Genomic DNA, 72,089 nt, shown 5'->3' with positions numbered 1-72,089 from the left:
ACTTCTGTGCCGACCACTTGCCGGAGCTTCTCATGTGGTTGAGTGGGAAGGGGTTACAGCAGCGGGTCAGTGGCCATGATGAGCGATAAGGGGACATTAATAAGAAAGGCAGAGGTTCATTTAAAAGCAGAAAGGACAGTGGGAGCAGCTTTCTCATTATTTAACTCCCCCAGCTTTATTTAAAGGACTTTATTTAAGGATACCAAGTTAATGTGTCCTCCAGGACAGACGGTTAAAGCGCCTGACAGAGTGAGAAAGTTACGGCCATAACTTACACCCTGAGCACACACTGTGGTGCCATCTTTTTTACCTCTTTTGACATTCCCGCCGTTTTCAGGCAGAGCGGAACGAGCCTCGGAGGAACATAAAATGTTAGAACAAAGTTACACACATCATTTAATTTTATTCTTTCACAATTTCTGGCCCACAAATGTTTTATTGGTTCCAATATCGGTAATCATTATAAGCTATTGGAATATATTGAGCTATGTATAACAAGTCAGCCAAATGTCATTTGAACTACCACCAGATTGGGGAAGCTGTGCCCTGGAATATGCAACTGCTCTACAGGGCCTCATCTGGTGTTTGTTTTATTCTTATGATTTTTACTGAATTGCACGTCATGACTCGCGAATGATAAACTTTCCCAACACCTAACAGCAAACAGGTTGCCGTCTCCGTAGAAACGCTATAAGGTAGCTTTTTGGGAATAAGTCAGGATGTCGAAACAAAATGCAATACTGATAACAGCAAACAATACTGTTCCTACCTGCCAGCCAAAACAACACAAATAATCCAACAGAGCTGTCATCCAGTGATTTCCAAAGACAATTAACAAATACATAGAGATTTATGCACCTGTGACCCAGCTGTTCCCACCCTAGAAATACTTTTCCTTAATTTCTCACAGTTTTTTCCAACACTCTGCCGGATGCCTGTCCAAAAGGCTCTAAATCTCCCTGAAAGTGTTTATAATGTCACAGTGATTGCCGGGAAATGGAAGGAAACCCACTTGAGTTCTCTTTTCCTCTTCTTATACATTTCATTGACATAAAACACACATGTAAGAGGACACCATGCTCACAAAGCATGTGCCGTGGATATTCTGTGGTACCACAATGGCAAAAATGTGTAGACATTGATAAAGAAGCCACAGGGAAGGAATTTGAGCCACATTCTTTTGGGCTTGCAGGACAAAACCCTCAGAGCCAAAGAGAGTGTCAGCTTCTAGGTAATGTGACATTTAATAGGATGTGCAGCATGCTCTGAGGATCTGGGGTTGCACACTGAGAGAGTAAACAACTCCACATAAAGGTGGGGCAGGTTTCACAGGCAGAGATAGCTTTAACATTTCACTGCCGCTTGATTAAAAGCCTAAATGAGTAACAGCATAATGTCCCCACTCCTTCCATCATCCGTTCACTGCTTCTTCTTTTTTCTTTTTTTTTTTCTATCCGGCAGCAGCAGGCACCATGCGTCCGGCAAATGGGAACAAAGGAAGGGGAAGAGAGACAGAGAAAAAGAAGGATGGAGCGACAGGAAGAGGAGAGAATTAGAGCATATATCAAGGCCGTTTTCACTGACATTTGTGCTCTCGGTGTGGAGAGGCACTATGAATATCAATATGAACCCATGGAGAGGAAACACTTTTTTTTTTTTTACTTCTCACTGGGCCATTCATGCACACAAGAAATCTATTCAAGTCAGTGTAATGGCCAGTCTCTGAGCCTGTGCACAGTTTTGTGAACAGCGCTGCCTCTGCTCTACATTTCCCCTCTCATGAGTGTGGCTGGGCTCGTATTAGTGAAAAACACTTTACGTCAAGTGCAACTGTGGTGAACACTACAGTATGTAAATCAGATTGGATTAAATGCTTGCATGAGTTGAGCCTGACAACACCGATCAGCAATAACTACCTACCAACAGCTTTCTCAGTATAGTTTTCTTAGTGTTTTCACTCTCCTCTCCTCTCCTCTCCTCTCCTCTCCTCTCCTCTCCTCTCCTCTCCTCTCGGTTCTTAGAGATATAGAGTCAAAGGGATGCAAATCTATCCAGTTCCTTCCTCCCCTCCCCCATTTGCAAACATAGATAGCCCCGGGCCAGTCCCAGACCTTTCTATATGCAGAACCAGTAACAGGAGTTACACACTGTTCTCCCCCCTGTAAGTTCCCTCAGTAACAAGCTGTGAGCCCTGCTCTCTCTCTCTGGGCTGCATGTATGAAGCTGTGTGATTGGTTTGGTACGGTAACAATATGGGAATAGCGCAATGCCCACCCCCACTTTTTGCACGTGAAGCCTTTCCGTGCTCGCAGTTGTGCATGCATGCGTGAGTGTGTGTGTGTATGCTTTATGTGTGTATGTGTGATTGTGGACTGCTGGATCCAAGCTTATTACTTTAAGTTGTCTCCAGCCCCAGCGCTAATCCCTGTCTTCTTCAGGGAGGGATAACAATAATACAACAAGATCCAGAGGTACTAATGAAATCCTATCAGGTTCCTGAATGTCAGAGAAAAGGGGAGGGGGGGGGGGGGGGGGGGGGTGTGAGGAGGCTGAGAGTGTATGAGGTATTGATTGAATAGAGACCAAAGCAAGAGAAAGATAAAGAGGGAAGTGAAGAGGAAGAGAAAGGCAAGGAAGCGTAGCTGCTGAAAAGTAAGTGAATAAACAGAGGAGTTCAAAAATAAAATAAATTAGAGGTAGACTGAAAAGTAGACGAGCAGAAAGGAAACAAAAGATTTTTTAGAGTCGATGCAAAAAAGTTGGGTACCAGTGTAAACAGAATGTTTTCTCCTCGGTGACTGAGCATGCAGCAGCTAAAACGCATCAGCCCTGACTTGAATAGGTTTCAGACCCAGACCAATTTTCCCTCTGCGTCCCCGCCAGACCCACCATTCGCCCCTGGGATTGAATTAGGCCTGCCCCATTATACAGTTGCCATGGGGACCCTGACACCTCCGCTGACGAAGTGAGAGCCACGCAAGGCTGAGTTGCTGATCAGAGTCTGCTTGTGTGTGTCTGTTGTGAGCGTACAAACATCTTCATGTCTGTTGCTGATATGCGTATCTGTTCACTCTTACATGTGTTTGTCTGTATAGACGAAGCTGAAATAACCGAGGCCTTTGACATACAGTCAGGTTGATAAGTGGGACCTGAGAGGGAGAACTAATTATGTCTCCAAACATCAGCACAATGGATTTAAAAGGAAAGAATCAAGATGTGGTTGAAACATTTAACTTAAATTCAGGGGGTTTAACAAAATATTGTATTAACATTTTTGCTAAGTGCCGCCTGTTTCCTCTTTCATGGCAAAAGATCTGGAGTTGATTCATGTGTTGAAATTGTATTGGGTAGCTTGTTATAGGAACTTTCAAACTGTGATCCAAAGAAGCAGTGAGGGAAGTTTAAAGTTTAAAAAAGCGGCATATCAGAGTGCCAGCAACACCAAAAGGCCCAGAAGACCACAGAAGACAACTGAAAGGGATGAAATCTAATTATAATGCAAGCTGGATCAGAAAGGAAAGTTTTAAGCCTAATCTTAAAAATAGAGAGGGTGTGTGTCTCCCGAATCCAAGCTGGGAGCTGGTTCCACAGAAGAGGGTCCTGAAAGCTGAAGGCTCTGCCTCCCATTCTACTTTTAAGCATCCTAGGAACCACAAGTAAGCCAGCAGTCCGAGAGCGAAGTGCTCTATTGGGGTGATATGGGACTATGAGGTCTTTAAGATAAGAAAGGGCCTGATTATTCAAGACCTTGTACGTGAGGAGAAGGATTTTAAATTCTATTCTAGATTTAACAGGGAGTCAATGAAGAGAAGCCAATATGGGAGAAATCTGCTCTCTCTTTCTAGTCCCTGTCAGTACTCTAGCTGCAGCATTTTGGATCAGCTGAAGGCTGATCAGCTTAAGCTCAAGAAATACCAAGAGCTCAGAGAAGAACTAGAGAGGATGTGGCGTCTTCATATTTGAGACTCTATTTGGATGTCTGGCACTGTGATGGTTACTGGATCCATTTCAGGGAAGTTTTTGTGGTGTGCTCCTAGATCCACTAGCGACTGAGCAGTGCTGTTATGTGTTGCATCCTTCTCCTATATGCTTTTGCAGTATTGCTCGGTCTCCAACCTTGGTGGTGGTGGTGGTCTCATATTGTTCCCCTGCCACTGAGGATGCACCTTGGATAGTTCAGCGGAGACCATCTGGTTTATTCTCCTTCTATGTCTCTGGTATACCTCTTCAAGCAGTTACCCAAGGCTGTGAGTCTTTGCGTGGCACTTTCTAAGGCCTCAGGTATGGACAGCTTATTGTACATCTTAGGTACCCCTTTATTCATCACACCTTTCTGCAGCTCTGAGCTGCCTTGATCTTAGCCTCTAGTCTTATTTTCCATGGAGGGTACTGCTCCTTGTGGCCATTCTTCATCTTATAGCCAAGCATGACTGTTGCCGTGGTATAGATCAGCTGGTTGGTACCAGTGATGGTTGCAAAAGGGATTGTTCATAGTGCTGCAGCATTCACTGTATGATGATGATCTAGATGTTGGATGTTGAAGAATAGGTCCCACATCCTCTTCATGTAACTCCTTTCACTGGGGTTACATGCATAGTAGCATTTCAACAGTTTTCTCTTCTCATCGTGTGTCCACTTATGCCGTATCCACATTCCAGTCGCCCACTTATTGTCAGTATGTCCTGGTTATTCAACACCTGACCCGAACCCGGTTTCAACAATATATCTCTCACTGTGTGTGTGTGTGTGTGTGTGTGTGTGTGTGTGTGTGTGTGTGCATGCTTGTGACACACACACACACACACACACACACACACACACACACAAACACTCGGGACAGTGACCCCCAAACTGGGAGAATAGCTCGAGCAGATTCCAGGAACAACATCCGAGGAGTACAAGAGATTCTGCACAGGACCGTCAAGCTCCCAGGCCTCTGGTAGAGGGCAAGTGTGTAATTCATACAGTTACAAGAAAGTGTTTGTGAAACTTTTGCAATTACCAGGATTTCTCAACTGCACTGTTTAAAAAAAAACAATTCATTTTAAAAACATGTAAATATGAAAAGGTAAATAACAAAGTGTGGTTAAAGAATTACAGAAAAGAAAAACTTAAAATTCCTTCATTGTAAAACAGCACATTGTATTTTTTTTTTTTAGTGTTGCTCCAATCTTCATCTACACCACTTTTCCAGACAAACACATTCAAACTAAGCTAATAATACGCAGACAGCTGTACTGAATCCACTGAGTAAGCATTCACAGCGTAGGTTGCAAAAAAGTCAATGAACTTTTGAAATGAGGAAACTGTGAACAAAATAACCCATGAGGATTACTCAGATGTCATATATGGAATTATTCAAAGTTGACATGTTAATGTCAAGAAGTTGCTTTAAATGTTAACCAGGCACCATGTTGATATTTGTAAGCATCTAGAAGTAATCAATATATGATTTTAGTCTCCACCAAACTCTTCCCATCTGACTTTTTGCTGCTGTAAGCTCTACTAACATCAAACTTTGCATGCCTGTTATTTGGTGTTGAAAAGGTAGCACACCATCTCCATCTCCTAGAATTAAATATTTAAATATAAATCAAATTTGCAACTGCACGCACATATTAAATGAAATTGAAACACTTCCAAAATGTGGATCAGTAAAATATTCACTGAAAGTATACCACTTGTATTATTATGTATATCTGCCATCCATCATCTCCCTGTAAATCTTCAAGAGCAGGAAGAGAATCAGAATAAAGTTTTGCATCATATTAACAAAACAGTGAATTGAAAAACGATAAAACACACACCAGAAATGAAGGGATATGTAGATTTGAATGATTACTGCCTCAAGGTTTATCACTGCGAGCGACCTCTATCACTTGTTCATGTTCTTTTCGTACTTTTTGGATCTACTTTTTAATATAAAACCATTGATTTATGCAGCTTTCCAAATCAGCTCTTTGGCTAATACCATGCTCATCATGCATGCTGGTTGCATTTGTGAGCGAAATCCTGTGAGTCTTTATGAGAATGCAGTTATTTCTGTGACCAAAAGGGGAAAACTGTAAGATTAATTTATTTTGTTTTGTTGCTGTAGTTAAAGAGGGGAGACAGAACAAATTAATGTGGCATATATTTATATTTCCAACCTCCTCCAAATCCCTGAGGTTTGCCGCTTTTAGTTTTCTTTTAGGAACATTTTGCAGGTTGGCTGGGACACTGCACATATATTTCAGCATACTTTCACTGTATCTAAATATATTCTTGTATTTATTCATTTCTCTAATTTAACTTGTCTCCCCTGAGAACGCCAGTATTCAAGAGATCTCAGTTATCCACTTATTGCAACCTCACTGCACAAACACAAAAACAAACAGTCGGATGGGTACTGAAAGCGGATACCTTGTCTGTCTCCTCACATTGGAATTTTGTCACCAACGCTGTTCTAATGGATGGCCAGAGAAAGGATGCCACCCACAGCACCATCTGGCTAATGCCCCGTCCTCGGCTTATGAATTACGCTAAATTGTGCCCAAGAGAGAGAAGCCACATGTTCATTATGAAAGCTGCAGGGGTATTAGAGATCCCCTGAGTCGCGCCAAACGAGCTGCATGTCACAGGATGGTGTGACACACAACATGGTGCCATGAAGGGGGGAAAAAAAAGACACAACCTTCTCTGGATTTAATAGGATGCATTCATCAGGCAACCTTGACTGTGCTCTGACAGGGTTCGTTTTCTTTTGTTTCTACAATGATTCACTGTTTCTGTCACAGCTGAATACATACAGCATGGCCAGGCTGTTTGGGAAGTACACTGATGGATATGACTACCAGCACCTGGAAACACCTGCACTTGAAGTGACAGGCTAATATCACGAAATGGCGAATGAATAACAAGCCAGTTTTTCCACGTTTTTTGGTAGCATTTTTGGCTTTGACATGTCATTTGTAGTCCTGGCTGACTATCTTCATTTAGCTCTGTGCAGAGATTAACCTTCACCTTCACAATAACCTGCATTCTATCACTAGAATCGACTAACCGTTTGACCTTAATGTTTCCGGGATTACACGTGTAGTCATTCTAAAGACATTAAATGACACACACAAGCCCAGGATGCAACAACAATGCAAAATTTAAGTCTACTTAGGCTACTACAAGTACAGCCAGAGGACCAGCTTTCTGAATAAGTGTCCCAGCCCTCTGCTAGAAACATGGCACAGATATTTTTCACCTCTGTTTGGCTGTATTTGGCATAAAAATACGAGGTTAGGTACCGGTAAGGATCTGGGTTTCAGATCTTGTCATTTTTATGACAAGAACATGCTGTTAGGGTTCTGGAAAGATCAGGGCCAAAAGTAATGTGGACTATCAGCTTGAAATGGAAAATGAACAGTGGCCTTTGATGTTAAAGTTTTATCCACCCATCTATCCATGCCACATTCTTCCCTGTAGACCATGTGGTTTTATAATAGCATTCCTTCTTTTTTCTCCTAAGTACTATGGCTACTTTAGGGCACTGTTACAATGAAGTGTAGCCCAACTTCTGCTTGTAATAAGATGCTTGATCAAAAAACCATTAGGGTAGTTTTTTTTTAATGAAAGAAAGTCTCCAATTGAAATGTGGTAGCCATTTTGAAGGAAAATGCCTGCAACAGCAGCCACCATTAGGTGTCTTTATCTGTGTCTAGACCATCATGAGACCAGGCTTACAGCATCTGTCAGTCCCTGCAAAAAACTCCCTGGGTACCGTAAAAGACTGGGCCCCCTCAGTAAAAGAACTGAGGCTAGAGAACCCAGTGGGGACCCATAGGAAGGTATGGAGAGAAATAAAATTATCTGCTGTTTTTTTTTTTTTTTCTCCTTCTTTCATTCCGCCACGGTGTACGCCATGCATTGCCATGAAGGCAGATGGGGGAGGTGGAGGTGGAAATAAAACATGCATGAGTCGCCTGCAGCCCAGGAAAATAATTACTGTCATTTAGCAGACATGTAGAGGAGAGCAGCGCAGCCCAGTCTGCCCACAGTATACCGCCACACTCCCTGCATACCGATGAACTGGAGGCAAAACAGAGAGGGGTAGGGATGCAATGGCTGGGAAAGGGTTGGGAGGCTGTAATAGATGCCATGGTTTACTTTTGGGGATGTTTTCACATGTCATTCACAGATGACAGAATCCTTAAAAACTGTTGCAATCAAAAGAAATTAAACAAAGAGACTTTTGTTTTCTGTCCCTTCCCTCATAGAAAGTCTAACATCACTCGACACATTATGGAGCACTGTTTTGGCTCCAGTAGTCTTGAATGACACAAGAAGTACAGTATATTTCTCTAAAGATCAGAGAAAAAGATTTGACCTCTGTGTCTCGGCTGAGGCTAAATCAAGTACTCCTTCTCTCTCATTTACTCTGTCACTCATCTCTTCCCCCCCCCCCCCCCCCTCTATTTTCTCCACATCTGTCCCTCTCCTTCCCGTCTTCTCCACCTTCCCTTCCATTTGCCTGGAGTCAGACCACAGCACAAATTTATAGGAGGTGGAGGGATGCCAGTGGAGGTCAAATGCGTGAGCAGCTTCCCGTCTGCCTCCCCTATCATTCTTTATGGCTGATCTATCGTGGCGGAGCCTTCATTACCCTGAATTATACGCTGCGATTATTACCTCTCCCCCCGGCCTATGCAGGATGGCCCTGGCCTTATCATCTTCTCAGCTTACCCAGGAGGAACGTAATATAGGGAACCCTGGATATATGGCGCAACATCTGCCTCCAACATGACTCCACTGCGAATCTTTGAACTTTACATCTTTACATTCACAGTATGTGATGTATGTGGTATGTGCCTGGGCTCACTGGTTTATTTGTGGAGAGCTATAATGGGCTGCAGAGACACATCGGCTGCTGCGGGAGTGGGATGCCATGCTGTATATATTCCGTAAGTTTAATTAGACTTACTGATCACCATATGACTTGAGATGAGAGAATATTCCTTCTGATGCTAAAGTGGAAACCCATCCACTGGTGTTCCAAGGTCTTTGACTGACTTAGTCTGCATGCTCTTCAGAAGCTGCACAGCACCTCAATTGTAACTATGAATGTCCAGCCTACAGTTTGTACAGTATTTTTCCTTTGGCCCCCTCAGACGCAGCAGCTTCCCCATGCTTATTTTCCTCCCATCTGGTTTTGATGTCTAGGGGGAATGCAGCAATGACCCAACTGCAAAGAAATCCAGTGACTAAACTAAATAGTCACTCTCGTTGTTTAAGAGTTTACAAACTGCAAAATCCTGGAAATTCATACTATATAAAATCACTTAGTTTGGACTCCTGTTGATATTGTTCCTCTCCTCACCAACAGTGTCACTACAGATGTTTAGTACCACAACTTATTTGCCAGTGTGAAGCTTGATAATCTGGGAAATCAGCAGGGTGTTCAGATAGCAGCACTCTTGAAATACTCTACTTTTTTTCACAAGTCATTTTCAAGTGGGCGCACTGAGAAAACCTGTGCTGAATCTTGGTGTAAATATCAGTGCAGGCACAGAGGGGGGTAACAGACAAGAGCTGGATGACACATACACTGCAGTAGGCTTCATCATCTAGGCTGAAAATCAGAAATATTTCTCAGGGGTTTTGCAAAAGTTTTGCCTTACAGATATCTTCCTGTAATATCAGACACAGAGAAACAAATTCTTTTGTTCTAGCGAAAACTCTGTAGATGCAAACGTATACCGGGTGGAGCCAGAAGTATAGTTACAAATCCAATTCTGAAAAATGTTGAGATGCTGTGTAAAATGCAGATAAAAAAAAAAAAAAGAATGAAATGATCTGAACATTGAAAACATGTCAGGTGTTTAAACTGGGACATTTTACCATTTCGTGAAAAATATTAGCTCACATTGAATTTGATGGCAGCAACACATCTTGGCAAATTTAGGACCAGTGCAACTGGTAAAAGTAAGTGGTATTAAAATGAACAGCTGGAACAACATTTTGTAACTGGTTGGGTTAAGTGGCAACAGAAACCAGAAACACTACCCTCTTTAAAACTTATTTAAAACTTATTCAAAATAGACTGAGTCAAAGTAGAAACCTGTTCTGTGTTCAGACAAATGAAAACTCTTTTTGAAAAGAGCTCCCATCCAGATGACACCTTTTTCAGGGAAGGCCTTGGATATTTCTGCAAGACAATGCTGTGATATGCATAGTGCATCAGTTACAACAGTATGGGTTCATGGTAGAAGAGTCCTGGTGCTGAGCATATCCAGCTGAAGCTGAAGCTGAAGAGATAATCAGTTATGTAACAACACTGCACATGAAAGACAAAAAAACAATCTTGTGTGTCTAATGTTCATTCAAATGTAAGTCCATTTGGATGAACTCCTCTAAAACACTCCCATATAGGCAATATTTTATTGCTGCAGCTGATCCATATTTCTGACCTCATCAAACACTGCTGCTCATGTTTATAAGGATAATTATGTTATATGAAAATCCATCATATTACACTCTGAAAGGCAGTGTGAAAAGCTAAATAGGAGGGTGAAAATGCTCAATTTTTCATAGTTTCTATACATTCAGTTAAGAAAATATTTAACTGTGTATCCAAAGTGTAATTCTCCTGTGCCCAAAAACATCCATCATCAACATCCAAGAACTTTTAAAAAGCAAACTGATACACACACCATTTGAACTGGGCAACTTGGTCTGGTGGCTCATCTGCTTTAAGGTTTCATGTGTTGTGTGTTCAGAGATGCTCTTTTGCACACCCTGGCTGTATTTGAGTTACTATTGCCTCCTTATCAGCTCAAAGCAATCTGGCCATTCTCCTCTGACTTCTGGCATTAAAAAGACATTTTCAGCCAGAGAGCAGTTGCTCACTGGATATTTTCTCTTATTCTCTGTAAACCCTTGAGATGGCTGTGTTCCCCATTCTGATTCGATCTGTAGGTCATTTTGACCATATCTACATGTCTTAATGCATTGACTTGCTGCCATGTGACTGGTTGTTTAGATATTTTTGTTAATGAGCAGTTGAACAGGTGTACTTAAAAAAGTGGCTGCTGAGTTTATGCAAAAATAAGCGTATTATTTGCTCCTCTGAATTTTTTTTTTTTAACTACAGGATCAGACTTACTGAGCCAGTGTTAAGGATTTTAATAGGAACCGCAGGGATCTGTACAACGGACAAATCAGGGAAGCCAGAAAGTGCAGAGAGTTGGACATTGCTGGCTTCGGTCTTTTCGGGAAACTTGTTGACAGCAAGAAATAATAACACCAGCCCTGATCTTTGAAGGGGTCCTCCAGCAAATACAGCTATAAAGTTTTGTAATCTCACCAGAGACAGATAATAAAACAGAATGGTCAAAATCAATACAGCAGAGATGAAGATATCCAAACTTTTAGTCAGTAGCATGAGTCATGCTCCAAAACAGCTGGCCCAGCAATTCCCATCGTGCGACTCAGTAACACGTTTCATCAGACCCTTCCTCCCGACAGTGTGTGTCTTTGAGACTCCACACCTCAAGCTTCTAAAGCATACAACGAGACATAACGTTTCAGACCTTTACTGACAGCTGTTTTCTGTGAAGCACCACCCAAACCAAGTAAACTGACTAACATGTATGAAATCCAAACCTGCTGCCAAATAAGAGCGTCAGTATTGGACGCATCTGCAAGACTCTGGATTGTGTTCAGCGGCAAATGTTTTTGCAAGTGACAGAGATCTAAATATACACATTGTGAAATTTATGGGAAAGATTTTGATTACGTTAAAGAAACATTCATTACAGGCCTGTGATGTCATGTACACAGTCAGACAACTGTCCGCCTCTTGACATTCACACCCTTGTTTAATATATACAGTACCAGTCAAAGGTTTGGACACACTCACCCATTGATACATTAATCTCTAGGAGAGTGCAACGGTATTGGAAAATGCCCCATAAACTAAAGTACAGATACCTTAAGACACTACAAATTTGCAGCATCACTGTGTCAACAGCATTTATTGTATTGCAGTACTTTCTTGTAGCTTACAAGGCAGCGTGAAACAAAGATGGAAAAGAACACAGTAGAAAGCTATGCAGCACGTACAAGGCCATCAGCTCCACCGATGGGCACAATTACAGAACTTGTTGTGTTGTATCATGTCCTAAGTGTAAGTACAGACTCAACAGGGGGTGGTAGATAAGATCTGGATGGCACACACACACACACACACACACACACACACACACACACACACACACACACACACACACACACACACACACACACACACACACACACACACACACACAGAAACATACACTTCTCACCTCCCAGCGTGCTGCTATATCGGGCAGTCAGGCAGGGAGTCAGGGAGCAGTAACAGGGCTATTAGGACTCTCAGGGACCCTATCGATCTCCTCATTGATCCCCTCCTGCCTTGGCTGGTTCAGACTACTGTGCGGGTTTATACAGTTACTCCAGGAAAGAGCAGTGAAACACTACAGGTTAAGAGCACACTATAATAGCTGAGGACAGGCATGAAAAGAGAAGCAAAAGAGTCTCTTAAAAAGCTTAAAACCTTCCTTTCTTCCCCCATACCTTTTACATCCCCTTTTTTTTTTTTGCCCCCTTCTAACTTGTTTTCTTAAGAACAAGCTTTAAGTTCACTTTTGCCTTTCGTGCATCGCTAACAGGATAAAATGACATCATGCCTGAAGAGTGAAGTGAATGGTTTTACAGTGTAAAGATGTTAACTTTGAGCTGGGATTTATAATCTGTGACAAAATAGCAAAGAAACTTAGCCACAATCCCCAGTGTGATAGAGCATCAACATGGTTATTGAAACCAGGCAGGCTGGAACCTTCATCCTGCTTCAAGCTGGGTCATATTAAAGTTACATATGTGACTAAAGGAATAAGACATATTTGTGCTCCACATAATGAACCTATCAAATTTGCTTTCATAGATGAAAGGGATTTTTTTATGTATATATTTCAAATCTTTCCTCATCCTATAATTACCAAGTAGAACTGCAGGGCTCTCACTCTGAAGCCGCTGGCAGTGGTAATAGTGAATAATACAGCAGTGCCCCCAGTGGACCTGCTGTGGTACTACTTCTGCAACAAACTGTCAAGTCTTTGCACGCACTTCACTGTTTATGCATAACCCACTCATGTGCATGCAAGAGGGTCATCTAAACAATTTTATTATTGATAATAATATTATGGATTGAGTGAGTAACTGTATAGAAAGTGCAGTTGTGTACTGCTGAGTGTACACCATGGCCCTGATTAATGACAGGGGAAGGCAGGTCCTCATCAGAGTCCATCTGATTAATAACTGGCCCTTCAGTCCTTTCTTCACAACTAATGGCTACCTGTCTCACTGTCTATTATTATCACTCAATAATGAGATCTAAAAGTAGGTGTGTGTGTGTGTGTGTGCGCGCGCACACATGCGTCTGTAAGGGCAGGTTTATCAGCTGTTTGCATGTCTAAAGCCTCTTGGTGTGAGCAAATGTAACTATATTTATTTACTCTGTACTAGAGTACAAACTTTACCACCACTCTGCTAAAATGAGAAATATGCAGTATGCATCAGAGTGTTGCTTACTGTTATTTTACATATTAAGATTAAACTTAAAAAAAGGTGCAATGACTGTATAAAATGCATCATTATGGGTTTGATAAGTGATATACAAAGTACTTCCATACCTCCATGCACACCAGTTGATTAATAACTACCACTTGATATTCACAGGGGACATTGTTCTGCATGGATACCTGTAGTTTATCTTTACAGATGAGCAGTCCAGTGGAAAAACTAAGCTCATGCTTGCTACTTCAATAGGGATTAAATCAATAAGTAGCTGCCAGCCACTGGTGATCAGCTACACATGATTAATTGATCATCAGGAAATGTGAGTGCCTATATAAAAGCAGAAGTTTTCAGCACTAAATTGATGGTAGATTGTGGACAGAAAATGAGAAAAGAGAGTACTGAAGGGCAATATCAACCTTGGGAATCCTAGTATATGAACAGAAAGGTGATAGAGTCAACACCTGCAGTGAGGAAACATCAAAAACAGGCTTTTCAGTAATGGGTTGTAAAGGATCGCTGAATGTCCTGATAAGTATGAAAATAATGTAATTTATTTGGTTTGAACTTTGAAGTCACAAGATCGCAACCTGCTTGCACACGTAACACTGATAATCAAATCAGTGTCAGTCCTCTCCATCTATACTCTTACCACACCTAAAGGATTATCTTTTGGAGGAATTGTGTTGCAGCTCCACAGACTCCACAGCACTGAAGTTCTTCTGAAGAAACTTCATTCCATTACTGACCTGAACCCATGTCATAAATGAGAAGTACTGTAGGCTTTCTTTAAATGTGGGTGGGAAAGAAGGTTTTCACAGGAAGGACAGAGGGCCTCACATCTGATGAATACTTTGGTATATAGAGAAGTTCGTGGTAGACTAAGTGACTCAGGCGCTCAGGTCCTGTGGCTGCAAAACAAGCCCAAATCATCAGCCCCCCACCACCTTGCTGACAATTGGTTTGAGGTGTTTGTGCTGATGTGCTTGGTCTTCGCCAAATGTGGAATCATGCATTAGAGCCAAACATCTCCACTTTGGGCTCATCTGTCCAAAGGACACTGTTTTAGAAGTCTTGTGGTTTGTTCGGATGCAGCTTCACAAAGCTAAGCCATGTTGCCGTGTTCTTTTTATAGAGAAGAGATTTTCTCTTAACAACCCTTCCAAACAAACCAGACTTGTTCACACTTTTTCTAATTGTACTGTCGTGGCCTTTAACATTTAACATGCTAACTGGGGTCTGTAGAGTCTGAGGTGTAACTCTTTGATTTTTTTGTGGTTTACCTGAGCATTGTATAATCGGACCTTGGGGTGAATTTGCTGGGGAAGATCGTGACATTATGTTTACACACATCTGAATGCTCCACACCAACTATATTTGGTATATTCATGGTATAGGGAACAACAATAACCGAATGTGTGAAAAGATACTGTAACTGCAGTTGTATGGCACCTTAGTTAAACCACTTATATTACTAGAGATGCAGTCAACTAGGGGCCTTGGTAATGAAACACTGTTTCCTGCTTTGCTCTCCTGACTTGATTTGCTTGCATGTGTACGCATACACAACAAGTCAGGAGCGTCTGAGATAGGATTTCTCACCTACAGTCAAGCTGTTGTAATGACACAGACACTGAAATCCCCATGGGCAATGATGCATCCCCAGATGAAAATTACACACAGCACCACTTGTTCCTGGTTATTTCCTGACTGTCTGCTATCTACAGGCAGCAAATTACCGTGTCATTTATTTCTTACAGGTCAGCCTATTCATCAGTCATGCCAAGTTGTGATAATAATGCTAGAGGTAAAGTTGTTAAAACACAGGTTTTCAGTCACCTTCAAATTCAGTCATAATATTCAGAGTGAAGTTTCTGCACTGCCGAAAATACCGCAGTTTGAAATCTCACGGGGCATTACGTCATTCGTCAGGCTCCTGAACATTTAGCTCAGGCTTGATTTGTAGTTTGTTTTAAAATTTATAGGGGCCACTGTTAATACTAACATGTGTGCTAACGTCATACTGACAAGACAGTAAGAATGGGTTATGTGCCTTCTATAATTAGGTAGAATAACAAAATGTCTCCAGTTATATCTAAAAAAAAACTTTTCTTTTTTCTTTTTTAATGCCGTTACACATCTCTGCAACTCAGATTTATACATAATAGGTAAATACTGGCTCATCACCTTCTGCTACAATCTTGAACCAGAATCGAGCCAATCTACAGAGCCTGATAGTTCTTGTTGACACCAGTCTAACAAGCTTTAGTTGTTGTTGTCTTATCAGAGCTCAGCCTAAAGATACTGGCTGTGTGTCTGCCCTGCAGTATCTCTCTTATTCTTCTGCCCCCAGATTAATACTGTGTTAATATACAACCAAGAGGAGGGCAGGCACTTCCCAGTATGTCTGAAGAGGCAGAGCTCTAGCCCGTTTGCTTCTGCCTTCTGCAGGACTTGTGTTGGTGTGCACCATGGTCTACCTGGCTATGATCACTGGAGTCTTCTGGGGCCTCTGCCATAGTATAAAGAGCAAGAGAAGAGGACGTGAGCAGCACATCCAGGTTTTTGCTATTGAAAGATAAAACCATGAAGGCCGTTTCAGTGAAAGTGCATCTCAAGTCATTTAATTTGTGAAATAGAAACATTTGAAACTTTACATTTGATGCAAAAAAGAAACAATGCTAAAAATAATAATGGGAAAGGTATAGGAAAGAAAAAGAAAATAGCATTAAAAAAAACAACATTAAGCCCTCCCTTTCATATGTATAGACTTTAACGTATATATATATTTGTGTATATTAGCATCAGGAAAACTTGTTTTGTCAACATAAAGCATTACACTAGATTAAACGAATACCCCAAATATGTATTTTCCTTTACAGACCAAACTATTTTCCTCCTTCATATAAAGAGTCCTAGGAAAGTCGAGTCTGTCCTGATGCGTCCCCTGAGTTTATGGTCATAGTCGATAGCACGAACATGGTGATGAGCCTGGCTCCTCCGGTGTACACCCAGGACAGCTCAGAGGCCCCAGACTGCAGGTTTAGCTGGGAGCTGCCTCCACCATACAGTGAAGTTGAAACTATTCAGCAGGGACAGATGAATGCAGAGGAGCCGAGGGAGATCTTGTCTGGATACTGAGGGAGGAACAGTTTTTGCCTGACTGGTTGGGAGAAAAAAGGGAGGAATGCAGATTGTAGAAGTGGCACGGCTTCCACACCGGGCTGAGTGAGGAAGTTCCAGAACAACTGAAAATGTTTTGTGTCACTGGATCGCTCAAGTGCCAAAAGACGGACAGCAGAGATGCGCTGATATCATCTTTCTGCCATGAATCTACAACCTAGTATCTGTCATCTAACAGGCCTGAGGGTCTGAGGGTATGGCTGGAATGAGATTCGGTTTTAAGCTGCAAAACTCTTTGGTGTGACAAATGAGCAGGGACGTGTTAATCCAGGTGGATCCACAGATGTTTAAATTAACAAAGAGAACTTACTTTTATCTGCACTGCATCAAACACTCCTACATCATCCACCGAAGCATATCCCAGCAGATAATAATACCCCTGTTCTAGAATGATTTGTGTTATGGAGTAAATATATCATGTTGCTTGCCATGGGTAGGTTTGTTTTGCATCATATAAATATGACAATGCCTCTGAGTAATCAAGACATTTTAGAAAATGCATCAACTAGTTTTTAAAGGTTAATCTTTGAAGCCTGATATATTGCCAGAATTGGATGAACTTCACTCAGCATTGCAAACAGTTAAGCTCACTGCCTTCACACTGTTTGTTCCTGGAAAGAAGCTTTATTAATTGCATTTCTAACAATATGTGCGCCACGGTGAGTAATAAAAAATACCCTTGAGTAACACTCAACTATACATGTCAATTATCTTTGAGTCGTAGTCCACCACAATTAATTTAAATGCTAGTGTTTGTGTTTTGATAAATTCTCCTAAATAAATGCACCGACTCTCGAACAGTGACAGGCAGGAAATGTGGAGTACATTGACAAGTGGTTTTTAATTTGGCTACAAATCTACAGAACTCATCAAATTTATTAGACCGCCACTCAATCTAAAGTTTATGCCACATCATTGCTTTTTTTTTTTATGTTTCTGTAATGGATAATCCCATCATTATGTGCAAGCTTTTTAATCAAAGTGACATTTTTAATGGTAAAATATAATTATTGTTGTTATCCATTAATTTTCAAATTTACTGTTTTACAAAAAACGCAGAAAAAATAGTAAAGAACATTAATAATTTTTGATTGAGATGCCAAATTGCAATTATTTACTTGCATTCCTGAACACAAAAATTAGTTTTAGTGGTTGAATGTTATGCTTCATTAGTTTCTGGCTTCTCAAGGAAGTCCAGAGTGCTGGCTCAAATTTGAGTATCTTTAGTTTTAAACAAGGTTTTGCCAGATTTCTGAAGTATTTGTGTGTTCTTGTCTTTATGGCAGGTGGTCTAATATTTACTATCTGCGATTTAACCATTTATTGCTGCTCACCAAATCCTGGTATCTTTTTTCTGTCTTTGCTGAATGTGCACATGCTTGCTGTGTACAACATATGATGTGAGATGTCCTAACAAAGTGTTTCAACAGATGAAGGATACACCTGACTGTGCACATCACCATAATAAAAAATGCTGGAAAAGCACAAGCTGCAGCTTATCCATTTTTATAAACTTTAAGTGAAAAGAGTGGCTGCTGCCAGTTTTTTAATTACACTCTTGGCGTTTAATTGATTTATATAATCATGCTCTTAGCTATAAGAGCATAAAGCATAAACAATTTTAACTAAATCCTCATCTTAGCAACTTGTCCAGAGGTGATGAACTGCCACTGATCCTCGTCAAGCTTAAGAAATAACACCTGATTTTATAAAATTGTTGAATAGGGTTGCAAACCATGGCTGGCAAATCATGTCTGCTGACTGAGTGAACACATCCTTGCAGTTGTCCTCTGGCATATCCTTGACTGATAAGAACAACAGTCAGGTTGTTTATGAGGTCCTGTTCTCTGCATCTCATTCAGGCCATGTAAAGATCAACCCTCTTCATTTTTTATCGCAACGCAACAGCTTCAATGCATTTGATACTCAAAAGACTCTTTGCTTGGATAACAAAAGCCGCCTTTACCTCAAGGATGTTCAGTTACCACCTGATGTATGTGTCAGGGTAACATGGTGCTTTCAATTATAAATTTGTTTAATTAAAATTGAGAAACACCTAAGGGCAGCACATCTCACTGTGTCTGTTTTTCTCCTTTTTGCCCTTAGACCCCTCTGATTAGATGAAAAAAGACAAGCATTTCACACAAAAATGTTTATTTAAAAAAAAAAAAAAAAGAAAGAATGATTCAAACATGGTTATACAATGTTTTCAAATCCCAAATTAAAGAATAAAAGCTAAACAAACAAAAAATTAGCATCTTTTTAGAGTACATTTTTCTTTTTAACTCATGTAAGTAGGAAATATGAGTGTGGCTACTTACCATGTCATCGCTGAGCAAAGTGTGTGTTCATTTATAACAAAATACTGCATTCACACACACTTTATATTATTTATATATTATATAATATATAATATATATATATATATATAATATATAATATATATATATATATATATATATATATATATATATATATATATATATATATATATATATATATATATATATAAATGGTGCAATACTAGGTTTGGTTTAGACTTTAACAAAAGAATTTTTTCTGCATTAAGAGGTTGACCACATGCTGTGACACATTTGAGGGCTGGTTCAAAGAATCTGAAATGTTAGTTAAAACTTTTCACTATTTATCCACACCAATAGTTAAATAGCCTGACAAGTTTATACGCTAAATATTCAGTTTTAAATATGTGACAGATAATAGTCATCAATAAAGAATAGAGACAACTGTATGCAACTTTAACTTTTATTTATGAGAGACAAATTTCAGCAGTAAGCATCTCAGGTAAAAGAAAAATGAAAAATGAGGCTGAGGCTGAGGCTACAGAGATATTTGAAAGATGGAACTGATAAGTACAGGGAAGGGTGCTTTGAGGGTATTTTTCATGTGTTTGCATGTGAGTGTGAGTGTGGTTTTTTTTTTTTTTTTGCTTGCTCATGTGATTATATTTGGGCCGCGGCGTCCCGTCCTCTCATGAATGTTGGAGATCTTCAGGGCAATGGCAATGAGAGGACCCAACACCACCTGAAGGCAGAGCAAGGAGAGCTAAAGGCAGTGCTTTGAAACTTAAATCCAATCATGAAGTCTTTGATTTCAGTTCATTCAAAAAATTCAGAAAATGTGTACAAGTGAACATGTGGGAATGAAAAAGAAACAAAGACAACGTACTGCAAACTCTGCGTGATGGAAAACAACAGACATGTACAGTACTATATATTATATTTCCTTAAATATTTATGTGTTGCAAAAAATTGCTGCACATATTTCATCTTTTCCTAGCAAAATATCAAGAACTGAGGGGCAGCTCAGTTCTTTTGAACAGTACTCTACAGCTTAAACACACAAAATTTGGCAGAAACCCACAATAAAAACCAGGTGAGACACTGAAAGCATAGATTTAATAAGGGCATGAAGGCCTTGTACAAACACTTTTCTGCTTGGCTGAGAATAGTGTAAACGAAAGCCACGCTTCTAATCTAGCTGAATAAGCATGATGTGCAATCATGTATGTCGTCTGTGATAATTCATATGCACTGGGTAAGGGGCAGAATGATTAGATGCTGAATTTATGATCTAATGATGGACGATCCAAGGGTTTGCTGCAGGTTTGGTGTAGCGCTACAAATAACACAATTTTATTGGCTGAATAAACACAGCAGCTAAATCACAGTTCTGGTATGCTTACTCATCAGCAGCTTGGCAAGGATGATGCTTTTTTTTTTAATGAATAACAAAGGAGATATTGTATACAATCCTTTTTTTTTTTCTTTTTTTTTTTTTTGCTCGTCTGCATACAAACCAGAGATCAAAACTTAACAATACTTAATTAACTGCTGTCTAAAGAGATGAGCACAAGAGAGCCAGTGATGAAAACTTTAACCCTTCATTTATTACTGAGTATTTACCCTGCTATTATATGATGAATTGGAAGCAGGATTACCCAGGCACATGCAAACTCCACACATAAACCTTCGTGAGGAGCCCTTCATGAAGGGATTTAGAACTCAACACACACAGAAACAACACAGAAACACCATCACAACCATCTGTGTACCTGTGTCTCTCGGTTGTGGCTCTCAGGGTCTCTCTCAAAGCTCTCAGCATAAATGCGGATGGTGGCGCCCATCCCTCCGCCACTCCCGCTCATTCGAAACACCAGGCGGGATGCATCAGTAAAGATAATCCTCAAACCCTGGAAGCAAATAAACCATTTTCTGAATTGATAAAATGTACTTTATTTTTCAGTAATTGAGTATTCTTGTTCTCTTCAAAATGTTAAAAACATACATATAAACATACTTTAAAAACACATATTACAAGTAAAAAGATTAAATCAGTACCAGACAAAAAAATGTCCACCTATATAAGATAATTTTCTGATAATCATTTAAATACACTAATTTAATTTCATTCTACAATCCACAAAACTACAAATCTTTTAACATTGGACACGTGTTAAAATCCTGTAACTAGTGATGTAATAATGGCAGATATCCACTAGATGTCACTGTTAACATGCTTTTTGTTGGGACTTTATTTAAACTGTACTCCTTTGCTGCATACAGCGTATTGACATCCATCATAATGTTGGCTGGAAAGTTGCATAAGGTTATAACTACTGCAGAACTTCAGTGTCTTTCCAAGAAACTCCAAGAAAACAGGATATCACTGCACTGGGAGCAAACAAATATATCTCCTGCTGACTGACGTAAGGAAGAAACTTTTCGACTAATGCATCTGTAATAATGCTTATCTGTCCTAAATTCCACAGTGCCTCTTTCATTATCCCATTAGATTCCAAGTTCAAGGGAGAGGACAACAATATGATATAAGAAAAAACAGGTATGGAAACTCACTTTAAATACTTTTTTCAGGACGCCAAACTGTGTTGTTGAAAAATTCCCACCTCAGGCATATAACTGTACTAGATTTCTTCATACTGACATAGGTTATTGCATGTATAGTAAACAATAGTTTGATATAGTAGTAAAAGTAAAGTGGACGCACTATCCCATTTCCTGTCTGTGTGCTGTGAGTCTCTTTGTTAACTGTGGCTAAGCATCATTGTTTACAGATCATGATGCTAAATGGAAAGATGTGGACCGCTCGCCTCTTCCTAATCTGACTCTGGCAATGAAGGACAGCATGCCAGAGTCCAGAGGAAGAGAGAGACGGCGATAATGAGAGATGTCCGTCCATCCAGCTGTCTCTCTGTGAGTCTGTCAACTCATCTCTAACAATGGAGTAGCAGCTATCAGAAGGCTGACTAATGCCTGTTAAAAACACATGCCAATGCAGAGCTCAGCGGCCCCGAGTGGAGCACATACCAGCCATAACTGCTGTGTGTCATGTATGTGTGTTTGCCTTTATTCATCTATCAATCCATTTGTTCATCTAGCTGCCTAAAGGTGCTTAGTGATTTTGGAGTGGTCTCTGTGTGTGTGTGTGTGCCTCCCTCCCACCAGCCACGTCCACGCCAACTGCTGTTGCACTCTGCAATTGTGTGGAATTCTTCAGGGACCAGTCTTGGTGTGGAAATGTGTGGAAAGAAAGTTAAGATGAGTTGAGCGCACAGAGATAAAGCACAATAAAATCCCATTCACACAGCAGGGGAAAACAGCTCATAGCTATTCATTGCCTCACATTGGAATTTTGATTTTACTCATGAAATGAGCTGCAGCAGAGAATATCTACAGCAGTCCCCACTGACCATCATGACCACCTGCTTCTTATAGACACACATCAGTTTTTATTTTGAATTACCTTAGCTTCATACGTCTCTTCTAGTGCCATGAAGTTAGGATGTCCTGTTGTCAATTCTTGTGTGACAAATCACCACACATTAACGAAATACCGTAAATAAGGCAAAAACATGGTCCATACAGTTTTAACAAGCTTGAAGGAGTTGATGTGATCACCTTTATTCTTTAATGGCCTGAACTCTCTTAAGCAAGCTTTCTTATAATTTCTCAAATTAGTCTTCAGGATTGTTCTCCAGGCTTCTTGAAGGACATTCAAGCACATTTTTGTACCTCTCTCCTGATCTCAGGATATGCCACTTTTTTTTTGTTTTTGCCCTCCACTTTTGTCCAGTTTTCTCAGAAGCAAGGATACACTGCACAGCATGCTGAGACATTTTCAGCTTATAGCTCTTTGGGAATCAGCAATATTATTATTTTATGCCTGTCAAACTGTGTTATTGTTGACATTTTTTCATCGATTTGACTTAAGAAATGGGAACAAATTATGAGTTTTTGCAACAGGCTGCACTAACACAGCCTGTACCTTTAGTAACAAGTGCCAACAGATACAATTTAATTGTATGATTGGTTGATTGTTTGTTTCCTAAGTTGTCTCTTATGTGCAAACACAAAACTGGTTGAGTTATGTGTCTTTTTTTTATGTCTGAATGATTCAGTCTTAAGTCGCTTAAAAAAACAACAACAAAAAAAAATTCCTCTGAAAATGGTCAGGTCCAACAACTGTGTTGAAAATGAGCAAAAGAGCAGCTAATGACCAAAGAAAAACTTTGAAAGAGCTTCAAAAACCTGCAGAACTATTGCTCAAGACCATTTCAAAAATGCAATAAAGTCTGGCTCCTCGGAAATAAAATATAAAGAAATGAGGGCAGGCTCAAGACTATTGCACAGTAGTGTAGGTCAGACTTTATAAGAACAAGTCTGACCTACTCAAACAATGACCTATCACATGAGTGTGTGTGTGTGTGTGTGTGTGTGTGTGTGTGTGTGTGTGTGTGTGTGTGTGTGTGTGTGTGTGTGTGTGTGTGAAACATGTGCCTAATAGTGAACAGATATAACTACTGCTAGCTTTAGCTAAGGATAAAACCAAATTTACTCTTTTAATAAGCTACCGTCTTTATCATTTACTCATTAGAATAAATGCTAGAGTATTCTTTTTAATCCAGTCATAACGGATAAAAATCACCACCTAAAAGATACTGTAAATAATTCAAAGAAAGCCTAGTTTCTTTACTAGCTCAATAGAAACTTTTACTTCTCTTTGTTGGTAGATATATTTTAACAAATTATCCAAAAAGGCAGTATCTACATTTAGTGCATAAATCCATCCATCATCTATGCAGACGATGTGGAATGTATTCAGTAGCCAGCAGCAAAAGGCTGCCATGCCACTGCTGTGTAAATCCCCCAAGCTTTGTCTTGTGTGTTTGTGTATTGTGTTTGAGTCTGTTTGTGTCTGCTGTGTGCCAGCTCTTCCCCCTTCAAACACACTTGCAATGGAGAGACAAGTGAGACGACAGCTGATATAATTCTGTCCTGGGAGGAATGTGTGCTGTAATAACATTCACTGGGGCAACTGGGATGCTGAGGATTTATCAGTATTTTGGGGTGACTGACTAAAAAGCTGTGGACCTGCTGTATCCATGGTAACACAATGGAATATTCACAGCAGGACAACAAGACTCCTTGACGGTGTTGAGATATACAAGGTGAAGCCGACGGTCAGAGTGGAAAACACAAGTGTGAACAAGGATAGGCAGTGAAAGGATACGCATGTGTTCGCACTTATTCTCATGGACAACTGGACGGATATACACACCACAATGCACAGTCTGTGTGTGTGTGTGTGTGTGTGTGTGTGTGTGTGTGTGTGTGTGTGTGTGTGTGTGTGTGTGTGTATTAGGTGGGGCAGAAGCTAAGAAGTGTTGACGCCAGGGAATGAGTTTCCACACATTTCTGGGCAGGACAGACGAGTCAGCTGGGTGAACTTCATAGAGAAGGAAGGAAGGAAGGAAGGAAGAGGGCAAAAAGGTTACATTGGCCGAGCAAGTTATCAGTGTTTGTAGTGATACGTGCTGTAAGTTATGTGTGTATGCATATGTTTATAATTTGGAATGGAAGCTAGACTGTCGTGTCCAAACATGGAAGCTCTCCGATCAGACAGCACTGAAGCTTAATGGGTGGTCTGGCTTACACCAGGCTGAGTACATGTATATGAACAAGAGGAAGAGAGACTGTGTGACCTGATGTGAAGCAGCTTTTGGGTCACAATTTCTAAACCAATCCAGTTTGATGTTGGGTCTCGGGTTTGTGACAATCTCAGTTTTAGGCAAAAAAAAAAATTTTGTGCACTTGTGCTACAATCAGCTGATGTCTGTATGTGTGCAGGAAAATGGTAGGATGATCTACAACTTTTGAGGGGTGGAAATACGAACATTACATTTATTTTTACTGCACAAAAGAATAAGAGCTCGATGGTCAAGTTAAATTAAATTAAATTTAGTTAGTTCAAATTGTGTCCGGGACAGAAACAACCACATTATGCTGCTAACACAACTTTGGCTCTTTGCAAGCATCTGCACAGACAGCATGCCTACACAAATCTAGCAAAGAACTCAGAGTGATTTTAAAGTTGAGTGTATGCCAACCACAGCTGGTAACGACAGGTAACCAAAGCAGTGATGAGCTGTCAGGATTGCGGCCTCCTCTACAACCCAATAGCAGTATGTTAGCATTGTGTTTCAAGAGATACGTAAAACAAATAACAAATAGCATCCAGCATATGATGTTCCTCACTAAATAATTCAAACATAAAAACCACAACTTCTAACAGTAACCCTAATTCTAGCCTACATGCAACAATGGAAAAATATCCTTTATATACATGAGCATCTACTGATCTATCTCGTTACAGCTCCAGGGTCTGTTACAGCACTGCTGTGCCTGTTCTGTGTTGCAGCAGCTCCTAAGTGGAGCAGAGTGGGATTGGCTGTAATGTCGAACACCTAGCCAGCTAGCCAGGGTTATTCAAACTTGTGGACTGGTGCTCCCTCCACTTATGTTGGTGTTTGTGCTGTCGCCATGCCTCACACAGAACATCCAGAATTGGCTGCTTTGGTGATAAGATAGATAAATAAATAAACCCTTTATTTATCCCATATTTGGGAAATTCTTGAAGGCAATTTTTTTTTCCTCAAGTGTAATTTATGAATTGGTCTTAGGATTCCCTCCTAGTGTGTAATTAACCTTATATGGTACCGTGGTGGCACTGTGGGAGTTGCACGGAAGTTGGCATTTAATTTGTTTGGGTAAATTTCTTTTTTTGGGTGCATGTGTTGGCCACTGGCCTTTGTTCTGCAGCTGGACAGTAGAAGTTAAATGCTGATCCACAGTACCCACCTTATCCAGTGGCCTGTTTTCCCTTGCAGGCTGTAACAGCGTATTCTCTTTAGGGTTTCATCAGGACAAGGCTGCAGTGTGAACTGCCAAATAACATCACTGCTCACTAATTCTGTCATGTAACATCCTGCTGTTACAGTCTTTCTTACACTGACCTGGTTTCGAGCCACTGTTCCATCCACGGGGTCAATGTACTCAAAGTTGTCAGCCTTCTCCACGCTGTACATGTGGTCCCCTACAGCAAACTTCTGGCTAGTAAATGCTTTGTCTGAGATTACTGCCTCCAGATCCCTCATTAGGTAAAAGGCTGCACGTGGGTCCAGGCCTTCATAGTCAAACCTGACAATCACAAGACGCACACAAAACATGAACACGCACAGAGTCGATGAGGTCATGAAAGCAGAAAAGGTAATGTTAGGTACATTTAATTTGTGGTATTACTTATCATGTTACCTAAAAGGAGTCTAAACTGCAAGACAGACATTTTGCCATTGTAACTGATTACATTTTTCAAAGTGAGGACAGATGTTTCACAGATATTCTAGGGGCCTGTCCAGTATGTCCTGTCCATCTACTGTGTGTTTTCTGGGAAATGAGCATCAGTTTAGAGAAGGTCTCTGTGGGAACATAAAAACCTATCAGTGGGAACACTGACTGTGGCAGCTATCTCTGCCTCTCACAAGGGGGAGAGGTTAAAATAAGAACGAGTGAGAAGAACTGGAGGGAGGGAGGGGGGGTTGGATTAAGGTGAAGGCCTGTGAGGCATATGTGGTTGTGGTAGCGACAAAAACAAGATGAAGAGAAGTTAGTCAACATGTATTCACACAATCATGGTGAAAAACTAGTAAAGAAATCTATCAATTAAGGTTTTGCTAACCGCAAAACATTAGCTTGTCAGCTATTTTGGATGTGTGACAATCACGGTGACAGTGTAGAATGGTTTGAATGGAAGTGACGGGCTTGTCTGCAAACACTGTCCCATCACTCTCCGAGCTGTAGCGAAACTGTGAAAAGCGCGACACAAACCGGAAACAGGGGCCATTTGCCTTCAACGCAAAAGCCTATCGAAACCTATTGGCTGCAGCTACTGAGGCACAACATTTACTTTGAAGGTGAACCTTCTCCATTTCCAGTTTGAGTCAAACTACTTCACAAGTTGTTTGCACGTGTTTGCAGACAAACAAGAAAAACTACAGGCAACTGAGGAAATCTACTAGCAACCAAAACAATCGCCAGAAGGTTTTTAGTGCAGCACCTTCTTTGCAACCAATTTCACCCAGTGAGAGCCAGCAACCTCCAAGAACAGCTGCCAACCACTCAGGGAATAAACATTTTTTCCTAGCAACTGGCAGTCGTATCGCATCCAAATATGGTGGACAAATCTTAAGCAATGTGCGCATGACGTCATGTGAGAAACCTCAATAGACAGACTCAATCCATTCCAAGGAGATTACTTAGCTGGTTACCTGCAGAAGTAGTTACGTCCAAACCTAGCCCAGTGTTCTCTGACAATCTGTTCCACACCTTGTTTCTTGGATGCCATAATGGACAACCACACCAACACGGACCACAAACCATCCTTCTCACGAATGTGGTCAGAACCTGGAAGAGAAGGAAAATGTGCAAAATTCAACAGCCCTTTGTAAACTGTCTTAGTTGTTGCAACTAAACCTCCACAAACATCTGCAATGTGCCTAAGTTAACTTTGGTCTCATGGATGATTTCTAAAAGATTTATTTTAGAATCTTAGGGATTACTTTTGGAAATTTTGGTAACCATTTAGCTCAGCTTAAGGGCGTCTACCAATTGGAAGCATCCTTGGTGAAGCATCCTTGGCCAAGATACTGAACCCCAAGTTGCCCATGAGACATCTGTCTGTGTGTGAGAATATTAGATAAAGTGCTCAGGTATAGATAAAAGTGCTGCATGAAAGGGTGTGTGTGACTGGGTGAATGAGACTTGTAGTAGAAAGTGGTTTTAGTGCTCAAATTGAGTAGAAAGGTGCTATACAAGTACCGTTCCATTTTACTAGTCTGCTTGGGTCCAAGTGATGTAAATTTCATCATTAGACAGTGAGAGCAAGGTTCCACGTGGACATCTGTGTGCCTGCCAATTTTCTTTAACTTCATGAAACAACACTATAATCCACCAACTACACATGGGTCCTTCAAACAGTCTCCAGGCAGACTTCAAGGAAGCGTAAACAGGTGTAACTACTCAGCTGTTGTGTCTCCGGCTGTCCGTGTCTGCGGAAAAGTATAATCAAGGCTTGATTCACTGCTTCTGCCCAAGAAATTACCTGTCACATCACTTCCAGTAAATCCAGAGATACAGTAACATGGTAGGAAAAATGGCAGGAGCTAGCATGTTTTATATTTGGAGCCAGGCTATTTGTTTTGCCTAGCTTATAATTTTTATGCTAACCATCTCCTAGTTCCAGCTGCATGTTGGAGTTGTTTTGAGTTGAACATCTAAATCTTAACGATGAATGAAAATTATGATCTGAGCTGGAAATTTTTCTCTGGAAGCCTCATGGAAAATACTTTTTTCTGCAATATAATTAATCTGAGGATCACATATTTATCCATAACTTAAATAAATGTATAATGGTAGTTTAATTTTATGTTACAACATTCAATTGGATTCAGTTTTATTTATACAGAGCCAATTCACAACAGCTGCCTCAGGGCGATCGGGAATAGTACCGTGGGTTGGAAAACGTACTGAAAGTCACGACACAAACTGTCTTTCCTGCCTGCCCAGAACACAAACTCAAACAGAGGAGCAGATCACACCCGTAGCCTCCTTCACTGGGGAGCTATCATTCTGTTCTCAAAGACAGCTGCACTGTAAAGGTATGTGTTAAGGTTAAGCATGTGTTACAAAAATTTCTCTGCTTGAGCTTTAAATGGAAAGTGAGATGTTATTTTAAGATGCATTTATATATTTTTATAGATAAGAAAGAAAATTTAAAAAAAAGCAAGACACTGCTGTGTCTGTTTTAGTCTTCTTTTCAACACATGCAATAAAAATAAGAAGGGTAAATTAAAGCTCTATATCTGGCACTAGAAGCATACAATAGGAAACTGACAGTCGTCATCTCCTAATCACTGCGTCATTGTTTGAGTCTTTGTCGCTCATCCTAACAGAAAAGGTGATGGAGACTGACACCTAATAAAAGAGATCTAATATCTGTATCCACAAAGCTTAACCTGATGTGACTTTGTGTGCAAAGTGGGACCAACAAAACCCACAAAGTTTGACATAACTCTCTAAATTAACACTGTTCTTGTCTGCGTGTCTCAGAGAGAGCAAGAGTGGTGTGCAGCTCCGATGATTTAGTATCCAGGGCTCCCTCTGAGCTTTTTTCCCTTACATGGATAGACAACGAGTACGCTCCCATAGTCCTCTCTGGGCCTCTGCTCCTTCCCTTTCTCTCCTCTTTGTCAATACTTCTCATATTTGGACTCCCTCACCATCCTCCATCTACAACGATTAAGGGTATTTTTCTCTTCTCTTCTGTTCACATCCACTGACATGTTTCTTTTCACTTTAAGTTATAAAATGTTAAAGGTATCCTCTCCAGTGAAGACAATGGTTCAAGTAGGTTGCAAGGAAAAGAGGCAGAGAAAGATGTAAGGAATTAGAGAACAACTAAACTAACTTTGTGTGAGGTCAGAACTGTAACAAGATGGACAGAACGACAGACACTGAGATGTCTGTATTTCTATGAACTGTTTATATTTTCTGACCACGTATTTGCGTGTCTGCATTTGTATTCAGAAAACACTGCCACTGGAGGCGTGTCGGCATGTTGCCGTGATTGAGGGAGCCCCCTGTCTCCTTTTATAGCAGAAGAATGGGGATTATTTACACATGCAGTCAGGGTCACAGCCCTCTCATCTATTAGTTGACTCTGAGCGGAGCTATGAGCAGGCAGGATGCACTACTTATAAACTTGAGACCTCGAATAGACTGGAAGAGATGGGAATAGTGAAGTGGTGAGAGGTTTTCACCTTTAAAGGAAAATGATGAATTCATAAATACTTTTTGGGTCTTTTTTTTTTGTTGTGGTTTTGCTCAGTTCATCTCATCAATAATATTGTACAATGTATGTTAATTACTAACATCTGGGAAAGAATCAACCAAGCGGGAAACTCAGGAATTGAAAAAATGAAGTCAATGCAGTGGTGAAAACTGCAGTTCCTGTAATGTCCACTTGAGTGGTTCAGGCCCAAAACCCCCATATTAAGGTCAAACAGATATAAAAATGTTTACAACCAGCAAAAAAAAAAAAAAAAATACAGGTGTAGTCTCTAAAATTTATATCAATCACTTGTTTAAGTTACCTCTCATACAAATACTGTATGGTTAAAATCTCTCTCGCTTGATTTCATGTTGCAGTGATAGCACTGTATGATAATAACATCGTGAACAGAGAGGGATCATTCTAAGACCAGGGATTCGACATCTGGGTTTCAACAATGTTTGCTGGGATGCTAACAAATCAGCTGCTCAGCTGTTGGGGCTGTTACTCAGGACTTAAAGCCAATCGGAAGGTCTGTAGATCAATTCCCTGGCTACTCCAGTCTGCGTATCAGCATATCCTTGGGCAAGATACTGAACCCAGAGTTGCCCCTGATGTGCATGTTAGACAAGGCGCTTGTAGTAAAAAGTGTTCAGTTAGAGTAGAAAAGTGCTATATAGGTACCACTATCTCTGTTAAGTAAACCTTGTTTTAAATTTGTTTTTGCTGGCAATAATTTGTTTAACATTAGAGTAAATTATTGACACAACTAATTAAGGCTAGCCACCGTTCATCAGTTAATCAGAAGAATCCATGTGCAGTTGGTAGATTGTAGTATTGTGTTGTGGAGTTACCAAATATTGGCAGGCACAGAGACGTCCACATGGAAGCTTTGGGCTTAAAGTCTGATGGCAAAATTTACATCATGTCGACTCAAGCAGACCTTAGCAGAGTTGGGGACACTGAAAGTGTAACACAACTCTCCTGCATTACCCTCTGATCCAAATACAGTCACATCTGCATACAAAAAAAAAAGTACAAATGTTCGGGGCCAATATCATCATACAAATATTCATTGACTTATTTAGAAATGTGAATGCATGGCTACAACCAGACATCTGACCACTCGCATTTCTTACCCCATTAGTCTTGATTGTGTTGAATTCCCAGAGCTCAGTAATTTTTTTGGCAAAGCATAGGCTTTAATAGTGGCCTATTGGCAGACAAAACTAGGAAAAAAGACCAGATTTGTGGGGGAAAAAGTAAAGTTCAATTCTTTTTTTTTTTTTTTGGGGGGGGGGGGGGGGGGGGGGGGTGGGGGGGGGTGGCTTCGACCCCCCCCCAAAAAAAAATATTGTTTGATTGTTTCAGCAAGTTCTTGCTACACATTTAGCAACAGCAACAGCTGGACACTACAGTTCTCTAGTGACAGTCTCGTTTGCAGGCACCAGTTGTTGCTGAGGGGAAAGGATACACATACTTCCACTCACATTTTCAAAGGCAGTCCAGGGATTTAAATGAGCGATCTTCTCTTAACAGTCTAACAGGCTGATCCTGCCTTGTGCTTGCATTCAGTAAAGATCTGTATTCATACCTTTCAGCAATTGTAAATCTCTCTTTATAAGGGCAGTGCTTTTTTTGTGTTTGGATAGTGAGTGAATGTGCTAGGTCATACCTGTCCCAAAGCTTTCCTCCCCACAGACGGAACAACGCCCAGAATCCATCAGGTTCCCGAAATACCTCCAGCCTGTGGGAGTCTCATACAACGCCAGTTTCATGGCTTTGGCAACCCTACAAACACACAGAAGATAAAAGAATTAGAAAAACTTGTACACGCGATGTATTTCCTTACATACACAATGTATTTATCTGACTCTAATATCTAACATCAGCCTTTCCCAGTTCTGATATAGAGACTAGCTTACACACAAAACACTGACCTTTGAAATAAAACAAACCAAATGCTGTATGACAAGTGCAATCTACCAGGAGCTCATCCAATAACTTAATAAGGCAAAGGCAGCAGGAACAAAGTGAGTTAACCTTTTAGTTCATGTTTACTTAAAACCTGAGCCATGTACTAGCATAGTGGAGAAGATGGAGAGTGAGTGTGTGTGTGTGTGTGTGTGTGTGTGTGTGTGTGTGTGTGTGTGTGTGTGTGTGTGTGTGTGTGTGTGTGTGTGTGTGTGTGTGTAAATACATGTGTATGTTGGGGTCACATGGAGGGGAAAAAACATGCCAATAGTACAATATGTGGGAGGAGAGGGAGTGCAAAGAACCAAAGTGGAAAAGAGCAAAGAGAAAGTCTAATAAAACTCAACAGTTCCAGTTTCCAAAAAAAAAAAAAAAGAGTAACTATTTGATTCACTGGAATACAGTGATAAGAAGAAACATTTATGCAAACAAATCAGCACTTAATGGTAAATGGACTGGTACTTCTATTGTGCTTTTCTGCTCAATCTGAGAACTTAAAGTGCTTTCTGCTACAAGACCCGTTCACCCAATCACACACACATTCATGCAGCACTTTTAGCTATCTTGCCCAAGGATGCTTCAATACTCTCATGATGACCCACTCTACCACCTGAGCCACAGCCACTCACAATTTCCCATTAGTTCAGTGGAGCATTTCACCAACTTCTGGTTTTATGGCCCATAAATATTTTGGTTTGTTAGCAGGGTAAAGATCATGTAATGAGTGATACAGATTATTTTAATGTTTGCATTCCCACACACAGATTGATATACACTTTATTTCCAAAAGCATTCACTCATCCATACAAATCAATTAATTCAGGTGTGCCAATCACTTCAATGGCCACAGGTGTATAAAACCAAGTACCTAGGCGTGCTGACTGCTTCTACAAACATTTGTGAAAGAATGGGTCGCTCTCAGGAGCTCAGTGAATTCCAGCATGGTACTGTGATAGGACGCCACCTGTGCAACAGGTCCAGTCATGAAATTTCCACAGTCAACTGTTAGTGGTTTTATAACAAAGTGGAAGTGGCAACTCAGCCACGAAGTGGTAGGCCATGTAAAATAACAGAACGGGGTCAGCAGATACTGAGGTGCATAGTGGGCAGAGGTTGCCAGCTTTCTGCAGAATCAATGACTCCAAATTTCATGTGGCCTTCAGATTTGCTCAAAAACAGTGTGTAGAGAGCTTCATGGAATGGATTTCTGTGGCCAAGCAGCTTCATCCAAGCACAATGTAAAGTGTCACTGGATACTGGACTCTGGAGCAGTGGAGACGCGTTCTCTGAAGTGACAAATCATACTTCTCCATCTGGCAATCCAATAGACGAGTGTGGGTTTGGTGGTTGCCAGGAGAATTGTACTTGACTGACTGCATTGTGCCAAGTGTTCCCTCGGTTCCAGTGAAAAAAAAACTCTTAACACTTCAGCATTCCAAGGGATTTTGGACAATTTCATCCTCCCAACTTTCTGAGAAGAATTTGGGGATGGCCCTTTCCTGTTCTAACATGACTGCACACCAGTGGACAAAGCAAGGACCATAAAGACCTGGATGAGCAAGTTTGGTGTGGAAGAACTTGACTTGCCTGCACAGAGTCCTGACCTCAACCCGACAGAACAGCTTTGGGATGAATTGAGACTGTGAGCCAGGCTTTCTCATCCAACATAAGTGTCTGACCTTACAAATGCACTTCTGGAAGAATGGTCAAAAAATTCCCATAAGTACACTCCTAAATCTCAAGGAAAAGAAGAAGAGTTGAAGCTGTTATAGCTGCAAAGGGTGGGGCCGACATCATATTAAACCCTATGGATTAAGAATGGTTCATATATGTGTGAAGGCAGATGAGCGACTACGTTTGGCAATATAGTGTAGCTATAGCTTTAAGAAAAGGCTTGGTCTTTGATTCTATATTAGAGAAGTTATCATCTCAATCCTGGATAATGAGATGTTTAGTTTGCAACAAACCTCTCCTCAGCAATCACTGTATAACGTACAAGCAGTTTACAGGAGATGACTAAGAACTGCTGAACAAAATATTCCAACCAGCAAAACAGATATAGCAGCCAAGGGAACAAATACATGGGACATGTCAGTCTCAAATCCTTGCACTATGGGATGCTGTGGGAGTTCACAGTGCAATACAGTAAATGGGTGGGTTTCAGATTTTCTAAGTGGAGTTATACATCTCCACATAGCCCCCCCCCCCAAGTGCCCAGCTGTTTACAAGAGGATGGGATAAATTACCAAATAAGAGTAAACCAGCTTTATTCCCCCCTTGGGGAAGAAAGTGCTGGAATGGAAAGCCTGGCATTCCTAAAAGAAAACAGAAACTCTGGACTTCTGACGAGTATTTGATGTTTTAAATGGCACGTCCACAGCCAACATAAGCACTGAAACTGACCGTAGCAGTACTCAGCTTTCAAGCAATGTTGCAAAAATGGAGGATCATAACAGTGTGAGAATAGAGCAAATCATGCTTTCTCAAGTCTGATGATTGCACCAGCTGAGCTTTAACTGCAGAGCACACACACCCATGCGCAGTGTTCACATCCACAGCGAAACAAGCATACGTTTTCAGATGGAAACATTCATTTCTAGTAACACTAACAATAATGTCTTGAAGCCAAGCAGTGGGGGTGAATAGATATAGTACTAAAATGATGGTACAAGTATATTTAAATAGATATAATACAATGTTTCAGGCTAACCAGGATTGTTGGATTTTTTTGTTGACAAGGTAAAAAAAATGCTGGCAGATTAATCCATCTGGAGACACAAGGAATGAAATTGGAAGGCCTATTTAGGGCTGCAATCCCCTTGTGTGTAGGTGTGAGCTGTAAACTGTAATGTTCTCCAGTCAAAGTTCATTTTCTCACACTAGTACTGACGAAGTTCAGGCAAGGAAGCTAAAGTCTGTCACGTAATATATTGTCTTTTTAAATGGTTAGCATCAATCAGTTTAAGTATATATTGTCATTCCATGTGAATACCTTCTTTATTCAAAATGTTTTTCCTCCTAGCTCTATTTCTGGATGTCTTTTACTTACATATAATCTTCTAATATACATGAAGTGATGAGCAGGTCTTGCCTCACATGCATTACCACAGCTAAAGAACTTCTTTAAAGGATGGGACAACACTGCAGTTGATTAAAGTTAGAGCAGGTTTGACTTGAATGATTTGGAAACTGTGCCCCCACGAGATTAGGGCTGGAAAGAAATTTCATAACTGAGCAGGTATGAGGTATGTCTACTTTCCTTCATCCTAACTCTCTGAAACCTCTCTGTTGCACACACACTTATGATATGACCTTACACAGGACACACTAAGTAACCTGTATCTTGCACCTCAGTAAACCCCGGGGGGAGGGGGGATACAGTGAGTGAAAATGTTTCTCTACATCCGTGAAGTAAAATATGGCCAGCTTTTAGCTTTGGCTTGACATTTTACCAAACATAGCCCTCAGGGCTCTTGTGCCTCAGTTTGGATTTAGGGCTGAGACAAAAAGAGCAGCATGCTGGAGCATTACTTGAGCTTGACCTAAATCAGTAACCCTTACTGGCCAAAACAGAAATGTAATGTTAATAGCTGACAATATTGCCACAGCAGTCAATATTGAACTTTGCTTCTTCTTCTTCTTCTTCAGGCAGATGCCATAGTAGATCACTTGCCTCCATCTCACCCTGTCGCTACCATCCTCTTCTGTCACTCTGACCATCTGGATGTCCTCCTTCACTACATCCATGAATGTTCTCTGTGGTCTTCCTCTTTTCCTCCTGCCTTGTGGCTCCATCTTCAACATCCTTTGTCCAGAATATTCACTATCCCTCTTCTGCGCATGTTCAAACCTCTGTGCCTCTGTTATTTGCCTCAAAATTTCATTTAATTTCTAATTCTGTCCATTCTGGTCACTCCCAATGAAAATCTTAACATCTTCAACTCTGCCACCTCCAGATTGACCTCCTGTTTTTTTTGTTAGTGCCACCATCTCCAAACTATACATCATAGCAGGTCTCACTACCACTCATGCAGCTAACCTTCTGTCACAAATCACCCCTGCCACTCCACCCACTCCACCCTGCCTGGACTCTCCATTGCTTTGGATGGTTGACCCCAGTATTTAAATTCATCCACCTTCACTACCTCGACTCCGTGTAACTTCACCTTTCCACCTTCCTCCCTCTAATTCACACATATTCTGTCTTGCTTCTACTAACTTTCATTCCTCTTTTCTCCAGAGCATTCCTCCACCTCTCCAGGCTCTCTTCCACCTGCTCCCTACTCTCACTACAGATCACAATGTCATCTGCAAACATCATAGTTGACGAAGACTCCTGCCTGTCCTTATCTGTCAATCTGTCTATCACCACTGCAAACAAGACAGGGCTCAGAGCCGATCCCTGATGTAATCCCACCCCCACCTTGAACCCATCTCTCACTCCTACCACACACCTCATCACTGTCTTACTGTCCTCATGCATGTCCTCACCAGGTCGCACACTTCTCTGCCACTCCTGACTTCCTCATGCAGTACTACAGTTCCTCTCTTGGCATCTTATCCCATGCTTTCTCTAGAAGTCAATGCTGAACATACTTATGATTATAATTGTTGTAAGTGGTCATGACTACGCTGTTTTGTGGTGCCAATCTCAACATACCTTTGTGACATCACCTCAAAACAGTTTTCTAGGATTTTACAAAGCTGTGTCACGAATGTATTTGCTATCTGATAATAATAAATCAGGGGGAAAAAGTGCTTGTTGGGTCAGTGTTTATCTTAGCCTGCTCTGTTCTGTGTTCTTGATCCTGCTCTCCCTGCCTGACCTGACTTAAGTGGACTTGTATGGTGTTACTGGGACCAGCGTTGAGGCCAATCACTCCTAATGTTTTGTCAAAGTAAATATAAAAGGCACTGTGTAACAGTCATTTTAGATTCTTCATCATCATGTAATACCACTAGGGAGAATTAGTTGCTTGGTCACTAATTTTTTTTTGCCTCAGTGTGAAAGTAACCCCAGTGACCATATCAACAGTCATTAATAGCTTTCTGTAATTGTTTAGTTACAGCACAACATCAAACATTTGACCTTTCTACTTTGTAGGGCTAATCAGTAGAAGAGCTCATATTTCATCCTTGTAACAGGCACACCAGTGGCTCAACCCTACATCCTTCATCCCTGGAACTGTGAAAGGAGAGGCAGATGTTTCCTTTACCAACATTTCCCAGCCACTTTCCCTTCCTCCCTCACTGCATTTCGTGTAGTGTGTGCACAGAGACACAAAGTGACCCAAGCACACAGTCCAACTAAAGTGATAGATTTAAATCCGGCCTCCTGTCCACCTGAATCCAATCAATTTCCTGCACTATAAAACATCCTTTGCTTATCTGGAAACAGTTGCATTCACTTTCTCTCTGTCTTCTCTGTTAACACGCACTAACATACACAACAGTTTTGCAGAGTATATACACCATCACATTTATCAAAGCTTTTATAACACAGTTTGCTTGACTTTAAACACACAGCAGGGAGGGAACCTCAGTCTAAATACTCAGCGCGCACACACACACACACACACAGACACACACACACACACACACACACACACACACACACACACACACACACACACACACACACACACACACACACACACACACACAGCCTCCTAAAAAAGCCTGCACTTGGACAGACTCCAGCGTCCAACTTCACACTACTAAGCACTTCAACACTTTCTAGAGTTTATCAAATGCATGGAGATGAGTTCATCATGTCACACTCATGTAATGTACATAAGTGGCAGTTCTGAAACTGAGAGTTAAACAAAGTGACACTGTTTTAGAACAGTGTTGTTAAATACCAGTAAGCGATCGCAGATTTGCAGATGTAGTAAGATTATAAAACCACATAGCACCAAGTACACAGGTAAAATCATGTTAAACACGAGAAAAAATAAAAATCCTATGTTAAGAAGTTTATTAAGCGTGATATTATGACTGGTTTAAGGTTATTTCTACTTTCCAGATGATTTCACAACCAAATTAGAGTTTCCAGTAAATAATGCATACTATGATCAATATAAAAGGGGCTCAGAAAATAGACAAGAGAGATAAAGTAGATAATTGTATAAGTAACAACTGAAAAGTGGGTGTTGGAATTGTGGTTCATCCTCCAGGGTTGCAGTGGGACATGTGACATTTGGGTCTCAGCCTCTGTGTGTGTGTGCATGTGTGCATGGATGAGTGTGTGCGTGTGTGTGTGTGTGTGCGTGTGCCTGCGTGTGCGTGCATGCGGGCGAGCGTGCATGCGAGAGAGAGAGAGATTAGGCGAAGCTGACGGGGAGGCAGTGTACGCAAACTTTCCAAGGAGCTCATTCAGTGTGATCATTAGGGCTCAACATCATAAGACACGGCCTTAGGCAAGGAGCACTGCAACACCAAGGGATACAGTGTGAGAGAGTGTGTGTGCGTGTGTGTGTGCGTGCGTATGTGTTTTTGCCGGCCTTCCAAGCAAATAAAGATGACCAGGAATTCTGTAATGTTACATTCCAATTCACATATCTAAACATCTCTCGCAACTGTGAAACCAAGATGGATCAGAATCGGTAGTGAGGTCACTTCCTGTGTCTGCCAGTGTTAACACAAAGCAAAGGACAGACTAGTTCTTTTTTTCTTTCACACTCATAAAGACAGACATAGATGAGCAATATAAACTATTTATGCTGCATGCATGCATAGTTTGGATTTAAAAACCACCTGTGGTAGCAATAAAAAAGACATCACTGCCCACCATAGCCATCTCTTCATCAAGTATCCTATGAGGAATGAGCTGAGAGCAACTTCATCAAACTACTGATTTACTCTCTTAATCTCATCCAGTTGCTTTTGGAAGTCTATTACTGCATTTTTGTGCACGTTTTAATGTGTCAAGTTCATAAACACAAATACCAGTTGAGGGTCAGGTTAAATAAATACAGATGGGGGGGGTCAAACTGGAGGTTGTTTGGAAAGTTAGTGAAGGTCCAGTGAAATCATCGCACTTCTATGAGCTCAGTTCAGAAATTGCATAGATAGTCTGTTAAATGTTTAAATGTAGTTATTAGATGTCACATTTTGAACAGGTTTTATGATGCCTAGAGATATTTTATGAAGAAAGTCTGCACAAACACAAAATTCAGTAGAACTTAGTGAATGCACTGCATAAACATAGTTTATAGCAACTACACTAGATCCCTCATTCATCAAACTGCTCCCTTGAGCAGCATCCTGTAGAAGCGTCAGTGGGGTGCTGTGCCGGGATCTCTCCTGCTGGAACAATGTTAATGGGGATGAATTTAGCTGTGATCACGTCCTCTCACTCAGCACCCTCTGCTCTTACATAACACACAGTATTTATAGGGGGTGAGTAAATGTGTGTGTTTGGTATGTGTGCGTGGGGGGTGGGGTGAGTGTGTGATCTCATAGCTTTATTCACAGTGGGTGTCGTCCCTCTCCAGAGACTGGGCTGATGCAGGAGTTTGTAGAGAGAGAATGGGTGGTGTTATAGGACTTCTTAGATCTACTGTGTGTTTGTGTTTGTGTGTGTGTTTGTTTGTGTGTGTGTGTGTGTGTGTGTGTGTGTGTTTGTGTGTGTGTGTGTGTGTGTGTGTTTGTACCTATCAAGGGCAGTGCTGGTGGCCATACTCCTTGCAAATCCTTTGATGCCGTGCTGTCTGAAGTAGGGGACGGTAGAGAGGTTCGCAGCCATGATGGCCACTGAGTCTGATGGGTTCACAAAGAAGCCATTTTGTCCAAGGATCATGTACCGGTCCTGACAACATCACAAAAACACAAAGTGCATTGTGAGTCCTATGTAGCTGGCTATAGCACAGCTTCAGCAGTTAACCCTTTGATGGTTTGTATATTGTCTACAAACTCCACAAAAAGATCAAAACATATTGATGAACAGCTTAATTTCTCTCTATGCAATATACATGCCATCATTGTTGTCATAAATCTCACCCTGCACAGGGGGGCCTGCTCCTTCATTACAATGACTATAGCACCTCTAGTTTATTTTGAATCAGTCCCCAACACTCCATCCTGCTGCCATAAATACTTACAAACTCACTAACTGATGACTTAAACAGCAGTGAGCTATGGGCTGAATTCAACTGATGGGCGAGGGACATTTTAATGTTTCAAGCTGATTTTAAGCTGAACATTTCTGGTCTTTTCATGGGAGCTACTAATAATAAAGAAAAATATAAAACAACACCCTTTGAGAACAGGGACTGGTTGTTACACAATTCCAAAAACCTTGTAAATCGCTATCATTTATATTCACATTACTATAAATTCTCTTTGGTGGTGGGTCACTAAACATATAAAACAGTATGAATGACAAATTCTTTGTACCCCCCACCCTCCCATCTTCCCCAGCATTCATTATTACTGTGGGGAGTGTGGAAAATATCAGTTACTATATAGCAGTGAGCCCAAAAAAAAGACACATTCACCCAGTATGATAATGACCACCGGTTCTAATCAGTGTGAAGACACCGATCCTTGTGGGAGAAACAGAGCAGATGTGATGTAATTCTCCTGATGTTACACTAAATTACTAAGCAAGAGTGTATGAGTGTGTGTGCCTGTGTCTGTTTATACAGAATAAATGTCTATTGGATGACATTGTGGAAAAAGTGAGATGTTCATTGGATCATCGTGGACCCACTGCAACTCGGCGCCCATTGTCTTTCCTCCTGATATCAATGTGCAAACATAAACAAATAAAAAATAAATTAAAAAAATCTCTCTAGAGTCTATATGACTTGTATGCACCCTTTATAGCAATAAAACTCAGCTAGGCTTGAAGAAATTAATGCATAGATTGTGGAGTACACGGTATTGTATGTAAATACCTTAAAAAGGATCTGTTTGCCTCAAAGCTTTCACCTAGCACATGCTTTTCTTGTAGTGGTTTTGGTTATAAAAATACGAGTACTGTTTGAGCTTCATACAATATTTGGACTATGTTTGCATGTTATTTACATTTTTTTGTTTGCTCAGGCTAAAATAGTTCTATATGTTCAGCCCAAGGATATTATGGATGGACTGGATGAGAGCTACGACATAGCCGCAGCACTTAAATATGTTCTCGTGCTCAGCGCACACTTAGGTCAGTATTTTCTTTTTTGTTTTTAAAAATGTAATATCTAGATCAATAAATTACCCTGTAATCTATTTCTTTAACAAAAAATAAGTAAATAAATTGTTGGGAGTCTCTCTCTCTCTATGTAATGCATTTCCAATCTCTGTAATTTCCCTTTCAAGACAAGTACAGCTGGCCAATTCAAAAGCAACAGCTCGCATTGTCCTGTCAAAACATCCTCTTGCAGTTTAGTTGATGAGACCTCATTAACATTCCCATTATGTGTAAGCACACATAATGGGAATGTGGAGTTTTATTTTGTGTATTTACTTTTTCAATCCCATGTATACTTCTTCCTTTGCCCTCTTTAATAACAGTGGTTTTAGTACCACATAGAGCAAAATAAGCTTTTAGTGAAATAGCGCTGGTCATCTTATTACAGGTTATTTTGTCCAGTGTTTGAATAAACTGGGGGTCTATGTAGAGGTTTCAAATTGTGCTTTAATTCTACTGTTTTTTTATGGTTATTTATTTTTAAGGCAAACAATACTGAAGCAGCTTTCCACTCAAGACAGCCCAGAACACATCCCGGACAGCTCATATCAGTGTGCAGCCAGTAATTTTCTTTAACTGACTAAGAAATTGGTCCTTGTCTCTAAGGCTATGTAGCTGGAGTGGCAAATTTACATATATTAGTCAGTGAAAATGAGTGCATGACTGACTGATGTATGAAGAGACTCCAGACTCATCTCCACCTTTGCCTGAGTAACCATCACTCCCATGGGATGGTTGTCTCCCCTCTCTCTCTTTCTTTTTCCTTACTTATTCTCTGCTTCAATGGAATAATGTGTGAATTAGTAGCCAGTTATCAAAAGGTGATAACATGTCCTGGCCATATATAATATCATGGACAATTTTCCTTTAAATAAAATGTGGTTTGAGTTCTCTGCATCCTTTATGTTTCACAATAAAAGCATTGTTAAGAAAAGAAGGGTTTCTGTTTACTGAAATAATAGAGGGCTGAAACAGAAACAGGAAATGTTTGTATAAAGAGCTTCATGCAGTAGCCTGACATTAGCAGAGGGAGGGTTGCTGGTTCGAGTCCCTGTGCTGCATTGTGTCCTTGGGCAAGACACTTAAACCACATTTGCCTAGTCTGGTAGCGCCAGTCTCTGGCTGCATGACCGCAGATGCTCGTCTCTGGATGAGTGATCTGGAACGATCGTTTCGTTGTGTGCCTTGTGCGCACAATGACAATGAGTTGAATCTAACATCTAACATAATACACTGAGTGATTACAGTTTGTGTCACCAGCTGGAATTGAGCCAGCAAACTGTGTAAACCACTACACTATGTGTGAATATGTCTTCATTTTGATTTTGATTTTTTTTAAAGTGCCAGAGCATCCTTGCAGTGCTTTCCAGCAGCATTACACCTATGTAGTCTTGCATCAAGGACTTGCAGCAAATGCCTTACCCCATCTGCATCAAATGCAGCGCCAAAGCCAAAGTCGCCTCCTTTCATGGCCTCTACCAGAGAGGTGGCATAAGTCAGGTTGGGCTCAGGAGGTCGGCCACCAAAGTCCTCCAGAGGTACACAGTTTACAGCAGAGTTAGCAGGGGCTCCCAACTCATCACACAGAATCCTACGCACATAGGGCCCCATCACTGTAACACAGCAAAAGGTGAGGAGAGTTCAACAGAATGATATGAATAACATTCACTGTAGTGCAGGGGTTATGTGAAGGTACTATGATGAACTGACCTCCATTCATGGCATCTATGTGTATTTTAAGCTGATCTGGTCCTGTGAGGAGACTTTTAATGGCAGTGAAGTCAAAGATGTTTCGTAGCAGCTGTAGATACACTTCAACCGAGTCTACAATCTCCACTGGAAAGAGATGGAAGGACCTGTTAGTAATGGACGACAGTCTGGTTGTGTCTATGCATTTTGCATGACAGAAGGAGGTGTTGCACCAGCATCACACAACTGATGAATCAAATCACAAGATACAGGAAAATGTATAGCAATATTGGCAAAAATCCATGGATCATGGATAATATTAAAGAATTCAGAATGATGCAGAAAAGCTTTTACCAAACATGTATGAGTGTTATACCCCTGAAAGGTTTGAACTTGTTCTCGAGGTCAAACTCCTGTCTTCCTAGCCTCGAGAGGTCAATGTGGAGGTCAGGGCATATGGCGTACTCCTCGAGCGTCCGGCTCACCTGGGAGATCCTCTCCATCACTGTGTCTGGAGAGGGCCCTGCCAGACAGAAACAAAGACATTCACAAATGTATCCCTCATTGGTGTTTAAAACCCTCATGTAACCCCTGGCTGTGCAAGAGTCTTTGGGTAGATGTTTGGGTTTACTTAAGTGTCCATCCCTGAGAAGGTGTGGGGGAAAAGGCATGCTTAGAAAAACTTAGGTTATTAATGTTTTCTTGGGTACCTTAGTTTTTTTTTGTTTTTTGTTTTTTTTTTTAAATGTATGGATGTAGTAACTGAAATAAATCACCTTTATTTGTCAGTTCTGATGTCAGTCTCTATTTTATGTCGTGGCCTATGAGCCAAGTTGTAACACTGGCATTAATTTTTGCCTCATAATATACACACACACACACACACACGATCGAATTATCTCAGACATCTACGTTTGACTTAAAAAAGCATAAATAAGAGGCAGATGGAAAAGCAAACACATTTTCTAAATCCTCACCTCCATTTGCCACATTGAACTTAATTCCAAAGTCTCCTCCAGGGCCTCCGGGATTGTGACTAGCCGTGAGAATAATCCCTCCAATGGCCTTGATCTTCCTGATGATGCAGGATACCGCAGGGGTGGACAGGAGTCCATTGTGGCCAATTACCAGACGACCAATCTGTGCAGCACCAATATTAGTGAGAAGCAATAACAGCTGTACATCATTCCAGATATCACCTGGTGTAAAACCCTATTGTAATATAGCATCTTCAACAAAAAGAATCAAAAAGGGTCACAATGCTGTGCAAAAACTGAATGCATATTTGTAAATATATTTTTGAAAAAGTAATTAAGTGTTATGGCATCTTTGTTCCATTTTCAATTAAACATAGGCTTCAAAATGTTTGAAAATAATTTAAGTTTTGTTTTTATTAACATTTTAAACAGATTTACAACCTTTCTGTTTAGGAACCCAACATATTTTTCTCTCTCCTGATGTCAGAAAGTTCAAATAGCACAGCATAAAGTGGACTGAAGGCTTCCTGGCCCAGAGTCATTCTGCAGGTGACTAATTGCCTGCTTTAAAAGGCAAATGATCTCCTCTAAGAGGGTGCCTAAATAACAGAGCTGTGCCTCTATTTATACTTTGTATGATACTTATAAAGTGGTAATACCACCAACATAATTCTCCTGCATACCAGCGTCTCTAAATAAAATTGTCCTCACTAGAGAGGAATTTGCTCTCCTGGCATCCTCCAAACATCCAGGATGTTACATGTGTAAATAAAGGACAGATCAGAAAGTGTGGGAAAACCCTGAGAAATGGAATCTGCTCAGTAAGAAGGATAGCACATGCACTGGGTGGTTGGTTGGCAAGTGTTTCTGTTGTCCTTCTGGTTCTTTTCCCTGCATTATGACAGGGGATCCCCAGCACATAGACTTAGCCCTTGAGAGATGGAACAGAGAGGTGTGGGCCGTTTGGCAGGGGCAAACGTAGGCAGGAAAATAGAGCAGGATGGATGGAAGTGCTGATAAGGCTGACATCAACAGACATTTGGCTGGACCAGCAGAAAAAAAAACGGACTGATCGCAAAAACAATGATATTCCTTTCCAATTTTCCTTTGGAACCTAACCAAACCAATTAAAAAGATCTCACAACCTTGGAGCTGCAAGGATTTTCATCCTCACTGCCTCACTCTGTCTTCCTTTTTTCACCTATATGCAGCTGACTTATTAAATTCAATTTAGCAGGTGTGACTGTATCAGTATCATTAATGACTACAAATATGGAACAGCACAATTCTTATTTTCTATTTAAAAAAAAAACTCAACGTCCCACTAGAAGCAGCAACATAACCTCTGCTGACCCTTAATTTTCCAGCCCTGTAAATTCTTGCATATCTGTGTTAATAATTTAAATAATTTTGCAGGTCAAAAGAATCCATAGGTCAAATTGACATCCTGAACTTGTTGGGAAACTTTCATAATTATTAAAATTATTGATTCGCTGGTCCTCCATTCCGATAAAAGGGGTTTTTATGCACTTTAAGCCTACTTGTATTACACCAACGCAGATCAGATCAGTGGAATTACTGCAGGCTGGAAGTGTCTTCTGCATGTTGACAGAGGGGAACAAATGCACCACACTGGTGGCCGCCCTATTCTTACCCCGTTGGCAGCTGCCATTTGCACTATCACCTCGATGGCAGCTCGGCTGAAGTAGCGGCCGTCGCTGCCCACCACCATCGTGCAGCCCTGTCGGTCCCGCAGGTCGATGGAGGACAGCACGCTCTGGATGTAGTTCTGCAAGTAGTTCTTCTTCCCCTCAAACACTGCTGTCTTCCTCCGCAGTCCATTGGTACCGGGCCGCTGGTCCTCAAAGGGGGCGGTTTGGACCGTCACCACCGGGATGGGACTCGTCTCCATCCTGCTGACCGGACCGCTACGGCAGGGAGCCGATCAAACGAGTTTTGGTGGAGTTTGGTATTTGTAGGATATCCCACCACGAAGTAAAAGAATTCGATACTGACAGCCCAGAGATGCAACTTATCAGACTAGAGTGAAGTAAAGGTTTCTCTTCCCAGCCGAGGAAAAAAGCGGTGACAGCATGAAGTGGCTATAACGAAAAGAAAAAACCAATCAAAAATGTTTTCACCCCAAGCCTAGCCAAGAGTTGCATCCCATAGTACTGACTGGGCTAAACAGCCGCCAGCGCTCTCCTCTGCTGCTGGACAACTCCCTCTTTTAATAAAGCCTGAACAACTGACTAAGAGAGAAAAAAAAAAAATCAGGGAGGGGTGGACTCGTCAAGACCCACAATCAGCTGAGCCTCCGGCCAAAAATAGACATCTGACTGATGGCAAAAGGGAATTGTGTCGGCACCGGTCTGCAACCAGATACGCATAGGGTGCGTGTGCGTGTGTGTTCTGTGAAAATACAGCCCATTACTGTATATGTACAGTTACAGAAAACTTTAGAGTATCACTTGTGTGTGTGTGGGGTGGGGGGGGGGGGGGGGGGGGGGGTGTTAGGTCATCTTGCCTTCTCTGTGTCCGCAGATCCTAAGTAGCCCATCCCGTGACACAGGCCAACTTCGGCGCGCATAACTGTGCTCCAATATTTTGGAAACAGTGCAACCTTGAGGCAGAATGGAAAAACTATACTGGATGAAACGCCTAAATGTAAAAGTACAAAAAGGAGATTCTGAGTCTTATTTCTACAATCTGAGCTGCTTGACTCATTTTAGTGAGTTTCATGATTTAATCGGCTATGACTTCGGCGACATTAAGTCAGACGTGGTTTAAATTTTATTCATTTGCTGTTTGGAATTTCGTTTTTTGTTTAACTTGATTACCTAATAATTAATTGATTTACATTAATAACTTTTTTGTCATCATTGGTGTAGACTACAAGTGAGTTCGGTTGATCAAGAAGCAAGCCAACAAAATGTTGAATCCCACAGGAAATGTGAAATTAAAAAATGACATACAAATAAAATTTTCTGGAGTTTTGAGTAAATTCATCTACAGCTCTTAATCCAAATGATAACAAAACTACAAATAATTTTCCACATATTCCTTTTATTTTGCCACGTTAATTAAAAAAAAACACACACACAAATTCACATTGACGACGTCTTTCCTTGCAGCGACTTTGACAAATATATTACAGCACATCTTATTTATATTTTTCTCTTCAATGACATAACGCACATAAATATCATGCAATAAAAACATTTCTTTAAGAAATGAGCTACACCAATGCATCTTAATGTCAAACATACAGACACTGTAAAGTTTCTTCATAACAAAAGGGTTCAGCAACGAGGGTAGGACAGTCTGAGATGCTCATTTATAAAAGGAACAGTGCTCAGGATAGGAGGAGGGCAGAACTGATTCCTTGAAGGCTGGAGGAGCGTCGGAACCAAACAGGCTGCAGGGCCCGGCGCGAGATGACCGTAATCAAGAGCACCGTGCGGGCTTTGCTGTGGATTTGGGTTGTGTTGACTGATAAAAGAGGGTCTGCTCATGATGCTGTCGATGCTGAAGGAGCACTTTGCCTGCGGGCCGGGCTTAGGCTCAGTGGGTTCTGTTGCGCAAAGCTGCGCTCTTAAGTGTTTAGGCCCAACACACTTCCCGTGAGTGTTAAGTGTTTGTGGGAGGAGGTGGTAGGAAGAGGGAGGTATTATGATGCTTTCCTGCAAGGGCATGTACCGAACAGAAGTGGCAGCTGTGGGGCTTACCTGGCCCGTTATGCTATATGGCTGCCCGTACGGCCGGTAGCAGTTCAAGCTGGAATAAAACATCAGCCCGTCTTTGCCGAACTCGGGCTGGTTTCTCTTGAACCGCTTCCTCCGACGAAGGAAACTGCCGTTGTCGAACATGTCCTCTGAGGCAGGGTCCAGAGACCAGTAGTTGCCTTTGCCCGGGTTTCCAGGCTCTCTCGGAATCTTGATGAAACAGTCGTTGAGGGAAAGGTTATGCCTGATCGAGTTCTGCCAAGCGGGAAACTTGTCTCTGTAGTAGGGAAACTTGTTGCTGATAAAGTCACATATGCCACTCAGCGTCAGCTTCTTCAGAGGGCTCTGGAGGATAGCCATGGTGATGAGAGCAATGTAGGAGTACGGGGGCTTTACCGAGCTGTTCTGGGCTTTCCTGGACGGCGGTGCGTCTGCGCAGAAACTATTCTCGCTTTCTCCCGACGACTCTGGTTCTGAAGAATCAAATTCCGCACCAGATTCGGCTGAGGAACCGGGGTCCGTAGAGCACTCATTGCGATAGTGGACGTCCTCGCCCACTATGTCAATCTCATCCTCTTGTATTGGCAATCCGGCATGTTGTGCAGCTTCAAATTCACTTGAGAGTGTCATGGTCACACTTAGATATCTCACAAACGCGTTAAAAACGCAACTGTGCCAAAGAGGCCTTAATGGTTTGCCGTGCGTAAAAACCAACAGGCCCCTTGTCTGTGCGTAAAAGCGCATCTATTGATATTTCTCGTGCGATAGTGACGAGAGCTGTGGCTTTATATCCTGGGAAGCTGCTGCCCTGTAGGCCAGTCCCATTAACCCTCTGGACCTATCAGAGTAGCCCCTCACGGCGGGGAGCCACCGCAAGCAAACAGATGGGGAGGGGGTTCGCGTGGTCCTGATGTGCGCAAGGCCTATTCATACATAAAAACAACACGGTGGCAGTATGTTTATTACACGTTTTATTTTAGTTGCCCAATGGCCGGAATCGGAGTCAACAAGTAAAACTGCATAGAGATTAAAAAAAAAAATAAATAAATAAATCACACTAATACATATTACTAGCTTCTTTTTTTGTTTTGTTGTTTTTTACTTTGTGGTCCCCTTTATCGAAATCTTTGACTATGTGGTTTATACATGGCATACAAACTGCATTGTCCTGTAACTGTCTTGGGCTATGAAAAACAAACAAAATTTAAATTTCATATTACAAATCTTACAGCAGCAGAGTCTGGGTGGCGGTGGGACGTGGAAAGCTCTTGAGAATTTTAACACCACGCCCAACACGTGATAAGAAATCAAGGCTTTCTCACTCGGAACCCCCTGTTGTTTCGTTTAGTTTGCCACCTCTGGATGCCCGTGGGTGGTTTGACCATGAAAATGGCCATGGTAGGGGTTCCCGCAGCCAGCTAAGAAAAGATGTAGTAGTCGCCTTAACGAGGCCATCAGCATTAGAATCACAGTCGGAAACGGCTCAGCTGCACGGTGCGCTTTGTGTATGCGCGCACCTCGCTTTTACAATCGCGACAAATGTAATGCAAAGCCGTTCTCAAAGCAAACCGGACTAACATCAGAAATATGCTAAAACAGCGTTGCTATACCATCTCCATTGTAAATGACCAAGTGGGGGAAACTCCACCCGTTTCCTCTCCTGACAGGGCCTACTGTGCGCAAGAGATGGTTCTCAGATACCTGTATCAATGAAGGCTAAAGTAACAAATACCAAAATGAATGAATAAATAAATACAGTAGCTGTTATTTGTCAAGTGCTTTAATCATCAACTTAACTAAAGCTGCAGGTGCGGATAAAAGCACCACACACCACTATTAAAACACAGTACTGTCAAATAAGAGTGTAGGACATTTAAAAATAGAATGAATTTAAAGAAAACCATGCTGGTTACAATAAACTGTTGATATTTAGAAAGAATCATGATATTTTATATAAAAAAAAAAAAAAGAATCACCAAAACATTATTTTGATTAGATTTATGAGGAAAGCTGAATAAAAACTTTATTTTGAATAATTAAATAATCCATATATTCAAAGTTAGAAACATAAGTAGGACCACTTCAAGTACAATCTGTTCCACAGCTGACACAGTAAGCGCATCACTATGTAGGCTCCCTACTCTATAAATGTATAGATTTGATAAATTTAGCTTTCTAAAAAGCCAGTGTATTCATTAAATTGCTGGACTTTTCTTTGAGAGGTTATTTTGGTAATTTTTCTGGATCAGAAGAACAGCCAAAAGTCTTCCTTAAAATAGCTTTTAAAGCGGGCTGTGATGGACTGTCTTGACTGCACTGCCTGAACACTGTGGTTACTTTAGCCACCCTCTGATCTACAGTACCAAATCCTCATGTAGAAAAGGAGTGGATGTCCGAACGGCAATCACAGGGGCGATAGCCAGTGCCAAAACCTTTGCTCCAGACTCAATGTTTGAAGTGAAGAAGACAAAAAGGGGTTGGAGCTAATTTCTCTCTGAGACGAGAAGCACTGTAGAAATGAACTTTTCCTGCAGAATGTCCTTGTCCAGGTTCCTACCTGCAAAACAGAGTGGAGCCCAAAGTGTACTTTAACAAAGCCTGGACACACGCACACACACACACACACACACTTGTGTGTGCAACTTGCTGTAAATAGTAAGTAAGTAAAGTTCAGTTACTAACACTATCTTAAATCTTAAATCTTAATCTTAAATCTTATCAGTAAGTCGAGTTAAACAAAAAAGATTGACTGTTCCAAAGTGGTAAGAATGCCACAAAGATGAATAAGTGAAAAAAAAAAGTGTGTGTCTGTGTGTGCGTATTCACCTATAAAGACCAGCCGGTTTATCCGCAGGTTCTCCTCCCAGAGCTGCTGCATCTCATTCAGCTCGTACAGCTCGTGGACCCCCTGCAGCATCACTTGGTGGGCTTTACCCGCAAACGAAACTATTCCCTGTAACAACACAAGAGTGACACATTAACCAGACATTTGGAGATGATTAATACAGGTAATAAGGCTGATGCTATTGATCACTGTTGCCACCGGGGTGTCTATTGTGCTCTGCTGTACCTTTAACCGAATGACGCTCATCAGCTGCCCTTCTTTGTTACAGAAATTTTTTTCCCATAGCAGATCCTGAAATGGAAAATGAATTCAAAGCACTTTGCTGTACTGGAACTGCTTAGTGATGGCAGCAGGGATATGAATGATGCAGGGAGTGTTCACCTGGATGAAGGCGTTCAAGGCATCCTCAGACAGATCCCCCGCCACTTCAAACGTCACAGTTAAAATACTCTGAGAATGACACATAAAATATCATAATAAAATATAATATTTGAGAATTTTTATTTTGGAAAGATTAAAAAAAAAAAAAAAATACAAAAAACAGGCAAAAATCACAATACATCCCTGTGAAATCTGGTATACCTAAATTACACACATATTTGGTTTAAGGTTTTTTTTTAAAGTACATTGCACCACTACTTTTACCTTTTTTTCATTTATATGTTTGTGCCCTGAGCAGAACCGATGGCATTTATTTAAAATACATATTCACATAAATTTTCAGTTTACTGAAACTAGCAGTGATAATGAAAGCAAAACAAAAGAAGTGGGTAACTTTGCACCCAGACTGATGACTTTGTGAATGAACGTGACAAACAGCACGACCCCACGTGGCACCTGAAACCCAGCTCCAGAGTCCTTCTTTATCATCCTACATGCCCCCCTCTCTTTTTTGCACTTTCTCACACACAGAAACAGTCCCTCCCCTCCATACTTCCTTACAGCATTTAAAGGGCACTTTGCAGATATTTGAGGGTTTTGTGTGGAAGTGTTAAGGTTATATACTTCCTTGTCTTTTAGTATAACAACAGAAAAACAGCATTCTCATTTACATGAAAAGAGCAACATGGGGGGAGAAGAGGTGGAAGGGATTGAGTGTGTGTGTGTGTGTGTGTGTGTGTTGAGCTTCATGCGGGAAAGGAAACCTGAGAGAAAAAAGACAACAATGCTGTTATTTACTCACACAAATAACCCTCATCTCGCCTCATCCTGTGATAAAAGTTCATGGCTATAAAGCAGAGCTGAAAACTGAATGAGACCTAATTGCTTCAAGGAGACAGAAGATCTAATAACCGATTAAAACATCCACAGAAATGGCATGAAACTAATCCTGGAAGAAGAAAAAGATTTGTTAAATGATAACTTAATTTCTTTTCAATTAATACAAGCTAGAGGTGCACTCAATATTTTGTTTATTCATATCCAACATACTGGATTCACAAATTGATTCAGAAATCTTGCTAGTCTAGACATCATCCAGTCAACACACAATACAAAAAAAAGTCTGTGCAAAAGTGTTGAGCGACACCCCCACCCTCTTATTTCTTTATATGTTTTGCTTCCAAAGAGACAGACTTTCCTTGAAATTTTTTTCAGTGGACTTTAGTTCTCCAGGCTTTCTGAAGGTCTTTCAAAGTTCTTCTTTGGACACTGACTGCTTTTTCACTCATTTTCAGCCCATTCCTTGTACATGACCACTTTCAAAAGAATGTTATTTATTTAAAACTGACCTATGAATGATTCAAGATTAAAAAAAGCTCCTAACTCAAGGGATGAACCAGTGTTGTGTCTACACATGACAGACAACTTAGCAAAGAAACACTTTTTAAATTGTATTTTTAGGCCCTTTGTCACTTGCAGCCTGCTGCAAAACATAATTTGTTGACATTTCTTTAGTTGACTCTATGAAAAATGCCAAAGATAACACAGTTTGATAGACACAAAATAGCATTTTTGCACCAGCATGTTGATTCCAAAAGAGCTATTAGCCAAAAACTTGGCATATCTCAGCATGGTGTGCAGTGTGTCTATTAAAAAAAAAAAATAAAAAATTGAGGAACCTGGACAGGTGGAGGCCCTTCAGTTAATCCATCTACTGTTCACTGAAGCCTCAACAGAAAAGGTCTCAACTGAAGGTTGGTTTAAGGCTATTTTTGTCTTATATACTGCATTTACATGTATGTTTGCACATTTCAATAAATCATTGCACCCATTTCACATTTTTCTAACAAAATATAAAGAAATGAGGGGTAACTCAAGACTTTTGCACAGTACTGCAAGTTTAGAGGTTGTGAATGGTAAGTTGCATATGACCCAGGCTGGGTTTATTTAAAATGTAACAAGTAAAACATCAAAAGCCTTAAAGATGATCTAAACACAAAAAGGAGACCAGGGAGGGAGTTTTCACTACAGTGAGACAGCCCAGGGGAATGCAGGGCAGAGATTTAGCCTGAGGACAATGAATCCTCCTTTATCCTGTAGGAAATGATGTGTTGAAATAAATTTGCAAACAAAACAAGAAAAACTCCCAGTGGTGCCCAAAGAGTAAGGATAGGAAATAAATCAACTGAAAGAGACAATACCTTGTCAAGATGTGGTCTTGTAGGTTTGATGAGCTGGAGCTTCTCTGCAAGACTTTGAGATAAGAGAAATGATGTGATTTCTTTTGGTTTTTGTTTCACTCCACAAATGACACCAATTTTCACTTAAAAATATCAGACAAAGGCCAGATTTAGTAAACTGACATTAATTAAAAAAATATATGAGCACAATTTTAAATTCTAAATTTGTGCTCCAAGTTGTCCCCCATGCTTTGGTCAGCTGCAGTCTGCCCTTTTCAGAGGCCCAAACATAATTAGACAATTGATTGTCAAGCGGTTTCACACCCAGGTGAGGCCTGCTTTGTCATTATTCCATGACATATTAGGCAGGTAAAAGTTTTTAAGAGGATTCCAAATGTTGAACTTGTATTTTATCACCCTCCTAAAATAACGGCCTAAGTTGGGGTTTTTTCAGATTTTTCAGGAAAAAAAAAACTGAAGCAAACATTGAAAATATGATGATTTAGACAAAAATTAACTTTTTGTTTAAAAAAATGACTCATGCCATTATTTTAGGAGGGTGACGATGGCAGCTGTTCACTAGAACTCTATATATGAGGTCCACATAGATGCCAATGAATGTGAAGCAGGCCATTATTAGGCTTATTCTGGTTTTCATCCTATTAGAGAGAAAACAGTGCTGGTAAATTCTTAAAAAGAAGGAATGTACTGGCCAGTGCAGTAACATCAAAAGCTCTGAAACACCACCGAAGACCACTAAAGTGGATGATGACAGAACTATTTCCATGGTTAATAAAAACAACTTAGCCAAATCAAGAACACTCTCAAGGAGGAAGGTGTACCATTGTTAAAGTCTACAATCAAGAGACGCCTTCACGAATATAAATACAGAGGGTTTACAACAAGGTGCAAACCACCGCAAGAACAGGAAGGCCAGATTAGACTTTGCCAGAAAACATCGAAACCGAAATGAACCAGAATGATGGGAAGAGAAAAGTACAGAGACGGAGAGAAACAGCTCGTGATCCGAAGCAATAAAGCATTATCTATCAAACATGGTGGAAGCATGGGTGCTTAGTGGTGAAGCCGGCGACCACATACATGCGCCACTTTGCGGCGCGGGTTTGAGTCCCGGCCTGTCGCCAATTTGCCCGTGTGTCTTTCCCTGTATCTTTCCTCCAATTCCTGTCTCCCTCCACTGCCTATAAAAGCCACTGTGGCCAAAAAAAACGCAAAATAAAAAACAAACATGGTGGAAGCAGCATTATGGCATGGGCATATGTGGCTGCCAGTGGAACTAGGTCACTATTGTTTATTGATGTGATTTATGACAGAAGTAGCAGGATAATGTGTATAAAAATGTCTGCAATTCCTAAACAGTTAAGGCACTGCTTGTGATGTCAGACTGCAGTGCCATACCGAAGCAAAAATGTTACTTATGCATCTAATTATATCTGGACTTTTTTCATATTATGCTATTTTAGACTGGCCATCAGCTTCATTTTGGCATTGTGTGTCTTTAGAGGTCCCTTTACACTTTTTGTCTGTAAACAGGTCAGCACACCTATGACCTAATTTTGTACTGTGTGCTCTTTCCTCTGATAGCGGATGTCCTGATGGGGCATTTAAGAACCCGTTCGTGTTGCTCTTACTAAGTTGTTATTTTATATTGGTAACCGTTATTCTAATCGTTTTATTGCTTAATGCAGTGCTTCCCAATGTGGACAGTGGGACCCCCTCAGTGAACTTTAAGATAACTCAAAAGAAAAGGCATATGTTCCATATTAGTTATTGCTATAGCTGAAATTTCACTAATCTTCTTTCTCTCAAATCACTGATTCATTTTATTTCTTCATGACTATAAAAAATGAAATAAGCAGGAAAAAAGAAACTATTTTTTGATTGAGTTGGTCACAAGTCGTTGATAAAAGCAGCCACTGATAAGAGCTCATATTTGGTCACTCCTTTGTTTTGGGGGTTAACCAGCCAGAAAGGTTTGGGCATTATCTTTCATCTAGAAAATGCTTGAAGCTGTATTCATTATTTTGAGGGCTGTAAAGTTTTAATTTTGTGATATTTTCACTATTTTATGTATTGCTGCCTATTGCAAAAAGTGATTATCATCATCATTAAGGGTTTCGTTATTTGATAAAGGTTCACCAACTACAAATGTACTTGACCCTACTTATTATTTTTATCTGCATCCATCTAATCTTCTGCAGAAGAAAAGTAGACTTTAGAGAGTCATTCTTTGTGTTTGATCTCATAGTATAATGCAATGTATGCTGTGCTTAATTACAACTCTACACAGACTTGCAAAGGCTTTAGAAATGGCAATTAAATTCTACAGAACACCCACCAACACCTCCAAATAAAGTACAGCTCTTGTGCCCCCACTTCTCCCTGACCTCACAAGGAGGCTAAATGTTGTGTCCAGCTGCTTGAGCCCTGCGTGCTGTTAGTACCACACAGGCAGAGCGGCGGGGGTCCGCTTCAAACAGCCAGCATGGGATTGAGGGAAGGTGGGGCCCATGCTCTCAAAGGCAGGGGGAAAAGAGCTATCTTTTGGGACAAGGGGAACTCCTCAGGAGCCAATGGACACACACAGCTCTAATCCTCTGCAGCTGGCCCAAAGACAGTGACTCAGGGCATGTAAGAGAGCTTTAACACATTCACATGAAGGGATGAACACCAATTCTTTTCATTATAATGGCATTCTACAGGGGATACAATGTGATGATCATCCTGTGGTGTAACAGAGGGATGCTTAATAAAAGAGTCTGTTAATTAGAGAGAGAAACACGGTCACCACGGTATCAAAGGCTGCTGGGTGCACAGTTCAAAGTAGCAGCAGAAGCCAGCAGCCATTTTTTGATTATTTTTTTTTATATCTTTCAATGCAAGTAATCCCAGGCCACAGTTGTAAATAAGAACATGTTCTTAATCTATCTGTCTGGTTAAATAAAAGGTTTAAAATAAAAAAATAAATAAAAAGTTTTTGACCAAGCACAGTAGAGAGTGTAGGGCCAAGTTAGCTATAAGTAATGGTCAGCACACAGAGTAAACAATGCAGTAATAAAATGCCAAAGGAATATAAGAGATGTTTTTTCAGCTGTGAAATGTTATGTGGTGATATTTTCTTGCATTTCTTTCAGTCAAAAAATTTGAGTATCATTCAAAAACTATTAATCTATTCCAACCCTCCCTCCATCCATCCATCCCTCCATCCATCCATCCATCCATCCATCCATCCATCCATCCATCCATCCATCCTCTTCATTAATCAATATTTAAAAATACAATAATAGGTTGTTATTCTTAGTACCATGGCTTAAACCTCTAAATATCAATATTTGCATCAGTTTCTCCACAGGGATACCAAGAATCATGTAGCATTTACATTAGCATTTACGTACTAATTACAAATTTACACTGATATTATGGTATGGTTTTCAATAATAACTTGAATTAGACAAAACTAACTCACTTAGCACCATCCTTACTGTCGAAGGAATGCAGATCCAACACTTCAGAGAGATCAACCCTGTGGATGAAGAGCACCAATTATTTTGCTTTTTTTTTTTTTTTTTTACAGTTTAATTTAAAATCCACACCATGCTGAGTAAGAGATCCAGCAAGAAATTCCAACATTTTGCCACAAAGTAACATGAAAGGTAGCCAAGTCAGCTGAATTAAGCAAAAGAAAAAAAAGTTTTGACAACATTTTTTTGATTAACCCCTCGCTGCACGGTGTCTTTCATCTGCTCACCCCTTTCTGAACGCCAAAAGGAGTGATGCTTGTGTTAGCCAGATGCTACCTGGGTTCAATAACGCACAGCAGGGTGCGTGCGCACACATATTTGGACGCATGCACATTCACACATATGCAGACCTAGGGTCAGAGAGCAAAGCCTTGTGGGTAACTGGACACCACTCAAGGTTCTGGTGTTTACTCAGGGCACAGCAGTTTGTGTTTGTACATGTGCGAGTCACGGCTGAACCGCTTTATCTCTGACACAAAGATCTGAGCAGGAGTTACACCAAACACAGCAGGGAACCAGGCCACAGAGGAGCCACTTAACCTTTTCTCACAACATGATTCCCTATTTGCTTAAAAAAAAAGGAAAAAAAAAAAAGAAAAGAAAAAACTTACCTTGATCTTTGGGTTTCTATAATCTTGACAAGCCCATTTATAGACCTGAAGTCAGAGAAAACAGACTTTAGACGTATCCACTCCACTGATACCCAAGTAGGGAGATGATAAGCAGCACAAAATACAGGATGCTGACCTGACAGTGTCTCTGACTTGCTTAAGTTCCTCCTCATTCACCAGGTCTATTTTGTTGATAATAGTCAGGTCAGCAACAGCAATCTGTCTGAATGGATATTAAAGGCAATATTGGCACTTTAAATTTTGTCTGACACCAACAATAGACAAAAAAAATCCACCACAAAGTGTAAAAAAAATGAATGAGACAACATCTAAAAATAGTTTATCCTCAGTGCTAAATCCAATACATTAAACCCAAACTCTCAAGTCCAACTCTGAAGGCTCATATCTTCAGTCAGACATGATGTCATCATCTTGTGTGGCAATGGATTAAAATGACCCATTTCTAGCATTAATGCATGTATAGGTCCTTATGAAAGCATCAGATCATTTTCATTTCACAACAATAACATCTCATTTACATCCACAAAAGTTTTTTTTTTTTAGATTAAATTAGAAAAGCAAGTGGCCACAGTTTTTAATACTTCCTCCAAAAGACCTTGAAAAACCTATTCATGCCTCCTCTGTACTTTGGTCTTGAACACTCATTTCTCCATTGCTTTCAGTTGGTCTAAAATGCTGCTGCATGTCTTTTAACTGGTATTAGAAGGCATGAACAAATCACTCCAGTTTTAACAGGTTTACATTGGCTCCCTGTACATCTTCATATTGATTTTTAAGATTCTTTTACTTACTTTTAAAGTTTTAAATGGTATGGCACACAGTTTGTAACCAAGCTGCAAGCCTTTATAATGCCAAAAGAGCACTTAGATCATCTAGCCAGATGTTCTTAGTGCAGCTGAGGTCTCGATTAAAGCATAGAGGGGATCGGGCTTTCACGGTCACAGCCTCTGGAATAATCTGCCACTTGATATTCGTACTGCAGAGTCTAGTCAGCCTTTTAAATCCCATCTTAAAAGTCACTTTTTCACATTGGGTTCAGTTTGCTTTCCATCAGGGTTCTTATGTTGTGGTGCCTTTTTTTTTTTTTAATTCTTTTTAGTCAATTTTATTGAATTTGTTTTTTTTTATTTTATTGCGTTCATTTTTGGTTTAGTTGTTATTTTGGATTTATCTTGTTTGTTTTAAACTAACTCTTAAAGCACTTTAGTCAACCTTGTTGCTTTTAAACATGCTATAGACATGAAATTGACACGGACATCCACAAAAGTTGAGTTATACATACTTAGCACTGGGCTAAACTGACCCATTTCTGGCATATAAAACCCATCTACACTGTCTATTTTTTATAACTTTTCTCATTGTGAGTATTCTAAGTATTGTCACTGTAATTTGCCAACAGCACAAAACAGGCTAAATAATTCTGTAGCACAGGCATGTATTAGTTAGTCTTAATGTGTAGCAATGGGAATGCAATGCAAACTCAAGTGAGACTGTTTAGTTTAGAGGTGAAAACACAAGCAAAGACAAAGGATGCAAAAGGTCATGCAACTGGTCTTTTGTCATCAGCATATTTGTTCAACGACAACACCACACAGCTGCTGTAAGAGACAACCTGGGAGACAAACAGAGCAGTGACGAGGGCAGAGTCCACGGTGAGTCATAAAAACCTGATGACGGGGCTACTGAGTAATTTGGGAAAATACACCTATTCCTTTTCTATAAGAGAAAACAACTACCCATGTCAATCATAAAGCTGGCTAGCATAGCTTTGCAAAGACCATGAACGGCTACTTTCTCCATCAAAGAAATGTTTAAAAAAAAACAAAAAACTGGCAAACTCACCTGGCTGCTTCATTGACAAGACCATCTGCTTTTTCTTCTGCTAGTTGCTAAAGTAAGTGGAGATAACAGACATAAGGTACAGAAAATGACAGAAAAAAGAATTTAAATGGGCAATATTGCTCATGCAAAACATATTCTTTAAAGAATCAAAATAGCTAATGTGTACAAAAATGTGAAACTAAAATAAAATCTTTTAAAAAAAGGCCTGCATTTAATCTCTACAAACTATTTTCTTAATACGTGGAACCACAGGAGATCACTTTCCATTTTCTTTTGTGTCCCATCCTTACAATGGGGGTGCTGCATTTTCCAAAACAGTTTAATATGTAATAACAGAGAGAGCGGGAGGTGTTAATCTGGGTCCTGACCCTTAGTGTCAGTGTGACATTCATCTGTCACCGGCTGAATCACCACCGCTTTGTCTCTAGAGGACTGAATGACAAAAAATTATTAAATAAAACTTAATAGAATGACCAATTGCTGCTTTTATCCCCTCTACTGGGACTGAAAGGCCTTTCGGAGCGTGTGAGGCCAGGGGCAGATAGATTTAGATATATTTTTAGACAGACAGATATTTGATGAGACAGATGAAAGGAGAGGCAGGTGAGTGGATGTGACATTCCTATTATAATGCTCACATCTCTTATATCCATTACTCTTTCACTAAGAGTTATATCCTCCCCATCCTTCTGTCAGGATTTTCTTCATCTTGCCTCTGAGGACAGGACAGCACCTAGGCCATGAAATGTGTCACCCCAGTGAGTATGACACCTTCAAATTAGAGCCCATTATCTAGATGTCACTTGCCCTGTTCCTTTTAAGTAGCACAAAGGGGGCAGGATGTGACTGTGGATCTGTTGCTGTTTACTACAGGTTAACAAACAGTTGCACAAGTTTAGAACCAAAAAAAAAAAATCACCAAAATGAGGTTATGTACTGTTCAGAAACCAATACAGCACATTTGCTTTTGAAGTTGACCACAACTAATAATTATTTCTTTTATTAGTTATTCAATAAGTGAAAGATGAATCAAAGAATGTCTCCACAGTCCACATATTAAACAGTTAAAAATTCCCCAAATTATTAAATTTTAATTCTCATTTAAAATTCTCAAATTAGAGAATGCAAAGCTTGAAATTGTTAATTGCCAATCATCTTTTCCATTTTGACTAATTATTTTAGTACTAAATGTTTCAAAACTCAAAATCCACTCAAAAGTATTTTTAATCACAAACCTGTAGTCCATACTTGGCATCAATGACAGTGACGATGCCTGGGATGAAAAAGAAAAAAAACAAAAAAAAACACACCACATATTGAGAATTAGTGAGCTGACACCACCACTTGTGCTCGCTCCTCTTTGTACAGCAGTTACCTTTTGGTGTTTGGTTTTGTCTATCTGAGCTACTTTTTCTGAATTATTTAGAGAACACTTTTGGTCTTGTAGCCTGTAACAACAGAGTAGACAGCTGAATATTCAGCGTGAGAAGCAAGGTAACAGGTTTCCCAAGGTTTAAAGTGGACTCAATTTGGCCAAGTCAGATACACTACGTGGACAAAAGTAGAGGTCCACCTACACATTACACTTGGAAGAGCTTCTCAGCTATGAAACCCATGACATGAAGCTCCCGGCACATACTTTTTGTGCTGATGGTAATGTCAGAGGAGGTCAGCAGCGTGTTGGAGACTTTTATGCACTTTGCACCTCAGTGTTTGGTGACCTCGCTCAGTAACTTTACATGGCCAGCCACTTGGTGGCTGAGTTGCTGTGTTTTGTAAACACTTCTACTTTGCACTTTGTGTGTGTGTGTGTGTGTGTGTGTGTGTGTGTGTGTGTGTGTGTGTGTGTCTCCTAGGCTCCATTTGTGACAGAATGGCACATAGCAGAGACACATGGAGCAGCACAAAACAGAGAAAGCAACTTGTGACAAGAGCAGAGACTTCGTTTTTCTTAAACTATTTCTTTTGGGGGCACCAGCTGAAGGCAAGCAAATTCAAATGGAGGAACTCATAATATAAACACACAACCACAGGAGTATGAAACAAAACACAAACATCTGAAATGTGATTTCACTCCTTACTAACGATGCCATAATATCACTTTATCTATACAAAGCCAATAGTTGTTTGAAAGGCTTTATAGATTTTATAAATGAGGGTAAGTATTAGTGTAGCTGCAAAGTAAAAATGACACAAACAGAGAAAGCAGAAAACCAAATGGATGTTACTGCCCAAGCTACAAAAACTCACATCATCACAAATCTCTCACCATCCAAATAGATGTCGCTGCCAAGCTCTGCGTCAATCCAGAAGATGGAGGCCACAGCTCCTGCAGGAGGAGTCAGTGTGTTACATGCAACTGTCTGATAATGTAAACTAAAAACAATGGGAACATTTGTTAGGAGGAGGACATTTTTAAATGTAATCAGAAATGTTTCATTAAAAAGATTAGAACACATCGTCACCCTCCTAAAATAAAGGCCTAAGTAATTTTTAACAAAAAATTTTGCCTAAATGATCATATTTTTAATATTTGGTTCAATTTTTTTTGTTTCCTGAAAAAAAAGACTATTTTAGGAGAGTGACAATATATAAAGTGAAGATTATGCATTATTTGAATTCGTGTGTACCCAAGGGCTGCAACCACTGACTGAACTTTACTCATTCAATTGAAGATAATTTTGCTATTACAATTTACAAACTCCAAGACATCTTGATAGTACTTGTCTTCTGACTGCACAAAATCTAAATATCTTTCTACTTGCACATGACAAAAGAACCAGGAAATATGTAGTATATATATTTAAACACTTAAATACCATTTTCACAAGCCTTGCATGCATTTTCTGCCTGTGGATCAAACAAAACCAATATCTGAAGCTTTCAGTTGTTCGTGTCCTCCTCATACGTTTGACTTGCTTCTATTTTCCTGAGAACATGGTTATTACAAGACCCTCTGTTGCCATGCCAGTCATAGCTTGTTCACATAATTCCCTTTGTCTAAGTGCCAAGCCAGAATAAGAAAGCATTGTAAATATTTGATGGATGTGTAATGAAAACACTGCTTTTGAGTGGCATGTTTCATATAACTCATCCAGCCTCTTCTTGAAAGAAATAAGAGAATCCCCATGGGAGTCTTTATGACTGACAGCACTGCCAGAGCCAATGACAGACCTGTCCTCGTCGATAATAAACCAGTGACATGGCAGAGGCGCCAGGACACCCCCACTCTGAGCGTGCTCAGTTGGTTCTGTCTTTTTAGACCTGAGTGTTGGCTGTTAGCTCCTGACACCTGCCACTAAATGTTACAGCACTTGCATTATTACAGCCCAACACTGATTTTCTGACTCAAACCTAGTATTCCTTTAACCTTAACTAGTAAATTCACAAATAAAATTTTAACTATTAGAAAAAAAATATTCATACAGACATATCTTTATGCTCAGCTATTTTCAGTGATCCTGATATTTAAACTTTTTCTCTCCAATTCATCTAAGTTAACTTCAATAGTTACTTCCTTCAAACCATCAACATGTCTATTAGACTCTCCATTCCTACATGACTGCTCAAAGAAGTCCTACCAGTAATTAATGCTTCAATCTTAAATATGATCAATCTATCTCTATTAAAGGGCAAGATACCAGAGGCCTTTAAGATGGCAGTAATTAAACCATTACTTAAAAAGCCATCACTCGACCCAGCTGTCTTAGCTAATTATAGGCCAATCTTCAAGCTTCCTTTATCTCAAAAATTCCTGAAAGAGTAAAACAGCTGACTGATCACCTACAGAGGAACGGTTTATTTGAATAGTTTCAGTCAGGATTCAGAATTCATCACAGTACATAAACAGCATTAGCGAAGGTTACAAATGATCTTACAGCCTCTGACAGTGGACTCATCTCTGTGTTTGTCCTGCTAGACCTTTAATTTTTTTTTTAAGATAGTGTTTATTTGTCACATGCACAGTTATACACAGTACAATGCACAGTGAAATGTATTTTGTACCTGCAACCATATATACACACACATATAAATAAGAAGAATAAAAATTAAAAAAAAGTAATTCACACTATACACTATACACACTTTTATAAATTATAATATTTACATTGTGCAATAATGGTCCAGTTAGGGCTCAGAGTTGAGCAGACGGATGGCTTGTGGGTAAAAACTCTTCTTCAACCTTTCAGTCTTAGTCCTCAGGCAGCGGTAACGCCGGCCTGATGGGATCAGGGAGAAGAGAGAGTGTCCGGGGTGGCTGGGCTGTTTTAGGATCTTCATGGCCCTCAGCCTGCACTGCTTGGTGTAAATGTCCTGCAGGTTGGGGAGGGTGGTTCTGATGGTCCGTTCAGCTGAACGAACCACCCTTTTTAGGGCCATGAAGTCCTGCTTGGTGCAGTTTCCCTGCTGTACGCATGTCTGATAACGTCGGGGCATGCTCCTAATGAGACCATGGATGGTGTCCTGGGGTTCTCCACCCAGATCTGGACTAGCGCAACACCGAGCTCCTGGACAGTCTGAAGTGTGGCGTTGTATGGACCGAAACATATTGTCCCAGAGGTTTGCTATTAGATTTAGTTCAGACGAGTGTGGGGGCCAGTCAATGGTAACAATTCTTTCATCCTTCAGGAACTGCCTGCATACTCTCACCACATGAGGCCGGGTATTGTTGTGCACCAGAAGGAACCCAGGACTGACTGCACCAGCGTAAATATATAAAGTTTATAGTTAAGGCTGGATCAGGTGACCCTGAACCCTCCCTTAGTTATGGTTAAATAGGCCTAAGCTCCTGGGTGCTTCCTGGGGGGTTCCTGTGATGCGCTGCACATCACTTTTCACTCTCTGTGTTTATACACCACTCCGCATTTAATCATTAGTTGTTATTAATCTCTGACTCTCTTCCACAGCATGTCTTTTGTCCTGTCTCCATCTCCTCACCCCAATGCATCACGGCAGATGGCTGCCCCTGAGCCTGGTTCTGCCAGAGGCTTCTTCCTGTTAAAAAGGAGTTTCTTCTTCCCACTGTCACCAAGTGCTTGCTCATAATGTGTCGTCTGACTGTTGGGATTTTCTCTGTATTATTGTAGGGTCTTTACCTTATAATGTAAAGCTTTCTTGAGGTGGTTGTTGTAGTGATTTAGAGATATATAAATAAAACTGAACTGAGTATTTGCTTGGCAAGCTGAAGGTTACTGGTTCAATTTCAGCCAGAGGCATAAATCCCCTTTGGGGTTGCGTTGAGAAGGACATCTGGCATAAAACATCACAAATCAAACATGCGGCGCTACCTGCTGTGGTAACGCCTTGGGACAAGGGAGCACTTAAAAGTAGCTGTTCTGTCTCTTTTTGAGTAAGCTACATAAACTTAAATTATGAGTGTAGGAAAGCAGAGAAACTGTTACCATAAGTGTACAAAAGTCTAAATAAAGAGTTAAGGTGCATTATGCTGTATGTTTACTACCTGACTACCAGATAGTTACCGTATTTTCCGGAGTATAAGTCGCACTTTTTTTCATAGTTTGGCTGGGGGTGCGACCTATACTCCGGAGCGACGTATATGTGACATTTATAACACATGAACCAAAATACTCAGATACTTGACATCTCCGTGAACTGCAGCTTTAAGGCAGTCTTGCGTAACCTGTGGGCGCAGTGGATGATGGATGGAGAGCACAGCTTAACGGCAACTGGGAGAATGCGCCACCCAACTTTCCTGGAAGTCATTGGATGGATCAAGAAAACATGGGCTTCAGTGACAAACCATCCTGTTGGGATTCAGAAAGGCTGGAATAATTGGAACTGCAGCTGACGACGAGTCTGACTAACGCGACACAGAAGAGGAAGCGGCGCTTCGTCTACGGAGTGTACGGAATTGTTTAGAAGTGACACCGAGGATGAAGAATTCAATGGATTGATGGTTTGGTTAACTTGTTAGTATGTTCTTTATGCCGTTCAAGATGGAATTTCTGCTCTGGGTCTCGGATTCTATCAACCCCCCCCCCCCAAAAAAAAGTGCGACTTATAGTCCAGTGCGACCTATATATGTTTTTTTCTTCTTTATTATGCATTTTTTGGCTGGTGCGACCTATACTCCGGAGCGACGTATAGTCCGAAAAATACGGTAGTGGCACTGGTTTATATATGAAAAAACACTTACATGAAATCCATGATGGAAATATGTCAGAAATTATCTCACTAAAACAGTCCATTTGGCCTGTCAAAACAGTATTGGAAGTGGACTGGCATTTATTTAGCACTTCTCTAGTCTTACTGACCAAAGCCATATTTAACAGTACATTCAACACGTGCTTTATTCTGTGAACTTTATCTATTCTCAGAGAGTCAGAGGAAGCCCAAACATTCACAGGGCGACCAAAAACTGCAGAGATAGGCCCGAGCTGACCAAGACATTTGAATCAACTACCATCACCCTAATATCTGCCCTTTGCCGAAGCTGATCAGTCTTTAGCTGGTCCTTATGTCACTTCCTGATTCTGATTTGCACCATTCTTTAACTGCAAGCAAGCATGATTTTAAAAACTTTTTCTCTCATAGGTGTGTTCAACTTCAGCTGACATTCAGGATATAAAACTCTGCAGCTGAAACACAGGGAATTCCAGCTTTATGCTGAAATCAAGACTATAAAATAACCAAGTGGAAGACAGAGACCGTGAAAAAGGAAGATGTGATTTCTTATTTCAGAATACACTGGCTAGCTAACTGTCAAATGTCTATGACGTGTCCAGTGTGTGTGTGTGTGTGTGTGTGTGTGTGTGTGTGTGTGTGTGTGTGTGTGTGTGTGTGTGTGTGTGTGTGTGTGTGTGTGTTGGGCTGGAAAAACCAAGTCACCCCACTGCTTCCAGCCCACACACACCTCCTGGTGGAACAGCTGGTGAGTGAGGTTTCACAAGAGGCAAATAACTGAATGTTTGCTGCCTGTGCCACAACTTAAAAACAACTATAATCAAACACAGATTTATATGGTTTCTCAACATATTCTAACTTATTTAAAAAAAAAAAAAAAAAGCATGTCACCTGGATCAGCGAGTCCAGTGGTTTCTAACAAAATGTAGTCGAACTTTCCTTTCTTTTCCATCAGATTTTCAATGGCTTTGAGACCATTGTCCCTGGAAAAAAAAAAAGAACCACCAGTAGCTAAAGACAGCATATACGTAACATTCCAAATTACATCTTATCTAAGATAACATAGTACAAACTGTGCAAAAGTATTACAAGCAGATTATCAAATCTCTGAAGATGTCTTTTGATGTCTTCAGTATTCCTCTACATTGTACAAAACACTGAAACTTGTTAAAAAAAAAAAAAAAATCACGAATGAGCTGATGATCATTGCACCTGACAACAATAATAATTGTGCAATTCTGTGATTCACTAATTATTGCCAGAGTAGTAGTATTGTATATTTGAAATAGAAACAAGTCAAAATGTATATTAATGACTTAATACTGCAACACCAAATGAGCTTTAGTTACTCTACATACTTGACAGAGCAGCAGAGGCAGCCATTTCTCAGTTCTAGCCACTCTTCGTATAGTTCTCCTGCCTGACTCACTGCAAGGGACTTCTCAAGGGCACTGCCTGCAGAAAGAAGATGAGGAAAGATGAGCAATCAACATCTAGAAATTTCTTCCAAATACACGATACATTTACAAGATCTATAAATATGTCAAAAGGTCAAATAAATTAGGTTTTCAGACCAATTTAACAAATGCAAACAGAAATGTAAATTACCAACCCATCCACTGCTAGACTGAACATAAATGCAGGCATCATCAAATGCAGTTTCTAACCTTAAAAACTCTGGATGAGAAAGTTTCATACTTTGCCGCCCTCTTGTGGATATCAGGGGAAATAATAATTCACCTGGCACCAAGAAAACGGCACAAAATAATTAAAATAACTACTGCTTTTGATTTCTTTGAGGGATATTAATGCTTTACCTTCTCCAAATTCATTGAGTATGACAGCAATCCGCTTGTTGTGTTGCTCTGTTAGGATATAGTTCAGGAGTGTAGCCTTTCCAGCACCTATGAATGAACAAATACACAAAAATATAAAATAAGTATGTTAATAAAAGATAAGTATGGGAATACTACTTCCATACTTATGACGTAAAACAGGATGAGTAAACAATACCCTGCAGCTTTGTCTGAGATTATAACTCCGTTATAAGCTCATTAAAGCCGCTAGCAATACAGAGCTCACTCACCAAGGTAGCCTGTAATGATGGTGACCGGTATCTGTCCTGTAGGAAGGCCAGGCTGGGTGTCAATGGGCACCAACTCTGGGCAGTCATCATCCTCATCCAACATCATGCCAGAATCTATACCAGAAATAATGTTCATCTAGAGGTACACAAGGTTGATCTGGCATGACTAATAACCACAAAAATACGTTACTAAACATTTATCGCACAATAAATAATAATAATAATAACTTAGCGCATTTGGGGGGAAAAAATGGAAAGACATTAGTTAAATGATATGCTGAAGAAATCCACAAATAAAAACTCTGGCACATTTGTTTCAGTTGTGTCAAAACACATGTTTGAACCTATGAGATATTAAAAACGGAAGGACTTTGCATCATGTTACTTTATAATTGACAGAAGTCGACACAAAACAGCAAATGTAATGCCCTCCACAGTCTTAGCAGGTCAGTAAAAGTGATATTCACTGAATTATAAAGTTGTGGTCCAAAGTTTACATACAGTCATTATGGGCATGAATTTAAATGCGTAAACCAGTCCTCATTGGCTCGTCTTCAGCTGGTCCAAAATGCCGCCGCACGGCTTTTGACTGGAATACGTAAGAGGGAGCACATTACCCCTGTTTTATCTTCATTGCACTGGTTGCCTGTTTATTTTAGAGTTCATTTTAAAATTATTTTATTTGTTTTTAAGTCTTTAAATGGCCTTGTCCCATCGTACCTCTCTGAGTTACTGCACCTACACTCCCCTTCCCGCTCGCTCAGATCAGCTGATAAGCTGCTTTTTGGATGTGCCGAGGACTAAGCGGAAGCTTAGGGGGGACAGCCTTTGGGTGGCAGCCCCTAAACTATGGAACTCGCTGCCTTTGCATATTAGACAGGCCTTTTCATTGACAACTTTTAAAACTTCTCTTAAGAGCCACTTATTTCACCTGGCTTTTGACCAGGTTTGAGATGCTGATTTTAGTTGTTGTGTATTTATTTTTTATTTAATTTTACCTAGTTATTTTATACTGTTTTATTATTTGATTCATGATAAACTATGTTTGTTATTGTTGCTTTTATCCTATGTGTTATTTTTTTTTTAATTTGCACTTCCCTTGTGTACTGTTGTCTTGTTTTCCTTGATCAGCGCTTGCTGTTTTTAAAAGTGCTTTATAAATAAAATTGGCTTGGCTTGGCTAAATTAGTTGGTTCCCTGGCACAGATTTGACTTTTAAGTGTAGTTCACAAATTTTCAATAGGGTTGAGGTCACAGCTTTGGGAAGACCATTCCAGAAGCTTAATGCTGGCCTGTTTTATCTATTCCTAACTAGTTTTGATGTGTTTGGGATCCTTGTCCTGTTGGAACACCTACCAGTTGTTCTCAATCATGATCACTGACAAGAAGTTAATGGGCCTTGGCCTTGTCAAACTAAAAGACACTGAAACACCTTCAGCAACACTTATTAAATGATTTAAGTGATTCTATGCATATATTTGAGATTGATATTTTGACCCCGTGTGGATTAGAGAAAATCCAAAATAAATTCAAACCCCATTTTTTAATGACTATTAAAAATGTATGCAGTATAATCAATCCAACCTGGAAAAAGAACAGTTCAAAGAAATCTTTAAAAGCCCCAAATTACCAGGGCATTCATGGCCATGATAACTGTATCTGTCCACTATGAGCCAACTGAATCCCCTGTATAATGAAGTATGAAGTATAACGAACAGGAAAATTTTTTTCTCTCTTACCTGCTCAATCACCACGACAGCAGAAATAACTACACTTCCTTTAATTTGCTGTGAACAAACCAAAAGGCTGTTCTTCATGAAACCGCAAACATTTGAAGTGTCCTCAAAAATGCTCTCGTCTCCACTGCTTTGACAGTGTGTCACACCGTCTACACTCCGCTCAAATCCTTAAGCAGTGACAACGGTTCCGCTTTCGCTAACAGCGGTCGACTCGAGACGGCGAGTGTTCGATAAAGGGGGAAAACTACAACGAAGAACTTACAAATATTACTCTTTTTTCCCATTAAAATAAATACGCTAACTTTTTGGGGGTTTTTTTTCTGCTCTAGAAACAATTTATTTGAACGGTTAACATTACCCACAAGATGGCAACAAAAACCAGTTTATGACAGCACGCTTACGGCATGGGGAGGTGTTTGTGAAGGGAAATATCAAATATAACATGATATTATAGTTGTTGCAGCGGGAAACGGTTTTGTGTTAAGCCCAACACAGCTAATTATAATTACAAAGTAACTGTATAATAGTGTTGTAGAATAACAGATTCTTACACAGGTATTTCCAGTCCAGCCTGTTTTCAGAACCACACTGTGGGGAGGGGGGGGGGGGGGGACAGGCCTCTCAAAAGCTTTTAAACAATTGGTAGCATAAACTAAAACGTTTGGTTTAATAGATTTTATGCCTGGACTTGAATATAAATATTGAGACAAATAAATATTCAATGTTAAGGCAAATAAAAACAATATCTGTACTTAAATATTGCATTTAACTTACTTTGGTCTTTTATTATTAGTGCTGAACTGGCCTCGGGAATCCAGTATTTTTGGCAAAGCTTTGAAAGCATTTGATTTCTACTGGCATGGCCTACTGAAGTGTGGATGTGATGAAGGTGCAGGTCTCTCTCCTTAAGGCCTTTAAGTAACCTGAGCTTTAGCATGAAGGTTTGGCCTCAGCTCTCTGGCCTTCCATATAAGGAATTGACCATATGTTCAGATATAGGATGAAGCTGTTTTCATAGCCATATATAGAAAGTTAGGAATATGGGGGGTTTTGATCACCCCTATAAAACCTTTGTTCTTTTCTTTGTTGAGTGAGTTAGGAAGATTGGGCCTCCTCTCCCAGGCTGCAAAAGAAAGAAAAAGCGCCTGTTTTGATATTGTCTTTTTTGTAATAAACTTTGTATATGCATTAAGACTTTGTCAGTGAGGATTTTTTCCCCAAGAACACATCCACTCAAGACACAGCACTGGTCTTTTTTTTAATGGATTTCTTTCTTGTTTGCAAGGCAGAGATTTCCTCTTGGAAACATTGCTGCTGGAGCTTCTTCAGCCCACATCATATCTTCTGCAGAGAGTTTTTGGTAAGTCTCTACCTTGGTCTTTACATGAGACTACTGGCAAGGCTGTGGAGTAGCTTTCTTTTCCTTACTCATATCCTTGAGCAGATCTTTAAATTGCAGAAGTCTTTTGGCCAGGTTGCTTCAAAAAAGTAGGTCCATGTAGCCACCTTTCTGATTTCAAGAACATTTCTGTTTGGATAGAAATTTGTCACGGTTAGGCTGTGTGGCAAGCAGGGTTGAACTCCAATGCAGGATGCAAGAAGCAGACCTCGACTCAAAACAGCTTTAATGCTGGAATCACCAATCACAAAACTTGACCAAGACGTTAAAAAACCAAAATAGCAAGCCTGGGAGAAACCAGGAAAACCACTAAGCAAGGGAACACACAGCTAGGGGGGTAACACAGACAAGAACTAATCCACACTGAGACCTTAAATACACACACTAGGTAATCAGGGAAAAGAGAGACAGCTGGGGAACAATAGGTGAACAAAAATGACACTAATGACACAAAGTAAGCAAAACTGAAGACAAGGCACCAGGAACTGTCAAAATAAAACAGGAAGTGAAAAAACAAGACAGGAACCCAGACTTAACACACGAGGAGCCACGCACATTGAAGGGAAACAAACCTGAAACATGAGAGGTACATTAAGGGAAAACATGAGAACTAAACTCTAAAGCTATTTGGGGACATAATAAAATAGAAACCTAAGTACAACACTCTGGAAACCAGGAAGTGAAGCTAAACACAAAACATGGGACAAGGAGCCAAGACACAGGGAGACAGATACACAGAGGAAAACAGACACAGGAACATAGAGACACAGGGAAACGAGAACAACGGAAAAACAGAATGACATACAATAACTAAAACCAAAAACAGAATATAAAACTACAACAACCCAAAAATGTCAACTAAAAAAACACAACTAGAAATACAACGGAAACAAAACCTTATAAAAAAAAACAAAAAAACACTGGGCCAATGGCCCAGGACCATGACAGCTTTAGCAGCGCTACCCTTCCTTTGCCAATCACAAAGGCAGTGTGAATGAGACCTCTGATGCTGGTGAGTCTCAGGTAGCTCACTGTGCCGTAGCCCACATTTCTGGCATCACAGAAATGGTGAAGCTGGGTGTCACATATATCTCCAAAGTCCTCTGGGTGGTAACATCTGCTGATGTTAAGAATTGTCAACTGCTCCAGACCACTTGAACAGAACTCCCATCTCTTGGCAGAATCTCTAAGTCCCATCCATAGCGTCCTTTGCAAAGTTTTTGCATTATCCTCTTTGCTGGAAGAATTATCGGTGCCAGAAATAAGAGAGGATCGGAAACAGAGTTGGCAACCGAGAGTATGCCCTTCCAAGTGTAAGGCTGTGGTTTTGGAGAGAATTTGAAACATAAGGTGTCTGAATTGATATTCCACTGAACCCCAAGAGTGCAGTCTAGTGGCAGCTCACTTTTTGCCTTTCATGGATCTATCGTCTTTTGGAATTGAAGTTAACACACCTGGGCTGTTGCATCCCGCTGCACATGGTCATCGTCTATAGCAGTTCTCTTCAACTTGTAATTGGTGCAGCTTGACAAAGAGATAGCACCATTCTGTAGGCTGTGAGGGGTTGGTCAACATCACAGGCCACCATAAGAAATGCAAGAAATCAACATCATTTTATGGACTCAAACTTGATGGAACATGCTTTCAGTATCTGCCATCATGGCCACTGGGTCCTGTCTGAATCAGAAGATGACACCTAGGAGTGTATTGTGAGATCAGGTCCCTGTAGCAAATGCTGGTTCAGTGAGGTGCCCTGGAAAGATGCAGTGCAATCAAACAC

General features: G+C 40.4%; 3 protein-coding genes across 4 annotated transcripts; all 3 read right to left on the bottom strand.

Moving 5' to 3' along the window:
• Nucleotides 1-19,709: 19,709 nt before the first annotated feature.
• pgm5 (phosphoglucomutase 5) lies at nucleotides 19,710-46,028 on the bottom strand. The gene is made up of 11 exons (XM_030737582.1): nucleotides 45,449-46,028; nucleotides 43,795-43,957; nucleotides 43,194-43,340; nucleotides 42,839-42,964; nucleotides 42,551-42,741; nucleotides 39,600-39,754; nucleotides 31,646-31,761; nucleotides 27,410-27,545; nucleotides 26,099-26,282; nucleotides 20,840-20,977; nucleotides 19,710-19,809 (listed from the first exon to the last, which is right to left on the bottom strand). The coding sequence occupies exons 1-11, from the start codon at nucleotides 45,704-45,706 to the stop codon at nucleotides 19,720-19,722; spliced, it is 1,704 nt and encodes a 567-aa protein (XP_030593442.1). The 5' UTR covers nucleotides 45,707-46,028; the 3' UTR covers nucleotides 19,710-19,719.
• A 1,012-nt stretch (nucleotides 46,029-47,040) lies between these two features.
• On the bottom strand, nucleotides 47,041-49,532 carry foxd5 (forkhead box D5). Its single transcript, XM_030737764.1, has one exon. The coding sequence runs from the start codon at nucleotides 48,261-48,263 to the stop codon at nucleotides 47,097-47,099; it is 1,167 nt and encodes a 388-aa protein (XP_030593624.1). The 5' UTR covers nucleotides 48,264-49,532; the 3' UTR covers nucleotides 47,041-47,096.
• A 22-nt stretch (nucleotides 49,533-49,554) lies between these two features.
• Nucleotides 49,555-69,069, bottom strand: cbwd (COBW domain containing). Of its 2 annotated transcripts, none has more exons than XM_030737762.1 (16): nucleotides 68,911-69,069; nucleotides 67,172-67,307; nucleotides 66,903-66,989; nucleotides 66,444-66,540; nucleotides 65,977-66,068; nucleotides 61,211-61,270; nucleotides 60,177-60,214; nucleotides 58,942-58,988; nucleotides 57,215-57,301; nucleotides 57,079-57,123; nucleotides 56,413-56,469; nucleotides 52,947-52,998; nucleotides 50,746-50,814; nucleotides 50,590-50,655; nucleotides 50,346-50,472; nucleotides 49,555-50,076 (listed from the first exon to the last, which is right to left on the bottom strand). In XM_030737762.1, exons 1-16 carry the CDS (start codon nucleotides 68,986-68,988, stop codon nucleotides 50,003-50,005), a joined length of 1,212 nt encoding a protein of 403 aa, XP_030593622.1. In that variant the 5' UTR covers nucleotides 68,989-69,069; the 3' UTR covers nucleotides 49,555-50,002. The 2 variants fall into 2 exon arrangements, with proteins under 2 accessions (XP_030593622.1, XP_030593623.1); XM_030737763.1 differs by having other exon boundaries at nucleotides 49,557-50,076; nucleotides 67,172-67,285; nucleotides 68,911-69,050.
• Nucleotides 69,070-72,089: the final 3,020 nt, after the last annotated feature.

This window comes from Archocentrus centrarchus, chromosome 9 (genome assembly GCF_007364275.1).
Source record: "Archocentrus centrarchus isolate MPI-CPG fArcCen1 chromosome 9, fArcCen1, whole genome shotgun sequence".
Taxonomy (NCBI): Eukaryota; Metazoa; Chordata; class Actinopteri; order Cichliformes; family Cichlidae; genus Archocentrus; species Archocentrus centrarchus.
Note: the sequence above shows the minus strand (reverse complement) of the source record. Positions and strands in the feature narration are given on the sequence as shown.

What these genes read in the sequence shown, in the direction of transcription:
- pgm5 (XM_030737582.1), bottom strand. Translation starts at nt 45,706, where the DNA reads ATGGAGACGAGTCCCATCCCGGTGGTGACGGTCCAAACCGCCCCCTTT. An exon ending in ACCAGCACTGCCCTTGATAG is followed by an intron (nt 31,762 to 39,599) that starts GTACAAACACAC and finishes GTGTGTTTGTAG; the next exon opens with GGTTGCCAAAGCCATGAAAC. An exon ending in GGACGTAACTACTTCTGCAG is followed by an intron (nt 26,283 to 27,409) that starts GTAACCAGCTAA and finishes TGTGATTGTCAG; the next exon opens with GTTTGACTATGAAGGCCTGG.
- cbwd (XM_030737762.1), bottom strand. Translation starts at nt 68,988, where the DNA reads ATGAAGAACAGCCTTTTGGTTTGTTCACAGCAAATTAAAGGAAGTGTA. An exon ending in ACTCAATGAATTTGGAGAAG is followed by an intron (nt 66,541 to 66,902) that starts GTAAAGCATTAA and finishes TTCTTTCTGCAG; the next exon opens with GCAGTGCCCTTGAGAAGTCC. An exon ending in TGAGCGTCATTCGGTTAAAG is followed by an intron (nt 50,473 to 50,589) that starts GTACAGCAGAGC and finishes GTGTTGTTACAG; the next exon opens with GGAATAGTTTCGTTTGCGGG.
- foxd5 (XM_030737764.1), bottom strand. Translation starts at nt 48,263, where the DNA reads ATGCGCTTTTACGCACAGACAAGGGGCCTGTTGGTTTTTACGCACGGC.